Source organism: Megalobrama amblycephala, linkage group LG14, assembly GCF_018812025.1.
Source record: "Megalobrama amblycephala isolate DHTTF-2021 linkage group LG14, ASM1881202v1, whole genome shotgun sequence".
Taxonomy (NCBI): domain Eukaryota; kingdom Metazoa; phylum Chordata; class Actinopteri; order Cypriniformes; family Xenocyprididae; genus Megalobrama; species Megalobrama amblycephala.
This window is the reverse complement of record NC_063057.1, coordinates 40417790-40489878: the sequence shown is the minus strand read 5'-3', so window position 1 is coordinate 40489878 and position 72089 is coordinate 40417790. Positions and strand designations below refer to the sequence as shown.

Here is a 72089-nt window from a genome sequence, read left to right as displayed (position 1 = left end):
GCACAAAACGTTACAACAACGATAATCAGAAAGCGTGGACAAAACAGTCACTCTTTGTAAACTGTTAACTGCGAGTGCCGTCTGCTCTAATGTCCAGTCATTTACGCCGTCATCGCCGTTGATAGCGCGAGCGCAGGTGAGACCTGAACAGCACACGTTGCTATCTGTGTTTAAACTAACTCATTTAAGCCTTGCTGATTTAAACCTTCAAGAACAAGACGCGAAAGAGAACTCGCGCGCGCTGTGAGAAGATTTGTGTGCGCTCATCCGAAGCGCGCACACGCTTATTTGCGTCAGCGCGCAAATACTGAGTTCTCTTTCAAGTCTTGCGCTTCAGCGGACAAATTCATACAAAAATTATGTCAACATGCCCGTCTTAGCGAGTATCCTAGCAAATATAGTCGGTTATGTCTTAAGTGAACGTATATTAGTCGAGAAAGACAGCGCATGTGTAACAGTAGGCTATATGTACTGGATCGTCTTATAGGGAAAAAAAATATTCCTGCTGCATGTATTTAATGTTAAATCAAACAACAAATAACAAAGAAATCACTCACTGCTCTTGACTGAATAGTTTTTGTAACTTCAATAATGATTAATCTTTATTTATTTTATACAGTAAAGATAATATGCAGTGATATTTTATATTTGATTATCCATTTTCTGTACGTGAAAACTACTGTTAGATACCTGAAAAGCACTGTTCCTGGATCTGTTTTTTCGCTCTTCTTTATTCTTTTTTATGTATTATAGAAGTATCGGATCGGGACTCGGTATCGGCAGATACTCAAAATCAAATGACTCGGTCTCGAGGGCAAAAAAACGTGATCGGGACATCCCTAATTAATGTGTTTATGAACAACTGAAAAAAGCACAAATGTCAGGGCATGTCAAAACTCCTCCAGGCCCCAAATCAGCCTCAGACTCCAGGGGGTTAATTGACCCTTTATGAATATAAACATCTTTGCACGCAGGATGATGGGCAAACAGCATCTGTGCTGTCAGACGTTCTGCCTGTCTCAATTGTCATTTAAAAAAATCCTATTTCAAAGCATTTATTTAATGATACATATTATATTTAACATAATATTCATTTCATAAGACTGTAATACTGTTACAAGCATAAATGAATTAAAAAAGTCTGGGTACGTTTGCTCCATTTCAGTTATTCACCCAGCTGTTGCAGAGCTGAGCTCACACACGTCTCAAGGAATGAACACAACATGAGAATGAATGAGGAAATCTCCTGCGGCAAGTAGAAAGGTTTGCAGTTTATGAAGAGCGCCCTCAATTAGGAGAGCACATCTTCTTCAGCATTGTTACATCTGAACGCCAACATTCATTAATGTAGAAACACAATCCACCACCTCGTTTTCCCTTATAACTCCGCAATGCGGTCTGCTCTGAACAGCTGGAAGCCCGGCAGATGTAGCACGTTGTCTGGTATGGCTTCACTCAGCCAGGTTTCGGTGAAGCAGAGTTTGAAAATTTGTTTCAGAGTTTGATGTTAATGCAGGTGAGAAGTTCATCCATTGTTTTATTAAGGTATTGGACATTCGCAAGATGAATACTTGGGAGCGCAGTGCAAAAGTCGCATTTGTGGTGCTTAACCAGCACGCCTGTGCGTTTCCACCATCTGCATCTGACCACGCGTTTGAACAATATCTTTGCCCCTCCAACAAAACGTCTGCATAATCAAAAAACGGAAAAATATCGTCCAGTATGTGTTGCTAAATGTTAAGGAGTTTGTCTCTGGTAAAAGTTATAGAAGAAGAATGACTAACACAGAACAAACAAAAACAACAGAAGCAGCTCAACACTGAGGCCGCCATGTAACCATCTTGACTTATTAGTAGGAGAGAAGTTAAGATTTTAAGCAGGTGTATTATCATAGAACAGACTTAGAGGTTTAAACAGTGCTTCACATTCATTAGCAAAGCATCCAATAGGTTTATGTGAGGAAACGTCATCTGAAAGTGCAGTAAACATAAAAATGAAAGGAATACACTAATTGAAGAAATGAGGAGGAAAGGGGATCAATTTTTTTCTTATCCTGTGAACATTAGTATTAGTATCTATCATTCCCATTGATCTAAATGGCTGTTCTTTTAAAAACTGTAGTTACCCATCTGAGCATCAGAAAGATTTGTGAAGTTTGTGCATATAATATATTGGCATATTAATCATAATAGGACATTCATAACAAATATAATGAATCAACGCATCAAAATTTTGTGATAAATTTGCCAGCATGATCTAGAGCTGATGTGTGCAAAGTTTGGTAAAGATCTCATGAATGGCCTAGGAGGAGTTCATGATTTATTTATTTATTTATTTTAAATAGAATGACTTGTAGCAAAGAAATGAAAAATACATACACATTTTGCAAACTTAATGTTGCTTATTATAGCACTACCATGTGGCTGAATCTCACAAGATATCATACACAGCCTCATTTTAACTATATGAATGTTAATTTTCATAACAGTCAAACATTATAAAATTTACCTTATTAGCTGCTGAAATTTCATTGGCTGCCAATGGTCATGTTTGTTGAATTGTCTGAGTCAATATGTTAGCAGTTGACACAAATATAATTTCATTTGACAGTTGTAGCCCCCGATGGCTGGATTTGAGCATCTCTGTGTGTCCTCAGAACATCTGTGTGTGTCAGGTTTCGTTAAGTTTGGACCTGCTGTTCAGCAGATACAGATCAACACAAAAATGAATGCAAATTAAGATATTTTGGTTGAAATCCGATGGCTCAGTGAGACCTCCATAGCCAGCAATAATATTTCCTCTCTCAAGATCCATAAAGGTACTAAAAACACATTTAAATCAGTTCATGTGAGTACAGTGGTTAAATATTAATATTATAAAGCGACGAGAATATTTTTGGAGCGCCAAAAAAAACAAAATAACGACTTATTTAGTGATGGCCGATTTCAAAACACTGCTTCAGGAAGCTTCGGAGCGTTATGAATCTTTTGTGTTGAATCATGATTTGGATTGCGAAATCACGTGACCTTGGCGATCCGAACAGCTGATTCGACACGCTGATTCATAACGCTCCGATGCTTCCTGAAGCAGTGTTTTGAAATCGGCCATCATTATATAAGTCGGGTTTTTTTTGTTTTTTTTTTGGGCTCATTGCTTTATAATACATGAGGGTGAGTAATTAATGACATTATTTTCATTTTTGGGTGAACTAACCCTTTAAGTGCTTGGACCCCTAAAATACAATTTGATTAAAATATGTTTAACAAATCCCAATTCTACATATATAACTATAAACAATTTATTTGACACTACAATGGAACTAAATAAATGGGATCTCCATCAACACAAACAGAACTTGAGAAAAGCACAGATACACATGGTCATCATGACTGACACACACACCTACACACACACACACACACACACACACACACTGATCTCACTGTCTATATGAGAATTTATTACACACATTTATTCTGACATGTTATTTCACTGACAGAAGAGAGAAAATAAGAAACTAATAACTTCAGAAAAAAAATCCTACTGTTACTGATTCATCATCAGCTCAAATCATTATGGGTAGAATCTCTCTACAGTCTATTCTGATTCATCAACACAGTTTCACTGATGATCTAGAACAATAAACACTAAACCCAGGATAGAGCGGTTGAGTGAATGTGGTCTGGACTGTGTGGATGAGGCTCATTGTGTCTCCAGAGACGCTGTAGAAGGACAGAGTTCCTGCACTGTGATCCACATACACTCCTATTCTCCTGATGATGATCGGCTCTAAATCATCATCCTCATCCTCATCATACACTCCTGTTCTCTTGCTGATGGGCTCTACTTGGAGTTCAGTCCGTATGTTATTGTGTCTGAATGAGTATCTGTTAGAAGAGCAGAACAAACTCCAGGACTGATCATTACGTCCAAACACACACTCATAACCCCCTCCCTTCCTGCTGATGCTCTTATATGACACTGATATATACACATCACACTTCCACTCAATCTCCCAGTAACAGCGTCCACACACACTCTCTCTACACAACACCTGAGGATACACATCAAATCTGTCTGGATGATCAGGATACGGCTGCTTGGTTTCAGTGACAGTAATCACTCTGTTCTCCTCAGACAGACGGAGGTGTTTATGTGCTGTGTTTGGATCCAGATTGAGCTGATGGGAATCTGATGGAGATAAAACACATCAGGATCAGGAATTATGGATCTGTCTGATCTTTTAATGTAGCTGACATCTTCATGTTCAATATATCAGAAGTCTCTTCAATGTAGTTTACCTGATATCCTGTGCAAATCATCATTTACATGATCAACTATAAAACTCTGCTGTCATGTTTTATTCTCCTTCTACATGAAGAACATGAACACACTCAGTGAGTTTCTCTGCTTGTTTTCTTAGTGACTTACATTGTAGGAAGTTCATCCTGGTCTTGAGAGCATTGATTTTGTCAGGGTCTGTGGAAATCAACAGACATGAAAATTATCTCTTCAATGTAGTTTATCAGATATCCTGTACAAATCATCATTTACATGATCAACTATAAAACTTTTCTGTCATGTTTTCTTTCACCTTTTTCAGGAAGAATGTATGGAGAATGTATGAAGTCGTTTCTGATCATGGGAAACATGTTGGTGAAAGTGACTGGAAATCAGACATGAAAATTATCGTTACATCCATTTTTAAGACACTTCTAATATAATTTTTTTCATAATATGAGATAATGGAGGATCATTTCTGAGAGCAGATGAATCTCTGAGCTCTTTTTGAGCTCTTCTTTGCAGAAATCGAACAATACAGAAGAAGATATTTTGATAAATGTTTCTGCTGTTTTCATTACTTTCACCCCTGGTATTTTGTTTGTGAAATTAAGTTAAATGAAATCATAACTGTTACAATTAGATTCTGTCATGTCTCATCTTTGACTTAACCATCCGTGACACAGCCCAAATCTTTCAATAGTGAGAAATTATCGTAAGGGGGAATTGCAATTTTATTGCAATTCTTGTGTGTATTATGAAAATTTCAATGAATACATGGATGCCATATTTTAGTTATAATTATTAAACTCATTAAAATAAAAATGCATCATTGATGTTTTAAATACTGATATCACAAAATGATTCTATTGTTACCCAGAGTCAAAGGATTGAATGAATATGTGATAAGATCACATATGGGCCTGGTTTCACAGACAGGACTCAGGCTAAGTTATTAGGCCTTAGGGTACCCTTCAATTAGGGTATTTAAGTAGCTTTTATAAACATACCCAAGATGGTATGTCCCCAAGATCTGTCAATACAAGTTACTTTCAGTTAAAACAGCTCAAACATGCATTTTAGTCTAGGACTAGCTTAAGCCTTGTCTGTGAAACCGGGGAAATATGTTTGTGACATTTTAAGGAATAAAAGTATTTGGGGGATTTTAATATTAAATAAGGGCAACACTAGGCCTATGTTTGTGGTGTTAAAAGTGGCCTAGATTTTGTACACATTCGATGAGTCGATCTCTTCTAACCTTCAGTTCACGAGGTGTGAGGCTGAACCAGTTTTACCTGGTTTACCTGCTCACATTGTGCAGTTTGGCGTTTGACCATAGCTGTCAACATTGAACACTGAAAATAAGGGAGATTTCCCGGAATCCATCCCCAAAATAAGGGATTTTTATACGATTATTACCCACAAACTTTTTAAAAAAAGCACTAATCATTAACAGTCTAAAGAGTTTAACTACACAATATATATTAAAGAATGGCAGACCAATGGATGTTTAAAGTGCTTTATTTATGAACAAAATAAACATTATTTACACATTTTCATTTGCTACAACGTGTTTTAGCTTAATGTTGGGGGTAGGAGTGAGAAAGAAACAGCCACTTCACAGACACAGATAGTTGCGTGTTCTGAGTTAACACAATCAGAGCGTAAAAATACGGGATATTTTACGGGAAAATACTAAAACGGGAAGACAGCGGGAAAAGAGCTAAAATATGTGAGAAACCCGGAAAAAACGGGAGGGTTGACAGCTATGCGTTTGACATTTCAACTTTCTTGTTACAAATCAAACAGAATCGCTTCGTGTTGGATTGGGGCAAAATGAATGCATACCTCTCTGTCCAATCATCTTTGAAAACTGTTTTCTTAGTCAACTTTTCATTTCCTGGAAACTGACATCCGTACCCATCCAAACGCTCCAGTGAAGTGTCGCCTGATTACAAGACCAAAGAGCTGTCCAAGGATGTCAGGGACAAGATTGTAGGACCTACACAAGGCTGGAATGGGCTACAAGACCATCGCCAAGCAGCTTGCTGAGAAGGTGACAACAGTTAGTGCGATTATTCACAAATGGAAGAAACAAAATAACTGTCTCCCTCGGTCTGGGGCTCCATGCAAGATCTCACCTCGTGGAGTTTCACTGATCATGAGAACGCTGAGGAATCAGCCCAGAACTACACAGATCTTGTCAATGATCTCAAGGCAGCTAAATGTGTGTAGTTACCAAGAAAACGATTGGTAACACACTGCGTCGTAAAGGACCGAAATCCTGCAGCGCCCGCAAGGTCCCCCTTGCCTAAGAAAGCGCATGTACAAGCCCGTCTGAAGTTTGCCAATGAACATCTGAATGATTCAAAGGAGAACTGGGTGAAAGCGTTGTGGTCAGATGAGACAAAAATCGATCTTTAAATAATCCCACAAGCAGCTCACCGGCACCATCTTGTGCACCTAGTCCATAGAAGTGTGACATCTAATAATAGTACTATTAAACTATTAACAATTAATAGTTAACATAATAGAAACTAATAGTATTAGATGTCTATGCACCTGTGCATCCTCACTCATAGCTCCTCAGGAAGCTTTCTCACTCCTCATTCCTCACCTCCTCGCAGTGCATTTATAGAGTTAAAATGGCCTTAGAGACTTTCTTTGATCGGTTTCCAGGTCACAGGCTGGAGGATGGAGGAGTGAAGAAATGAGGAAGCATCCATTGGAGTATTGAAAAGCATGCAGGGAAGCATATATGAGGAAGAAGGACAAATGTTACGCTCCAAATAAAGCTCTCAGAAAGAAGTATCTTTTAGAAAATGACTTATCACGAGAGTTTTAGTCGCATAACACGGATGCGACTAAATTGGAAATGGCGTCATTTTCCAATAGTTTATTAATCGACATTTCGAAAATATCACAAAAGTTTTGCACAAATCTGTAATGGAAACACAGCTACTGTTAGAATGTAGGCCTAATGTGATTTGACATTTTGGTTACATTCACTATGTTTGTTTTCACAGCCTTCATAATAAACATTGTTTGTAGGACAATTTTGAAAAGTTTGAACTAATTTTTTATATGCAATATGCTAGTTCAATAGTATATAACAATTAGTTTAAACTTTAACCTGTGGAGGGCAGTAATACACTTAGCAGTGTCTACACTGCCAGAATTCTAATAGAGAAGAAGAAAATGAAGAAGAGAGCTAGATCAAGATGAGCATTTATGGTTAAAACTTATATAGTTTTCTTTTTTTTTTCAGAAAATGAGCGATGGTTTCACTAGATAAGACCCTTATTTCTCATCTGGGATCGTGTTGAACAATTTGAAGCTGCAGTGAAACTAATTTTTGCCTTCAACTGTTTGGTGCCCATTGAAGTCCACTATATGGAAAAAAAGAAGAAAGACATGGACATCTTGGATGACATGGGGGTGCGTAAATTATCAGGAAAAGTTTATTTAAAAGTGGACTAATCCTTTAAGCTTGTCTTGTCCTGTGTATAATTAGCCCTCTGTTTCACTTGTTGAATGCAGATTCTCTGGTTTATCATGTTTCCGCCTGTTCCGTGTCTATGTCTATGACTTTGTGGATTACTTTAATACATCTCTAACTGCACGTGGATCCGCTTCTCAGCCTACTCCTTTGCTTGCCTGAATGCCTATTCATTACAGGTTTATAGCAAGTCCTGATATTGTTTTAATTTTAAGATCATTTAGTTCTATTTATTTCAGTGTTAATGTTACAGTTAGTAAATCTACTAATTAAAAGAACACAAAGTATAAGAAGAGACAATTTATTGACATGCATAGCCTATTTAATTATATGCTACATAAATTAAGGGCTCAGTGTTAACATTTATTTTGCTTAAATTCGATGCAAATAATAAACATCTATATTTATTTTCTGTAATTCAGTACTGTGATTATGAATACGTTTAACTACAATGTTTCACTTGAATTTATCTGCTACCACATTTGCAAATAATACTTGAGAGAATTAACTGATATGTTCACTTTCTAACTTGGTTCATGTTCACTTAGTGCCACTTTGCGGTAAAAGGCAGCGAATACACATCCCTAATGTTGAGGAAAGGTGGCGGTAAAAGTATTATTCTGGTTGTCTATCAACTGTATGAATTTCACAGTGCTGGAGAGAGTCTCTCTGTAATCATTAAAATTTGTGTTTCAAAATCAGCGTGTCTCTGCCCAGATTTAACATGCAGATACTAATGAAGTTTCCCAGCCCCAGGGGAGCAAAGCTTTTCCACCCTAGACTGAGGACAGGGCTACTGAAGTATAACAACCACTTAACAGGAGAAAAATATTTATAATTTGAAAAAAAGAAAAAAAAAAACTCACTGTTGCCAACTGTTTCAAATGAACAAACAGAAAGCAGTAAATGAAAAACAACGTTAGCTGCAGCTCAGCACTGCTAAAATCCTGATTAATAGCCACAGCAGACAATACAGTACTTTAAAGACAATCGGCTGTATTTATGTCAAATGATCACTCAGAGAGAAAGTTTGAAGCAACAGAAAATCTTCCTAATTTTTTCTCACAACGCTCCTCTCTGACACTCACTGATGCTGAAGTTCTGGAATCAGTTGGAACTTTAAATCTCGACAGCTCAGTATTTTATGAAGTAGTACTTACTAACTTACCAGTAAAAATGAAGACAACTGTAGGCTTCTTGTTTCACCTCTGAACTGGCTTCTCGAGAAAAAACTCTGAAGCTTATTTCTGGGAAAAAAAGGGAAACCAGTTTTTCAGGAGACGTTTGTTAGCTGCTGCAACTGAAGACATGTTTACTCTCTTATGATGGCTGTCACAAGTATGACAAACCCATTCCTGTCTTCCGGAACTACACCAAAACCTGAGCAGGAACTATCACAAGCATGAACATATTTCCCAGTTAAGCAAGATGCTGTAACATGAATGTTTTTGACTGTTACAGACCCTGACTTGATTAGGAAACAGGGCTCTGTGACTGACTGTAACACAGTTCGTATATACGGGAAGAAGGAGGCAGGAACCGGCGAACGTTCAACAAAACTTTAATATATAAATAAACAAATACAAAACGAAAGTAATGCCGGCAGACCCTCGCGGATGTCTTCCAGCCACACAAACATAATAAAACATAAAATAATATCCAGGCCTGGTCCTCTCTCGTCCTTCACTGTCGTCGCTCCTCCTTTTATGCTCCCGGAGCTCCTTCGTGAGAGACTCAAGGCCGGTGCACCTCCCAGGTGATGCTCGTTATCACTTGCGTCAACGGCCTCGCGCCGTTCTCTCATGGCTCTCGCCCGCCCTGCTCGCCACATACCCCCATCGCCCCTCGCAGGCCGGCGGGTGCTCCCGAGACTGCGCTCTACTCCCCCCCGGGGCCTGTCTCGGCGGTCGCAGCACCTGGGGGTAAGGACAGACGAGACGAGACGAGAGAAAGGAGACGGAAGCAAGTGGAGCGACAGGACGAGAGAGGGGAGAGAGGAAAAAGAAGAGAAAAAAAAATCTGGGTCCGGTTCCCAGACACACTGCCGCTCGGTCCTCAGCCTGCCAAGAGGCTCTTCCTCGCGGTGCCATGCGGTGGCACTGGACGCTCGGTGGGCGGCCCGATCCTCGACCGCCTCCTGGCGGCCGGCGATGGCTCCTCCGGCTGAGGGTAGCCGGCAGCGAGTCCCCCGTCCCCTGCTCCTCCCCTTCATGGCGGATGGCAGCAGGCTCCGGCCCACGGCGGACTCCTCCGCTCCCTCCTGGACGGCAGCCACCCCACCTCGTCCCAGGAGCACGGCATCCGGGTCTCCTTCCCACCTTTCACTAGGCTCCAGCACCACCGCCTCGGGCAGCCTCTTGCGGTCTTCCCACTCCCGCGCTGCCCGAACTTCGCAGCACCGCGATCCCCCTCAGCAGCGAGGGCTCTCCGACAGCATGTCCCTCCTTCCTCCCGGGTTTCGGCACCAATGTAACACAGTTCGTATATACGGGAAGAAGGAGGCAGGAACCAGCGAGCGTTCAACAAAACTTTAATATATAAATAAACAAATACAAAACGAAAGTAATGCCGGCAGACCCTCGCGGACGTCTGCTGGCCACACAAACATAATAAAACATAAAATAATATCCAGGCCTGCTCCCGGAGCTCCTTCATGAGAGGCTCAAGGCCGGTGCGCCTCCCAGGTGATGCACGTTATCGCTTGCGTCACCGGCCATGCCCGCCCTGGTCGCCACACTGACGTATGTAGGGCCTTGCTCAATCTTACACTAGAATGCATGCATGATGCTTTCCATCGCTGGGGTGTTTCCTGGCTGGAATAGATGTATGGTTTATATTTCTTTTTGATCCTGACTGCACATTGCAAATGATGAAGGATATGAATGTGTCTTGCACAGGCTACATCGTAGTAATGTGATGTGCTCTGAACTCTGGGTCACCTGCATCTCTCTTGACCATGTCCTCTTTTTTTTATTTTCTTCTGGAATACAGTATTCGAGCTGTTACCTCCATGTCCTCTTTCTTCTTTGTCTGAACAAACTTATCTAGCCATGTAGTCTTTCTTTTTGTTTCTGGTGTGAGGGTCCTGATTGTACTTTTCCTTTAATGGCTTTTCTTTTTTTGTTCAGAATTGTGAACAGAAATTCTCTCTCATATTTCCTTTTTAATGACGAGATTCAGTTGTGTCCTTAGATTCTCCACATTGTTTTTAAAATGTCAGCTGTTTTATTAATTTCTTTCCTTCTCTTGTGGTTATTTTTTTAGCTATCATATGCTGGTTTTTAGAAGATTTTTAGCTCCATCATTTTTCCTAGTTCTGGCAGAATTGAAATCACCTGTGACAGTGGTTCACTAACTGATGGTGAAGGCAGTTTTCCAGATTGTTGGTCCATTTCAAATGAGACACAGGCATGAATTCATAGCTGGCCTCATCAGCAGAATCCTGGAAGATCTTGGGAATTCTGTCAATCATGTCACTTAGGTGGGTGAAAGTTAACATGCCAGCAGTTCCACCAGTAGGATGGGGCAAACCTTTAGCAGTTCTTGAGTGTGAATCAAAGAAACTGTATCTTCTGGATCTGTCTCTGAACACAGCAAACCACTCTGAAAAACGATGAGCAGTGCAAAACTGACATCTGTTGAAGACACTGCAGTCTTTCAGTGAGAGGAATCCACCACCCTTCCATGGAGCATGTCATTCAGGAGCCACACCAAAGCAAACAGGAGAGCATAAGAGCAACTAGAATTAAGTTCAAAATTAAAATATATAGTTTACGTTTTCCTATTCCATCTGTGGGAAATTATTACTGTTCATTTACTGTCATTCAGGAGATTGTGAAAAAAAAATGCACAGCATCATCAGGCACCGACTGGCCAGCTGTAAAGAGTTGCCGGGGTCCTAGAGTTGACTAGGGAGCAAATGAAAATGATGCACAATGATTTGTGCTCCGTTTATCTTCGTTTCATCATGCTTGTCTATGGTCTCGTATTTCAAGTGTGCAACACGTCCCAATCACATGATTATTATTGATTTTGTTTCCCATCCCGCTTAAGCCTTGTCTGTGAAACCGGGGGTTGTAATTTATGATTAGTCACATTTCCATACAGTATATTTTCTCATTTCCTGTTTGTTTGTTTTTTTATTGTTTAGATGCCTAAAAGGAGGCCTTAGAGTTTATCTTTGCTGTGACTGTGCAAAAATGGCTCCGTTACGCCCCTGAACAGCTTGAGGGCATCGATCATGGTGGAAACCCCTCAGTTCATTAGAGTTCATCAGAGTAATGTTTCATTCTTCTTCTTCGTTCTTTCTGTAGTATTGTTTGTCTTTGTTGGCAAGGTGTAAAAACATCAGACTTTTATAATCTATAAAGAGGAATGTTTACACAAACAACAAATCAGAGTGAAGTTTTTATGTGTGTTTGTGTTCAACAGTACAATGGCTAGCCCAAAGCAAGCCTGTATTGAGGTGGAGGGGTACATACATGAAGTGTCGTCTGTGCTACAGTCCAGGTCGGGAAGCGTGCGATATTTTACCGCTCTACTGCAAGAAGCCGACAAAAATAGTCGGATTGTTGTGTTTGATGTTCAAAAACACAACCTTTTCCGGTGTGTGGAGAGAGATCAGTGAGTAAGAAAGATTTGTGTGAATGTGGTAAGAAGAAGTGGAAGGTGTGTAAAAGGTTATTTGACCCAAAACGAAAATATATCATTAAGTACTTAGTGGCATGTCATCGTACAGTAGTAAGACTTTTGTTCATCTTTAGAGCATTTTGATAAAAGCCTATGAGAAAATTTGTAATGTCCAGAAAGTGACTAAAAACATGTAAAGCCGTTCATGTGATAATCTTGGCTAAACCTGAATACTGAAAAGCGACTAGAATACTTGTGAAAAAAGTGATTTTATTGGTGTTTTGATGGTCAATTTTGAAAACACTGCTGTGTGAAGCTGCAAAGTTGAACTGATTTTTCTGTTTCCTATTAGAAGGTCAGATCGCCAAAAACGTTTGATTACAGGAAATGAGGTCTAGGTACGGTCAAGTTTTTAGAAATGGCCGTAGATCACGTGACGGTGGCAGTCTGATGGTTTGAAGCGTGATTGAAGAGTGATGACGCGTTTAAACGGACATTGTTATTGTACATCCAACAAAGCTGTGTTTCAAAATTGTAGGTATATTTATAAGTCTATACATAGTAATGTATAATCCTGATTGTGGAAAAGCGGCTTTTGCCTGCCACTTGTTGCGTTTTATTCATAAATGCTAATTACAAATTAATTGTTTTGAATGCAAAAGGCACTTTAAAAATAAAATATAACTTGTATCTTCTCTTTACGCAGCCTGCCGACACATCAGGATAGTTGGTTAATTGAGTATGGAACAACGACTCCTGGCGGGCTGAAATACTATGAAGAGTGTGAATTCAGAATTGTTTCAGCTTGTTTCCTGCAATTGCAAAATCCTTGGTCTGTAGTGAAAAAAGGACCTCCTATCTTGTGAATCATGGCCTTGCACCCTATATTGAGAACAGTCTGTTGGACAAAGTGAAAAACTGGTTTTGTTTTAGTGTTTGACGAGTCACTAACCATACTAACTTTCAACTGCTTTAGAAAAGATTTAAAAGAAAAGAAAGTGGAATTGCTGTATTGTCAACAATCTCAGGGTTGCAAGTGCATTCAGGACTCTGTTTCCTATTTATTTATTACCAAATGTGTTCCTATTCATATTACTGATTTTGTAGCACCAAATCATTTACACTGTTGAATATCACATGTTAAATATCCAAAGCTTGTTGGAGTGGTAGAAACATGGTGGTGTGAAACGCGATGTGAATAGGATTCCAAACCACATATGAATGTTGCTCAAAACGGATTTGTAAGAATCAGATTTCATGTGAATTTTTGGCCGTTCGGACTTGCTAAATCTGATCAGATTTCAATCAGATATGCACAGAAGTTAGATTTGAATAGACAGTCTGAACGAGGCTTTACAGACAGGTGTGTTGGAGCAGGGTTGGAATTGAACTCTGCAGGTAGGTAGATCTCCAGGAACATGATTGAGCACCCCTGTTGTAGACAATTGTACTTTTTTTGCACACATGCCAAAAAGCAGTTTGCTTAAATGAATAAGACACTCAAATCTGGTGTAAAAATAATCATAAATAGCTGCAAGCAGCAAATCAGGGCCAAGCCCTGAAGGCACCGCAAGCAGAACAGCACAGCGAACAGAGCAGCATTGCAAGCAGAGCAACACAGCAAGCAGTACAGCACAGTCCGCAGAAACATAACTTTGAAACAAGGATAAATAAAGAATCCGTTTAATCATTTATGTGTGGCTCAGTCCAAAGATCACCTGAGCTGATTTTGGACAAAATTTGAAGGAAGAATAGCGAAAAAATGGAATACTGTACTTTTCAAAATGGCTACTACTGTACTGGAGTCTAAATGTAAGATGTTGTATATGATCAGTATGAAAAGAGAAATCGGTTGTACTAAGATTCATTTTTCTGGAACAAAGGGTTCAAAAGTTATAACCTTTACAAACGTGAATTGTTGAACTGGTGGTGGCGCTATAGAGTTGGTCCTAGATACTCCAAAGTTGGTCAAGTTACTTTTAATTACCATCACTACAAGTGTGCCAAATTTGATACTTTTCCTACTTATTGACTACCATTCGGGGGGAAGAAGAAGAACTATGAATTTGGACATAAATGAATTGCATGTGATGCTTCAGATTAGACCAGTTTAAGGCACAATGCCTAGAACAGACACAAGTTCTGCATCTTTTCCTGCCACAGTACCTCAAAGTTGAGACCAAACAAAGTGCTGTGGTGAAGTGTGTGCTTACATACTGCAGTGATGATGGGGAGATGACGAACAGGTGTGGGTGATTAGTACGCTGGTGACTGTGATCTCTGTGATTGGGTGGTGATGGAGCCTAACTGATCTCAGACAGGTTGATTTTTCAGTAACATGCAGAAAATGAACACCACAGTAAGTGTAGCTGGAGCTTTCCTTTATGCTGTGCTCTCCAGAGGTCGCATTTGTCTGCCAATACGGCTTTGATTTTTCCTCAGTGTAGAAAAGTAACCATTTATTGTCTCTTCTGAAAACTTTGAAATAAACTGCTCAATTCATAACATTTACAATGTTTTTATGTATTGAATCAAAGTTTTGGTTTCATGGACTTTCAGTGGAGTGACAGAAATCTCACAGGCGTCTAACAAATATCCTAATTTGTGTTTGAAGTTTACTGTTAATTTAGTAAAAACAAGTTCATTTAACTTATTACTTAATTCACTGAATTCAATTATTTGTGTTCAGCGAAAAGGTTGAAAATGTGGTTCATTTTGCCAGTACTCTAAAAAAGTTGCAGAAAAGATTGTTTCTGAACAGCTGATATCTTAATACAGTCAAGTCTGGTTTACATTTAATGTAGATTGGTTTCAGAGTAAATTAATCTACTGAAACAGCAGAAAAATAAACTAAATGTTCTCATAACAGTTCTCCACCAGAGACGCAAGTTCCCGCTGACTCGAAAATGTGCGTACACGAGCTGAGACCTGACGTGAGATTTGATCGTAGCCACCGCTCACGCTCATATTGATAAATGCCAAATTTTGCATGGAAATGAGCATACGCACAGTTTTCTTTTCAGTTATGGGAAGACCAGCGATGGTGGGGCTCTGGTTAATAGTCCATTTGGTAACGCTCTTCGCGGTGGAAAATTAGCCTACCAGAGGACACGCTGCTGTCAGGAGCAGAGCACCTGGAGCCCCAGCCTCACGTCTTCACGGCAGATGAAGCCTTCCCTCTCCGCAGAAACCTGATGAGACCCTTTCCAAGAACAACCTTCACAGCAGACACAGGGTGTTCAACTATAGGCTTTCACGAGCAAGACTGACTGTTGAGAATGTGTATGGTATATTTGAAGCACAGTGGTGAATGTACTAGTGTGTAATTGGTAGTCCTTCCAAGGTAGAATCCTATGCGAAGGCCACTACTTTCTACAGAGAACAACGAGAACTGTGCGGATAAATAGTTCATCTGGGTCCTCAGATGGTAGACAATCCCTCGTAGATGATGCCTCTGCCCAGTTTCATGCAGTCAATTGTGCATGAGAGTGCTTGTCCAACACTGTGTAGAACTCAGATTTTTCCAGATATGCGATTGAATTCTGTCAAGACCTAGCCAAAAATATACTAACATTCAAATACTCAATTCATAGAAAAAAAGTAACTGTTTTGAAGAAGGTGAGGGGAAAAACCTGTCTTTCTGTGAAAAGTGCTGGCCACTTCTTCAAGTTCTCACAAACAGGAGGTTCAGAGTGGATGTTTTTCTGTCTATCTTCTAGCCAAATCAGGCTCATGTTCGGGGGCCTTTTTTTCATTTTTTCGACAAGTTGTATTATGGAAAGTTTGGCTAGAAATTAATTCAAATTGCCTGGGTTTTCCCTCTTTTCCTCAACAGCAACATCACTACAGCCACATTTACACAGTTTTGATCTATAGTTGGCCATTTTACATTTCATGTTGTTTTTTTGCAGTTATTTCTGATGTTGTTATAAATGTATCCAGTGGATTTTGGTAATTGTTTAAAAAAAAAATGGTTTCCTTCAAATCTTCTAGTTTTCCCTTTATTTTTGTTTTGGGCTGGTTGAGGTCTGGTTTAATTTTTTTTTAAGAGTATTTCGAGGGCTTGGAACCAGAGGGGCGTAAGTGGCATTTGACAAACTTTACAGGAGAGCCAAAACAAAATTTTGACCACACTTCAATCAACTGTATTTATTAACCTTCAACCACAACATTGCAACCACATACATACTTATACGAGTAAGTTCTTAAGTGAACATATTATGGCATATTAACACAATGAACATATTATAAAACCTTGCAAAATCTTGAAAATATGGCAAGAACATCAAATACGCCTTTTTGGCACCAAACATTTCCAATTCTTCTAAAGAAAAATAGGGCGTATCTGCTGATCAATGCAGAAATGATTGGTAAAAACATTGGTTAAAAACACTCTAACTTCATAACTTTTCATTTTATTTAAAATACTGTATACATAGTCATTTAATTTCATCATTTCAAACTGTTTAACATTTCATTTCTAACCGTTTAATTTCAGTTCTCATTTATGAGTTCACATTCATGTCAAACAGTTTAACATTTAATTTCAAACAGTTTAATTTCTCTTGTTTATTACACATTTCACTTTTTAGTTCACTTTAGTTGAACTAAAAAGTTCACTCACTGCCCACTGTCAGAGTGTTATAGAACGTCTAGGTTACTAGTGTAACCCCCGTTCCCAGAAGGAGGGAACGGAGACGTTACGTCGATACTGACGTAATGGGGTCCCGCTAGGGAGCCCAATCACCTCCAAGGATACAAAACAAGCCAATGGGAATTGGCCTGTGAGATTTACATGCCGGGCCCCTCCCCCGGCATCCGGGTATAAATAGGGCCGGCATACTCACCTTCATTCATATTTTTGCTGAGGAGCCGAGATAGATATCTGGCCGCTCAGCGGTGACTCAAAGCTATGGCAGGGGAACGTAACGTCTCCGTTCCCTCCTTCTGGAACGGGGGTTACACTAGTAACCTAGACGTTCCCATTCAGTCAGTCACGTTCGACGTTACGTCGATACTGACGTAATGGGGTCCCGTGGAAAGCACCATAGCAACTGAACCACGTTACGAGTGTTAGGGAGGCAGATGCTGGCAGGCTGAGGCGTGCCAATGCAAGTGCGGCCCATACTCGCAACCCTCCAGCGCCCAGAGTAAGCCCAGGAATGTCTTCCATACCAGTGGGATGGAGAGGACAGGACATTACAGTGGAAAGGTCGAAGCTGCTGTTCCTTACCCACGGGGAAGAGTGCTTCGGAACTCAGTCTCACGTTTTTCAGCAACGACAAAAACGCCAGGAAAGCATTCCCCAAGGAGGGGAAAGCTACGGAGACCACATCCTGCCCAAAGGGAGGTAATGTGTGGAAGACACATATGGACTGGTCTGAGAACAGTAATGCATATGGAAGATCTCTGATGTAGGTCCTACCTTCCGGGAGGAACGACTAGCAATCAGAGACAGGGCAAAACGAAGCCGCCCAGGGAAAGACACGGGTTTACCGTCAGGGAAACCTTACCGTGGACGAACACATATGGGATTACCCGAGGGGAATCACAGCATATGGGTATCTAGCCCAGTACAAGGGCAGACCAAGTGGGCATACACACGAGTACTGGACCTAGCGCCGGACGCCTCCGCCGCGTCTGGCTGCCGCAGGATGCAGGAGGAACTCCACAGGGTTCGCCGGTACGGGGAACTGAACTGAGGAGCGGAAAAAGTGCTCGCATTCCCTCTCCCGAGGGAAATGGCACAGAAAGCGAACACCCATGGCTATCTACGAGTAGAAAGCACACGGGTGGACACCGGTTCCACTCGGAGATTATAGAACCTCGCGAATGTGTTCGGTGTCGCCCAGCCTGCAGCTCTGCAAATGTCTGCAACAGAGGCGCCGTGCGCCAACGCCCAGGAAGAAGCAACACCCCGAGTGGAGTGAGCTCGCAACCCGAGGGGGCACGGCTCGCCTTGGGACTGGTACGCCAAGGCGATGGCATCCACTATCCAGTGGGCCAACCTCTGTTTGGAGACAGCCTTTCCCTTCTGCTGACCTCCAAAACAGACAAAGAGCTGCTCAGAGCTTCTGAAGCTCTGCGTGCGGTCCACGTAAACGCGCAGAGCACGAACGGGACACAGCAACGCAGGGGCTGGGGCTGCCTCCTCCGGGGGCAGTGCTTGCAGGTTCACCACCTGGTCCCGGAAGGGAGTGGTGGGAACCTTGGGCACGTATCCAGGCCGGGGTCTCAAGATCACGTGAGAGTAGTCCGGCCCGAATTCCAGGCACGAATCGTTGACCGAAAATGCTTGCAGGTCCCCAACCCTCTTGAAGGAGGCGAGCGCGGTCAGGAGCACTGTCTTGAGAGACAGATGTTTCAGCTCAGCTGACTCAAGGGGCTCGAAGGGAGCTCTCCGGAGGCCCGAGAGGGCAACAGAGAGGTCCCAGGAGGGGATGAGGCGGGGCCTAGGGGGATTTAACCTCCTGGCGCCTCTGAGGAACCTGATGACCAGGTCGTGCTTTCCTAGAGACTTGCCATCAAGCACATCGTGATGCGCTGCGATGGCGGCCACATAGACCTTCAGGGTGGAAGGGGACAGCCTCCGTTCCAAACCCTCTTGAAGGAAGGAAAGCACAACACTGACCGGGCATTTCCGGGGGTCCTCCCGGCGGGAGGAACACCACTCAACGAACAGACTCCACTTCATGGCATAGGCGCGCCTCGTAGAGGGGGCTCTAGCCGAAGTGATGGTGTCAACTACCGCGGACGGTAGGCCACTCAAGTCTGCCACGTCCCGTCCAGGAACCACACGTGGAGGTTCCACAGATCGGGACGCGGGTGCCATATGGTGCCCTGCCCCTGAGAAAGGAGGTCCTTCCTCAGGGGGATGCGCCAGGGATGGGCTGTCGCGAGGAGCATGAGTTCCGGGAACCAGGTCCGGTTGGGCCAGTATGGCGCAACTAGCAAGACCTGCTCCTCGTCCTCCCTGACCTTGCACAGTGTCTGTGCAAGGAGGCTCACTGGGGGAAACGCATATTTGCGTAGGCCCCGGGGCCAGCTGTGTGCCAGTGCATCCGTGCCGAGGGTCCCCTCGGTCAGCAAATAAAACAACTGGCAATGGGCGGATTCCCGAGAAGCGAACAGGTCCACCTGTGCTTCCCCGAACGTGAGCGGCGCGATGCAAGGTGTCAAAAGACAATAGAACCCATTATAATCAGCACTCGTTATTGCAGTGCATTATGGGATTGAATAACATCCACTATGGTTTCAGACACCACTACAAATGACTGTCCCCTCAAATAGTGCTGTCCTTATTTGGGGGGCGATTTCGGACACCGCCAACGTGTTTTTGCAGCGTTGGGCAATGTAGCCAATCACAGACATGTTAGTTGATCTTTTGAACGCAATGGCCAATTGGGTATTTTTTAGTCGGAATCCATTCACCGGTCAAAACGCCGGAGTTTTTGTTCAAGCTTCAAAGAGTTCTGCACACTCGCGAATCTGCTCATTATTCACAAAGTATAGACACGATGTAAATAAGAGATTCATTGTGCAGTCTGTCTCTGTGTGTCCCTCATCAATTGCATGATCTCTCGCCCTGTCTGTCTCTCTCCCTCCATCTTGTGCTGTTTCCATGTGCGTGTCTCTCTCTCCAATCTCCTCATCTCTCTCCCTCATCTCATGTGGTTGTGTCCCTAAACGATTAATCATTAATATTTACCATTATCCTATATTGGTACTACTGTTTATAAAATATGATATATATATATATATATATATATATATATATATATAGGCCTACTGAGCCTGGGTCTGCAACAGATTCTTGGGCCTGCAACAGATTCTTGATAACAGATAACATACCATTATCCTACATGAACTGAATGATTAAGGGTTAAATTAGGTTATGTTTAATGTTCAAAAAGTGCAAGTCAGAACTCACTTTCTCCATCATGTGCTGTCTCCATGTTTCCCTTAAGCCGATCTCTCTCCCTCACCTCATTCGGCTCTGTCCCTTTATGATTTACATACAGTATGTATTAATACCACCCACTTACGCCCTTCTGGCTCTGAAAAATACTGTAGGCTCTTGTATTGTTCAGAGCTAGAAGGACGTAAGTGGACTTGCGCCCTTCTGGCTCCAAACAATGTGTAGGCCATACATGTATTTTTTAGAGCCAGAAGGACGTAAGTGGACATACGCCCCTCTGGCTCCAAACAATGCTCAAACTTTTGTGTTAGGTCTTTGTTGTTTTGTTGCTTTATTCAATACAGGTTGATTTCTGATGCGTCTTTTTGGCACAACTAGATAGAACTCATTTTCGCCCAAAATGCCACTTACGCCCCTCTGGTTCCAAGCCCTCGATTTAGAAATTACAGTAATTGTTTTGGTTTATTTCATCATCATCAATTAGCTTCATAATATTTATCTAGATAAAAAAAAAAAAAAATCCTTGATTAGCATTAAACTTTGCTTAATTTAATCCTTATTGGTGCAGCCCTCCCTAAGTGTTTTTCAGGTTAAGCATTTTATAATGTCCCACTGTTTTAGTGATTGAAATACTGCAGCAGATGCTGTACATGGATCACAAGTGCCCAAAACTTGCATCTTGTTGTCATAGTTTTGTTTTAAAGATGAAAAAAATTGACAGGCTTGTGCTGCAGTTCTGTCTGTTTTCCCCTCCCACGTGACTGAAAACTATTAATTGTAGCCAAAGTTTGATATACATAATTAGGATTGTATGTGACCAAGTTTATTCCATTAGTGTCTGGTGTGAAATTTACAGAACTGCTCATGTTTTCTTTTAATTTTTCAACATTTAGATTGAAAGGTTCAAAGATTCCAATTGTCTTTGGGTTTTAAAGGGAGCAGTTCCCTATCAAAAGCTACTCTCAATGCTGCGTTTCATTTAACTCTAATCGGAACGTGAATACTAACAACACCACACTTGACGCCACAAGGTTGTGTAGTCTGTGCCCACAAATGTTGGAGATATTGACTGAAAGACATGTGAACCTGGACGTCCAAATTATAAAACCTGATAAATGTGTGCAGGAAGGACCAGCCTGCCAAATCAAATTTTTGATTGATCCAGATCAATCGATATTGAATCAAATTGAAACAGGAATTAAGGGTGCGTTGACACTTGTCATGTTTGGTTCAATTAAACCGAACCCTGGTGCGCACCAAACAAGCGGACCGAGACCGCTGAAAAGATGGGTCTCGGTCCGCTTTCAAACGAACTCTGGTGCGGTTCGAATGATATATGAACGCAACACGGACCAAAGACATGTAAACGAACCAAAAACAGGAAGACGAGACCCTGAAAAGGACAGAATCTTCACGCATGTCGGTTTTTCTTGTCATAGTCGTGAGTTTACCCATCACAGGCATCAGACGCGTGCAGCAGATCGTTTGTGTGTGACGGATGGATTCCCGCCGCTGTTTTGACATTTTATGAGCTCTTCACGAGTTCCCAGCTGGCCAAAATACCATCATATGCAGGCTACGCACATACAATGAACGCATTTACCTCAGCACACAGCATTGTTTGGATGTTTGGTAAGTTCCGTCTCAAAATAGGCAATACGTCATAAAATCCGACCAATCACGTTGTGAATGTATCCCTCAGCCTTAAGGTTCGGTATCTGAACGCTAATCGGACCAAGACTAAATGTTTTTTTTTCTTTGGTCCGGACCAAATGAACCAAACGAACCAAGCTACAAGTGTGAACGCACCCTAAATCAAATCGCAAGCTTGTGAATGAATGTAAAGATGTATTTCATTTTTGGTTAATATCAGAATGCTTTTGGATTAATTTATGATGTTCAAACCTCTGAATGAACTCCAGTGTACTGTCATCCTCTTCCTGGTACTGCACATTGAAAAAACAGTAGCAACCAAACAAGACAGCTAATGCCGATTGAAAATCTGTGGCTCTATTATGACTCTGCCCTCCATAGTCAGCATCCTGTTACATGGAGAACAGAATCTACTGTAACAGATTCCATCATAGCAGCTTTTTAGTAAGGGTAGGTTACAATGCTTTTCTCAAGGGTAGTGATTGTCCTTACTACCTTCAAAGGATATTTTTCATTCCACTGCCCTTCTTTTACATTGTTTTTATGAGAAAACATGAGCTAGAAAGACATCTTTGACAGATGACAGATGTTTTGCCTCATCTCACATGTATTGTATGTCAAATTAAGAAAAAAATTTCATTCTGCAAGAAAGCAAAAAAAAAAAAAGATCAAAGGTGCGTGTGATGCTGACGCAGGAGCAAACTGACATCTATGACTTGTGGTCCAAATGTTGCAGGTCAGCAGAATAAAAGGTGATTCCTCTCCCATTTTTCCCTCAGCAAGCACTGGAGAGTGCATAGTGTTTTCCTCTAAATATGAATGGACAGACTTTTAAGCAAGAAGCAAGTTTAAATAATCCATATGTGGAAAGCAACTTACTTTGCAATGTCTGCCTCAGCACTGGGAACACTTGCAATCAATCATGCCCAGGTTTACATGCCGCCCTAGCAAGGTCATGCATTGTCTTTCTCGATTGTAAAAGTTCACTTAAGATATAACAGACTATGTCTGTTAGGATATGCTACTCATCAAGACAGGCATGTTGACATAATTTTTGTGTGAATTTGTCCGTTGAAGCACAAGACTCAAAAGAGAGCTCAATATTTGTGCGCTGTCTGAGACGCAAGGTTATTATAGTTTTGCTTTTTTAAATTAGTTTTTATTTTAATATCATTTTCAATTTTGCTTTAAATTTAAGTTTAGTTTTAGTTAGTTTCATGAATGGTTATGTTAGTTTTAGTTTAGTTTTTATTTTGCAAACACATTTCTATTTAGATTTTATTTTATTTAGTTTCAGTTATAGTTTTAGTAATTATAGTTTAGCAGCTAACAGAACACTTCCAGTGTCGACCAAAGAAAGCAAAGCAAGACATTTATTTTCTGCAAAATGTAATTTTTGCAGTTTACAGTTAACTCTTGATAAAAATAATAAGGGTTTGAGATGCAAAAAAGAACCAAACAAATGCACCTTAAATTTACATAATACATGATGAACATGGATATGAACAAACATACATATTAAAGATTAAATCTTTTTGAGTTTGTGTGTACAGTACGTGTTAAATATTAATTTAGCAAAAACAGACCAATACAATCTTAAAGGTTTCAAATGTGCATGTGTGTAGTGCAAATATTACTTGCACTAACAAACTAGAACACAATCTTTAATTCTCGTTGACTTTATCATTACCGATGGTAGTCGTCCTTTCCGAATCTTTCGCCATGAAGGATTTGTATTCTCCACGATGGTTGGTTTGCAAATGTACTTTAAGGTTTGTGGGATTTTTCCCCTTAATTTCAACACCACAAAGTGTATTATTCAGCGTGACAATGCATTTGCTTTTTCCTGTTTTGGAATTAAATTCGAAATAGTCCCAAACAGGGCTCTGTCGTTTCCTACCCCCTGCCATCATACATGTCTGTTGTATTTATCAGTTAACTGATGTTGCTATCAGCCTCAGCTAACCTCACATGCATAAAGCGCCATCTACAGGTAAATGTATTATACAGCTTGTATGGTTTTAAACTAAACCACGTCAGATTTTCCGCCACGGGATGAGAGCTTATTAATTACGAAAACGAATACTTATTTTTGATAATTATTATTTTATTTCAGTTAGTTTTTCAATAGCTGTTGCTAGTTTCGTTTAGTTTTAGTTTTTCATTTATTATGAATTTACATTTTATTTCAGTAAACGAAAATGTTTTTTAACTGATAGTTTTAGTTTCAGTTTTCGTTTACGAAAACAACCTTGCTGAGACGGGGGTTTCCGAATGTGCGCTTCAGATGAGCGCACACACAAATCTTTTCACTCGCGTCTTCCGGCTCTCAAATGTTTAAATTGGTGAGGGTTAAATGAGTTTAGTTTAAACACAGATAGCAACATTGTGTGCTGTTCAGGTTTTACCTCCGCTCAAGCACTATCAACACTCGGTGCATATGGCACTCGCATTGAACAAATTTTACAAAGAGTGACTGTTTACTGTCCACTTTTCTTTTCTTTTTTTTTGGTCATCGCTGTTGTAATGTATTGGTAAGCCAGAATGCGTATCCACAGACAGACACATTAGCCGAACTCGGTCTGTCTGTTGTAACCCCTCAAGCACTCGATTCTCCTGACTCCCTTCCGTGAGAAGTCCCCATATAAGGAATTACAACCTTGTTGACATCACTCAGGCCGATATGAGTCCTGTGAGGATTTGGAAGAAAATTTTTGGAATAGAAATAATCTTTGGCCATGTTTAGCATGACAATCCAACTCTTTAACAGAGTAAGTCTGAATACATGAAATAGCATTATACCTCTAGAAATGTATTGACTGATGAAACATGGAAAAAATGAACACACCATTGCGACAAGATATGGTTTGTGTGTTTTACAAGCCATCTCAAGGTATTTAGTGACAAAGTATATGAATAATACAGTGCTACTTGACAACCTGTTTAATGTCTTAGCATAAGTCCTAAATCTCTTGCTCGTAAAGCCTGGATTTAACAATTAAAAAATACATTAAAACAGCAATATTGTGAAATATTATTACAATTTAAAATAGCTTTTCTAATATGCTGATTTGATGACCAAGAAACATTTCTGATTATTATGTGTTGAAAATGGTTGTTTAAAATTGTTGTGGAAACCACAATACTTTAAATTTCCTGGATTTTTTTAATAGAAAGTTAAATGAACAGAATTTATTTGCATTTATTGTCACTGTCACTTTTAAAAAATCTAATGCATCCTTGATGAATGAAAGTATTACTCTCTTTTTCTCTTCCTGTTTTAATCTTACCAAAAAAATATAAAGCAGAACAACTGTTTTTAACACTTTTAATATAATCATGTTTCTTGAGAAGCAAATCAGCATATTAGAATGATTTCTGAAGTGTCGTGACACTGAAGACTGAAAATTCAGCTTTGATCACATATATTCACATAGAATATATCAATTTTAAATTGTAATACTCTTTCACAATATTACTGCATTTTTGATTAAATAAATCCAGCCTTGGTGAGTAGAAGAGACATATTTCAATTGTACAATTACAATTGTAATTTTTCCAAACTTTTGGTAGGTACTGTATTTTCTGCCTTATTCTATGATCTTTTTTTACATTGTATAAAATCCATGAGGACTTAATGCTTTTAATGCTTAGTGTTTGTAGTACATAAACCAATCATAAAATTTAAAAAAATATATTATATTGGTTATTGTTCAACGGTGTATTTGATTTCTTATTAAAAGCAAATTGATTTCAAGTTAAAAGCAAGAGATGAGGGGGAAAAATATCCATCAATTCTGTTCCCCTCTCTTCTGAAATGATAGCTATGCCCCTGAAATGCAGAAACCATTTTTTTTTTTTTTAATCGGCGTAAGGTCGTAAACGGCTTAAGCATGAACTGGCCGGAACAGGCAGTTTTTTGGCTCTTAAACCGATTTCGCATTGCATGTAAATGCATTAGCCTGCTTATTGAAGTGCACATGTGTGATATGTGACTGAAACGCATCCTTAATGCAGATTTAAATGCATCCAGACAGGGAGAGCATTTTGCAGGAAAGGAAGAAGGAAATATATCGAAAACGCAGATACTTTTAAAATAGTAAAAATGTGTTCTCATCTTTCGTGCAGCAGAAGTAGAAGTGGTTCAGACACAATGCTGCATCTGTAACTGCATGAGAGAATAACATGAGCCGTAAGTTTCTTGCTTACATTTAACATTACAACTGACATAATACATGGAATATTCTGAGTCAGACACACAAATGATAATTTTTTAATGTCACTACAGGGAAATAACCCAATTTATTATTAAAGTCATGTAAACACAGTTTACTTGCATTGTCATTTTACTGGTCTGCATGTAAATGAAAGTCGTGCTCTTCCTCTGAGGTAAATACTTCCAGAATTATTCCTCACTGCGTCTCAAAACGATGTACATGAATTTGACTAAGTTTGAATAGTTTTTCCGAGCTGATGTGGGCATACACTCTACATTGCACTGATCGCCTCTGAATTTACCTTTGAATAGTGTGCGTGGTCCGTGGGTGTGGCCGCATTAATGGATAATGAGGTGACTCGTGAACGAATGACATCTCTCTCTTTTCAAACTGATTACATAAACAGAATATATATTTTCGATTTGACTTGTATTATTTAAAACCTGATCTTTCAGCGTTTCTTTGGACATATGTCTCATGTTTGTGTGATTAGGATTCTCTAAGTTACAGTTCATTTTCTGAGGACTATCAGAATGAACTTCATTCAGATAGCAGATTGCAGGTCGCGCATCATGTTAGTTTTCTTTTGCACTGATAAGAAAAAAGCAAGTAAAGTCGCAGACGACTTTACTGACTCCAGAGTGACAAGTTGGAATTGGGACAGTCCTGGATGACTTGGTGCAGAGAACACAAAAAGACAACAGGAACACTTCAAATATTTATTAGAACAATGAATGGAACAACAATGAATTGAACATGATTTATTATAAGAAAAATAAACAAAATGGAATGGGGAGGTGGTGGGGGCTGTTAGGGTGTTGGGGCATCAACTATTTACAATGCTTTTCTCAACCCTTTTTTGACCTGGCCCAACAATTTTTGGTCCAACTTGTGTGGTGACTTTAATGGAGTGATTCATCAACACAGTTTCACTGAGGATTTATAACCAACACCAAACCCAGGATAGAGCGGTTTAGTGAATGTGGTCTGGACTGTGTGGATGAGGCTCATTATGTTTCTGTAGATGTTGTAGAAAGACAGAGCTCCTGCACTGTGATCCACACACACTCCTATTCTACTGCTGATGGGCTTTACTGGGAGTTCGGTCTCTATGTTATTGTCCCAGAATGAGTATCTGGAGGGAGAGCAGATCAAACTCCAGGACTGATTATTACGTCCAAACAAACACTCAACACCTGATCCCTTCCTGCTGATGCTCTTATATGACACTGATATAGACACATCACCACTCCACTCAATCTCCCAGTAACAACATCCACACACACTCTCTCTACACAACACCTGAGACCAATAATTAAATCTGTCTGGATGATCAGGATACCGCTGGACTGTGTTAGTGAATGTAATCACTCTGTTCCACTCAGACAGACAAAGGTCTTCATTCACTGTGTTTAGATCCAGAGTGAGCTGATGGGAATCTGATGGAGAAAAACACATCAGAATCAGGAATTACAAATCTTTTTTTTTTTTTTTTAATGTAGCTGAACTCTTCAAGTTCAATATATTATCAGTGTCTCAGTACAGTTTACCTGATATCCTGTGCAAATCATCATTTACATGATGAACTATAAAGCTCTTCTGTCATGTTTTCTTTCACATTCTACAAGAAGAAAACAATCACACTATGATTTTTCTGCTTGTTTTCTTAGTGACTTACATTGTAGGAAGTTGCTCCTGGTCCAGGGAACAATGTTGACAAAAGTGACTGTGGAAATCAACAGACATTAAGAGTGTGATTATCATGTCAAGAGAAAATGATCCCTGCATCCGTTCCTAAGACATTTCTAATATGATCTTCTACATGATATGAGATGATGGAGGATCATTTCTGAGAGCAGATGAATCTCCAGGACTTTACCTCTGCCAGAGATCTTCTTCGGCTCCTTGAGTTTGTCATTCACATCTGTAGATTCAGGAGGAGCTGAGAGAGACTGGAAACTCTACAGAAAACAGAAATCAAAGCTCATCACCTCCACACTTCAGACAATAACCTGCACTACTGTCAGATTTGAGCAGCTCTTGTTGATCTTTAGTAACTCTCCTCAATCCAGCACTTTCACAGCATCAGCTTCATTCTTCTCATGTTCATTATATCATGTTAGAGCTATAAGTTATCATTTGTCACTTGCATGAACTTTGTAGAAAAACACTTGATCAAACATCTAGCAATAAAATTAAGGTAACAGATCAAATGTATCAATGGAGTCGCATGACAGGGTTGAGTAGATTTGATCAGGACAAGGCAACAAATAAATTGAACATCATTTAAAACTTTAAGTCAAAGACTGTAAAACAATAAGTAAAGAGATGATGGGAAATCATGCTGGGTGAAACTGGTACTAACAAGTTCATGGATTTCATATTGTTATTAAAAAGTTTAAATATTAGTTAAGTTTTGAGCTTGCCAAATGTTTTGGGACGCCTGCCTTTATGTGTACATGAACTTTAATGACTACCCATTCTTACTCCATAGGGATTAATATGGAGTTGGCCCACCCTTTGCAGCTATAACAGCCTCAACTCTTCTGGGAAGGCTTTCCACAAGATTTAGAAGTGTGTTTATGGGAACTTTTGGCCATTCTTCTAGAAATGCATTTCTGAGATCAGGCAGAGATGTTGGATGAGAAGGCCTGGCTCACAGTCTCCGCTCTAATTCATCCCAAAAGTGTTTTATCGGGTTGACGTCAGGACTCTGTGCAGGCCAGTCAAGTTCCTCCACACCAAACTCGCTCATCCATGTCTTTATGGACCTTGCTTTGTGCACTGGTGCGCAGTCATGTTGGAACAGGAAGGGGCCATCCCCAAACTGTTCCCCCAAAGTTGGGAGCATGAAATTGTCCAAAATGTCTTGGTATGCTGAAGCATTAAGAGTTCCTTTAACTGTAACTAAGAGGCCATGTCCAACCCCTGAAAAACAACCCCACACCATAATCCCCCCTTCACCAAACTTTACACTTGGCACAATGCAGTCAGGCAAGTACCGTTCCCCTGGAAACCACTAAACCCAGACAGAGAAGCGTGATTCGTCACTCCAAAGAACACGGCTCCACTGCTCTAGAGTCAGTGGCTCGTGCTTTACACCACTGCATCTGACGCTTTGCATTACACTTTGTGATGTAAGGCTTGGATGCAGCTGCTCGGCCATGGAAACCCATTTCATGAAGCTTTCTATGCACTGTTCTTGAGCTAATCTGAAGGAAGTTTGCAGGTCTGTAGCTATTGATTCTGCAGAAAGTTGGCGACTTCTCCGCGCTGTGAGCCTCAGCATGCTCTGTTCCCGCTGTGATTTTACATGGCCTACCACTTCATGGCTGAGTTGCTGTTGTTCCCACTTGCTTCTACTTCATGATACTACTAACAGTTGACTGTGGAATATTTAGTAGTGAGGAAATTTCACAAATGGACTTACTGCACAGGTGGCAACCTATCACGGTACCACGCTTGAATTCACTGAGCTCCTGAGAGAGACCTGTTCTTTCACAATTGTTTGTAGAAGCAGTCTGCATGCCTAGGTGCTTGATTTTATACCCCTGTGGCCATGGAAGTGATTGGAACACCTAAATTCAGTGATTTGGAGGGGTGTCCCAATACTTTTGGCAATAATAGTGTATCTTTCAGCAGAGATGGAAACTCGAGTCTGCAACTTGGACTCGAGTCGCAAAAATAAACAACTTGACTTGGACTTGTGAGCGACTAACCCGAGACTTGTCTTGGACTCGTTAACTATTAACTCGAGACTTGACTTGGACTCGTAAGCTACTGACCCAAAACTTGACTCAGACTCCTGAGCTACTAACCCAAGACTTGACTCGGACTCGTGAGCTACTAACCCGAGACTTGACTCGGACCCGTGAGCTACTAACCCGAGACTTGACTCGGACTTGACTTAACCCGAGACTTGACTCGGACTTGTGAGCTACTAACCCGAGACTTGACTCGGACTCGTGAGCTACTAACCCGAGACTTGACTCGGACTTGTGAGCTACTAACCCGAGACACTTGACGGCACGAAACACCACATTTTACTATCCATTCATTCCCAAATATGTGCTGCTGCAGTGAATATCACAAATAATCTCTAAACATACCGAGCACTTGATGCATCTAAAGGCACGAAAACTAGAAGACTTGTTAAATTAGCAACAAATAATAACAATATAGCCAAGCCTTACCTTGTGATAAACTTTGTCATTTCATTTCAAAAAGCAATCATTTAATCCGAAGGGATATCCAGATTTACCATGTTAAATTGTATTTGGATTGAACGAGCACTTCCATGTGCATTTTACGACCCTGTCTGTCCGACTCATTTCCACAGATCAGTTTAAGTGGCAGTGTTTTTATACATTATATATATATATATATATATATATATATATATATATATATATATATATTATACTTAATATATATGTTATATATTAGACAACATTTTCCAGCATTGCTTGATCTACAGCAAATTACGGCAACTCGTATAGCTCAAAATACACAGCACTTTTTTCCTTGCGGTGGTTCTAAGGGGTATATGTGATGAGCAGGGCGGGCGAGAACCGTGAGGGAATGGCGCGAGGCCGGTGACGCAAGTGATAATGAGCCTCGAATCTCTCACGGAGGAGCTCCGGAAGCATAAAAGGAGGAGCGAAGACAGTGAAGGATGAGAGAGGACCAGGCCTGGACTTTATTTTATGTTTTGTTATGTTTGTGTGGCTGGCAGTTGTCCATGAGGAACTGCCAGCATTTTACTTTCATTTTTTTCTTTGTTTGTTTTATATTAAAGCTATGTTTAACGTTTGCCGGTTCCCGCCTCCTCCTTCCCGTTTCAACAAACTACGTTACATTGGTGTTGAAACCCGGGAGAAAGGAGGGACATGCTGTCAGAGAGTCCTCGCTGCTGAGGGGGATTGCGGTGCTGTGGAGGTTGGGCAGCACTGGAGTGTGAAGACTGCGAGTGGCTGCCCGAGACGGTGGTGCTGGAGCGATTTATCAACAGGTAGGACGGAGAGCTCTCTGCTGTGCTCTTGGGATGAAGTGGGGTATTACAGATGCCTTCTGTACGAGAGGGAGCAAAGGAGTCGCCGCCGTTCGCCGCAGCCTGCTGCGGTCCGCCATGAAGGGGAGGAGCAGGGAACAGGGGACTCGCTGCCAGCTGCCCTCAGTCGGAGGGGCTGGAGGAGGATCGCGGCGTCCAGTACCATCGCATGGCACCGCCAGGAAGAGCCTCTCGGCTGGCTGAGGACCGAGCAGCAGTGTGTCCAAGAACCGGGACCAAGAATTTTTTTTTCCCTCTCTCGTTCTGTCGCTCCCTGTGCTTCTGTCTCCTTTTCGCTTGTCTTGTCTGTCCTTACCCCCCAGGTGCTGCCACCGAGACAGGCCCCGGGGGGAGTAGAGCACAGTCTCGGGAGTACCCCCTGGCCTGCAATGGGGGTATGTGAAGAGAAGGGCGGGCGAGAGCCGTGAGGGAACGGCGCGAGGTTGGTGACGCGAGTGATAATGAGCATCAGCTGTGAGTCGCACTGGTCTCGAATCTCTCATGGAGGAGGTCTGGAAGCATAAAAGGAGGAGCAACGAGAGAGGACCAGGCCTGGACTTTATTTTATGTTTGTTATGTTTGTGCGGCCGGCAGTTGTCCGTGAGGAACTGGCGGCATTTTACTTTCTGTTCTTTGTTTGTTTTATATTAAAGCTATGTTGAACGTTCACCGGTTCCCGCCTCCTCCTTCCCGTATCAACAAACTACGTTACAGTATAATTTTGTATAAAGTTATAGTAGTATTTTGTGTGCTTTCTGTTTTGATATTTAAGTACACTGTTAATTACAATAACAACTAGCTGGAAAAAAAAATTGGCCTATTAATAAAAATAGAACAAAGACTTGACTTAAGACTTGGACCTCAAAGATTTGAGACTTGACGTAGCCTTGACTTGACTTGGACCTCAGAGACTTGAGACTTGACTTGGACCTCAAAGACTTGTGACTTGAAATGGACCTCAAAGACTTGAGACTTGACTTGGACTTGACCGCAGGGACTTGTGAACATGTCTGTTTCTCAGTGAAGATCCTCTCACTGTCCTCCACTGCTGCAGAGCTCTGTTAGGACACACATCACAATCACACAGTGTATTCAGTGAGTCTGACTGAGACTTCTCAAACTTCTCTTCTTCTCCAGACTCACCTTATGAAACTCCACAGCCTCTCTCAGCTGTAGTTAATGAATTTACATGACACAAAAGACCTATTTCAGTATCATAAAAGCAAAACTGATACAGATTTAAAGTTTCACACTGAGTGTTTCTGTTATGTAACCTGTTTTATCTGTAAAAACAACAACAACAACTAATTACTGGATGATTACATTGAGTATTTCTCTGAATAATTGCCTTCAATTATAAAATGTTGATCAGGAGTCAGTCATTGAGAAATATTACAAACTTATGACGAAGATAGGCATCACTGGTACATAAAAAATGATTAGTTATTATTAGTAATAATAAATTATTATTATTATTAGAGGGGTATCCCTGTCAGTCCATTCACCACGGGGCCCAGTGCAATCATATCGGTTGTATCTCCCTATTGGATGACCCTGACTGCTTCTATACTCCTTGATCTTTATCTTCTTCCTTTCTTATTTACTGATGCACTGCCACCAAACTTGCTAACATAAACCAAAAACACAGGCAAAAAAGCAACAATAATTCAGCTTTACAGAAAAATCTATCCCCTAAAGGGGCTTTGTCATTTATGTATAACACATTTTCAAAATGTGCATTAAAAATGCCAAAAACTTTACAATGATACATATAAATTCAATTTTATTGGCCGAAGGGGGTGTCATATGATAATACTAAAATGTTTTTTTTTTTTTTTTAAATGCAATTTTCATTGCATTATTTTTAAATGATGAAACACCATAGAGGGATATGTTGCTTCATCAAAGCCAGTTTCACAGTAGATAAATATGTTTACAGTGCATTTTCACCATATTTTCTGTTAAGTTCGGCATGGAGCATAAACAAGCTCAGCAGTTAAAGTCCACTTGCAGCTACTGTTCACTTCTGTGAGGTCTGCAGTGTGAATGATTTTACCTGATCATGTGGGTGCCAATATAAACATTATTTCAGTGTCCAGTTTAATGTTCATACCTGTTTCTCTGTCCTCTGTGCTGCAGCTAATACAGTGTCGTGGTTTTTATGTTCATCCATCATACAAAACACACATAAATACTTCTGATCGGTGCGGCAGAAAATCTCAAGGAGTTTATCATGTTGGTGGCAGATCATCTCCTGCAGTCGTCCAGTGGCTTCAGTCACTTTATGTGGCTTACGTGAGTGAAATTCCTCATGACGGTCAAAATGAGTTTGACAGTAAGACTCCAGACACACCAGACAGGACTTGACGGCTTTGTGTTTTCTTCCAGTACAGACGTCACACTGCACATCTCCAGCTCCAGCGTAACAGTCAGCAGTAAGTGTAGTCTTCTTCAGTTTCTCCACCATTTCAGCCAGAATGGTGTTTTTAGCTAAAGCAGGTCTTGGACTGAAGGTCTGTCTGCACTGAGGGCAGCTGTAGACTCTCGTCTGATCCTCCTGATCCCAGCGGCCTGTAATACAGATCTTACAGTAACTGTGTCCACAGGGAATGGTCACTGGATCCTTCAGGAGATCCAGACACACTGGACACATGAACTCATCCTGAGAAATTCTGGCTTCTGCCATTTTACAGCATGAACACAGAGACTCAAACACACAACAGCTCAACTACACTTCAGTTTCAGTTTCCCTGAACTCATGTGAGTCTTGCTTCCCACTTCTGTTTTTGAGTGATGTGTGCAAAAGTCATAGACCATAAATCCCTTAGGGGTTAATTTTTAGTTGGTGCATTTCCAAAACAGCCAAAGTAAAAAAGGCCCATAGACATCTAAAAACAAACAAACAAACAAACAAACATGTAATAAAGAAATAAGTTGCAATATGGAATTAATTGTGCAGGGCTTTCACTGTCAGTTACCAACTGAAGAGCATAAATCCTTCTGTGTTTGTGTGCGAGTGTGCTGCTGTTCACTGCTAAAAATAGTTTTTGCCATTACCAAGAACAAGCTATGCAGCTGCTTGAATCCAGGTGCAGAAGCTGTGGGTTTACCACAATCACACAAGTGGTTTGCGGTTGATTGCTGTTGTGAGACTTACAAACAGCATTGAACACGCATAAGCCAGTACAACTTGAAATATATTATTATTATTATCATAAACTTTGGTAAGTGTACACTACGAATGATTTCATTGTAACTAACAGTGCAAACGTGATGTAACTAAGAGATTTGTTGCATAAAACGGGAGATTTGGCACTAGTCCAGAACTCAGTCAATGATAAACTTTTGCTGTTTGATTGACAGCTTCAGCAAGTGTAAAGGAAGCGTTCTTTCATCACTTTATATAATTTAATCACCATTTAAATAACAGATTATTTTCATCCTACTAAAAGAAACAGTTGACGTATTTTTTTTATCAATCTTTTTTTGTTAAAGGGTGAGAGACCTTTGTATAACTGAAAAACTATTTTTTACTATGACTTTTTTTAAACTGTTAAAGCAAATAGCCTCATAATGCGGTTGTGTTTCGGACAACCTCAGTTTAAGTCACAACTCAGGGACTTTTTGCTATATATATTTACATTTTTCAGAGGAACTGAGAAATGTCAGGGGAACCACAACCTCAAATAAGAGTCATGTAGTGTGTTTCCATGACTGATTAGAGAACATGAAAGAAAAACTTTTAGTAAATAAATCTAAACAAATTATAAAGAATATGCCTGCATAAATGTAGTCTCCAAGAGTAAGTGATACAGAGTAATATGTAGCCTATCATATCATACACAGTTTAAAACATTTAAATAAACATATACAAAAAGTATTCTCCACGCTTCATAATATTAAGGTTGAAACACTGTAGTCTCATGAACTGTTTTTAATACATCTTTAGTAGCTTTTGGGGCTTTTAAAGTGTTAATTGAAAGTGTTAAAACAAAGTGAAAATAAAGTGCCAGTTTGGGGTTAAAGGAATAGTTCACCCATAATTGAAAATTTGATGTTACCCCCAGGGCATCCAAGATGTAGGTGACTTTGTTGCGCTCTGACAACTACAGTGATGTATATACTTCAATGAGTGCGAGACATCACTGTCGTTGTCAGAGCGCGATCAGACCTCACTAAACGATTGCTGAACCCATTTGGACATTAGAGGTGTAATAGAGGTAAAAAAATGATATAAATACTGTTCGGTTTCTCGCACAAACCGATCGTTTCGTGTCTTAGGACATAAATGTGTTATCACGAGCCGCAGGGTTTAATGTGTATTCGTCTGTGCATGTTTATTGACTCTTATAAATTGTGTTACCATTCACTCCCATTATTTGACTGACAGACGGCAACGGTTGGAGTTAAAAATCATCATTTGTGTTCTACTGAAGAAACAAAGTCACCTACATCTTGGATGCCCTGGGGGTAAGCAGATAAACATAACATTTTCATTTTTGGGTGAACAATCCTTTTAAGGAAGCAAAATTTTACCATGGTAAGTATACAAAACTAGCATGAACTGTTAATCAAACATATGGAAACTGTACCTGATGAATAGAATTAGCATTACCTGTATGCAAATCCTTCCCAGCAAACACACAGTACAAGTTACATAATGTATTTGTACTTTTTTGGTAATGTAATGACTTACTACTTGACAATAGTTATGTTGCATGCCCGTAATTTTTTTTGCACTTTATACTGAAGTGATCTACAGCGTGCATCACCGCATTTGGCTGCAATTGAAGAGTGTCCATTATGACCAAAGTGTAACGGCTGACAGGAAAGGGAAGTGAACTTTTTCTTGTGCATATTTCAAAATAAAAGTCATTGCATCAGAAAAACAGAGAATTAGGTTTGTTTCTTTAGGCAGGAACACACCAAGCCAACGGTCGGCCGACTAAGTTTTCTCAGTGTGTTTCGCACCGTTGGTTGAAGTTGGTCCTTGTCGTCGGTCCATTGATCATTCTGATTGGCTGTTCAGCTACTGCCACCTGCTGGTTTGGAAAGGCATTTCATCTCACGCAGGCGCAGAACGGACGTGCTACTTGGCTGTCCAGCATCGGTTTGGTGTGTCAGGGCAACTTTGGACAGAGATGCTACCGACGTGAGCCAACACCGCAGTCTGCTTTCATCACCACTAGATCGTTGGCATCAGTTTGGTGTGTACCTGCCTTTTAACTGCACACTCTGCAACCCAATCAAAACCACCAGTTAAAAACACTGATCTAAGAATAACATTATAATCTCACCTACATCATCATCAATCTCTATATCCTAATTTATTGTTAATGTAATTCATTTTCCAGGAGCTCTTTGCTTCTACCTTCAGTTAAACTGCTAACAGTGATTGTAATTAATTACCTAAAGTATATTATTTGCTAACTACATTCTTTAAATTGTAATGTTGACATCCATTTTCTGTAAAGCTGCTTTGAAATGATATGTATCGTGAAAAGCGCTATACAAATAAATTTGAATTGAATTGAATTGAATTATAATAAACAGAGGTAAGGCTCAACCCATTTAGGTTGGTCAATCAACATTCAGTTGTCCTAAATGGAAGTTCCCTTTTTAGCCTTTCAAGTCTAAGTACACTTGAACTGTTGACAAGCTTTAGCCAGAGCTCTAAAATCTCAGTTGGGGTGCCCCAATGCTCCAATTAAAACTGGACTTTAGCACATTACTAACCTGAATGCAGATATGTGGCAACAATTAATCTATTAGAGTTAATAATTTCAGAGAGTCAGGATAAATTCAGATATAATTAAAAGCTGCAGGAAAACAGTGAACATTGGGCGACATGCATGGAAGCGAGTAACTACAGGAGAATTATGGTAAAGACATTTCAAAGTGTTACACTTCCTGCTGCCAACAGGTGGCGCTTTGACTGTAACTGAATATTGCCATGTAGATGTCTTCAGGCCAGGGCTGCGTTCCACTCCAGTTTTAGACACGCACACTCTAACTTCCCTAAACACTTCCCCTCGGGAGAATCCTTGCCGCCATTCTGAAGTGTGTTCCACTTCGTGAAGTGGACGAGGGAAGTTTATATGGACAGACCCTCGCTCCCTCATATGTCTACTTCATATGTACACTTCAGGCAGCTCCATAACCCACAATGCAACACGATTGTGACGCCACCGCATATTACATTTAATTTACCCCACCACAAACAACTCTATGATATAATAATTATTTTTTAAATATTTAAAATACACATATATACATATAGAATGCTGCATTAAACAGTTTTGTAAGGGGAAAAAATTTAAATAATAAATCAACTCCATAGCAGATTCCAAGTGATCAAGGACTTAGGATGTTCCAATTCAGCCCATTGCAAAGGTTCCGCCAGTAGTGGGCACTCAATGATGTACGTCCGAGTCACGAGACTGAGGGAAGTTAGTGAGGGAAGGTCATAAAAAAACGAACTGGAACGCAGCCCAGGACTATTATCAAACATGAAGTTTGGAGCAGATCGGACATTGTATGCCTGAGTAACAACAACTTCTTGTTTGGTGGCGTTAATCGCAAACATTAGCACCTAGCCAAGTGTTGCATGATTTAACGTGTTTCTAGCATATTTGGTACTTCGTGGCATATTTAAATGTGTTTCTGGGAGTGAATTACATGCCATTTCCTGTTGGCATCAGGTGGCGCTATGACTAACTGAATATTGTCATGTAGATGTCTTCAGGCCAGGACACACGTGGCGTTTGGGGCAGATCGGACACTGCATACCTGACTCGTAGCTTCCTCTTTCATGGCGAAACATCAGATTGTCAATCTGCCATGAACACACCCTTCAGTGAAAACTTAAAGGTGCCCTAGAATAAAAAATTGAATTTATCTTGGCATAGTTGAATAACAAGAGTTCAGTACATGGAAATGACATACAGTGAGTCTCAAACTCCATTGTTTCCTCCTTCTTATATAAATCTCATTTGTTTAAAAGACCTCCGAAGAACAGTCGGGATCATTAATATGTATGACCTCAATATTTGCATATGCCAGCCCATGTTCAATGCATTAGACAAGGGCAGGCAGTATTAATGTCTGGATGTGCACAGCTGAATCATCAGACTAGGTAAGCAAGCAAGAACAATAGCGAAAAATGGCAGATGGAGCAATAATAACTGACATGATCCATGATATCATGATATTTTTAGTGATATTTGTAAACTGTCTTTCTAAGTGTTTCGTTAGCATGTTGCTAATGTACTGTTAAATGTGGTTAAAGTTACCATCGTTTATTACTGTATTCACGGAGACAAGAGCCGTTGCTATTTTTATTATTAAACACTTCCAGTCTGTATAATTCATAAAAACAACTTCATTCTTTATAAATCTCTCCAGCAGTGTAGCATTAGCCGTTAGCCATGGAGCACAGCCTCAAACTCATTCAGAATCAAATGTAAACATCCAAATAAATACTGTACTTACACGATTAGACATGCTGCATGACGAACACTTTGTAAAGATCCATTTTTATATTAACTGTGTGAACTTTGTTTATGCATAGTTTAAGGCAAGCGCGAGCTCTTGGGGCGTGGAGCACAAGTACATGCTGCCCTTAGGAGAGATAATTAGGAAGCATGGTGTTAGTTTTCACTGCTACGCTGACGATACTCAGCTCTATATTTCCTCGCGCCCTGACGAAACCTACAAATTCACAAAACTAACAGAATGCATAGCTGACATTAAAAACTGGATGACAAGAAATTTCTTATTATTAAATTCAGAAAAAACTGATATCCTAATCTTTGGACCAAAAACTTCCTCACGAAAAAACCTTGAATACTCTCTAACACTTGACGGGTGCTCCATTAAATCTTCGTCCTCAGTTAGGAACTTGGGTGTGCTCTTCGATACCAATCTTTCATTTGAAAGTCATGTTTCTAGTATCTGTAAAACCGCCTTCTTCCATCTAAAAAATATATCTAAATTATGACATATGCTCTCAATGACAAATGCGGATGAGTTGGTTCATGCATTCATGACCTCAAGACTATATTATTGTAACGCTCTACTGGGTGGTTGTTCTGCTCGGCTTTTAAACAGACTACAGTTGGTCCAAAATGCGGCAGCTAGAGTTCTTACTAGAACCAGAAAGTATGACCATATTAGCCCAGTTCTGTCAACATTACATTGGCTCCCTATTAAACATTGTATAGATTTTAAAATCTTGCTACTTACTTATAAAGCTCTAAATGGTTTAGCTCCCCAGTACCTAAGTGAGCTCTTAATGCATTATAGTCCTTCACGTTTATTGCGATCTCAGAATTCAGGCCAGTTGATAATACCCAGAATATCAAAATCAACTGAAGGCGGCAGATCCTTTTCCTATTTAGCACCTAAACTCTGGAACAATCTTCCTAGCATTGTTCGGGAAGCAGACACACTCTGTCAGTTTAAATCTAGACTAAAAACACATCTCTTTGCTCTTGCATACACATAACACATTATCAATACATTAACATTTTTCAAATCCGTTAAAGGATTGTTACGCTGCAATAATTAGGTCGGCCGGAACCGAGAACATTTCCTATAACACTAGATATACCTGTACATCAGAATAAGAATGGCATCTACGCTAATATCTGTCTCTCTGCTTATCCTGAGGTTTGCCGGGTGCTGGATCCAGGCCGTATCCAGATAAGATGGAGAACCTGTGTCTGGACCTGACTACAACGTAGCCCAGGAGACAATGGGCCTACAGATCCAGTTCTGGCTGCATCTATAATTCAGATTTTTAATCCCCGTATCCGCTTACATATATTTATATATAATCTATTTTTAATCTCTATAATAAAAATGTATAATTCAGATTTTGATCTCCATATCCATTTACATATATTATATATATCTTCCAAGGGGTTTTTTCCCTCCTAGGACTTTTTTCCCCAGTGTTAGCACGCTGGGTTTTTCTCCTAGGGGTTTTTTTCCACCCCTGGGAGTCAGCCGACATTGGCTTAATGTAGCACCATCTTGTATATGTTACATATTACCACGCTTGTTTGTACAGCTTATTTTTAACCACTTCCCTTTTTTCTGTGCTTCTAATATGTAAAGCTGCTTTGAAACAATTACCAATTGTAAAAGCGCTATATAAATAAATTTGACTTGACTTGACTTGACAAGATTTAAAGGGGCAGCAGCATGAATCGGCTCATTTATAATGATGCCCCAAAATAGGCAGTTAAAAAAATTTATAAAAAAAATCTATGGAGTATTTTGAGCTGAAACTTCACAGACACATTCAGGAGACACCTTAGACTTATATTACATCTTGTGAAAAAACGTTCTAGGGCACCTTTAAGATCTTCACAATTTAAAATCGCTAAGGCCTTAAGATAAGAATGACCAAATATGATGTTGATCTGATGTTGAAGCTTTAGAAGGAGTCTTAAAATACAACGTCTGGAAATGGCAAAAACTGCAAATATTTTGCAAAGAAAAGTTACATGTGTCTACCGAATTTCATAACTGTACGTGAAACATAGAGCGAAGGGCGCTTAACTGAAATATTGCAGGTGGTGCTATGGAGCCATTTTGCCGCATTTAATTCTGAAACCCACATCAGATGTAAATTTTCTAGCCTGACTACGTCAGACTTCCTACTTCCGCTCAATTTCATTTCGCTTCTGTACTCAGTCTGATACAGCGTCATAGCTTTGTGTTTGCCACCGGTCTGGAAACAGCCGGGCCAATCAACGAACAGAGGGCGGGCTGAGAGCCGTGACGTAGATGCTAAGCGCCGAGTTTTACATTGTAGGTTAGAGAAATCGAAAACCGAAACGACCGCGGAAATGGGAAACGAGACACGGGATGCAAACTTCGGGATGCATTAACTTCGCATAATCTGCAAAAGTCGTTTACAGCCATGTTCACTCCGGTATTTCGCTCACATCATCATGTGTTTACAACAGGTTTACAGTGGAAGTTCAATCATAGATTTGAGTTAGATGCATGATGTCTGTGCTTCGATGCGGCTGTACAGGCGGATAACATACGTCATAACTAAACGTATCTGATTGGCTTACGGGTAACCAATGATTTTAAACTTCAGACAAGCGTCCCCTAGCGAGAGAGAAAACACTTCTCTATTATGCCATTCCAGACTCTGTCTACGAAGCAAAGTGAAGTAGCAGAGTCTGGTATTACCAGGCTATAAATTTTCACCATTTCTAACGAATGTGCAAAGTTTCATGAGTTTGAGCATGTTTAGGCCCTCAAAAATGCGATTCATTTCATAGAAGAAGAATTGACTGAGCAATTACAATAGGGTCCTCAAACCATTGGTCCTCAGGCCCTAACTATTTATAATTAGTCATGTAAATATGTCATGCCAATTACAAAGAAATTCAATACAAAACATCAAAAGCTCAGAAATACAAAGTAAAAGACTTATTTTTCAGATCTATTTGATATGTGAAAGTCTCCTCACACTACAGGTAAGGCCTCTCTCCAGTGAGTTCTCATGTGGGTATAACGGGTTCCTTTATGTGTGAAACTCTTTCCACACTGAGGGCAGGAGTAAGGCTTCTCTCCAGTGTGAAGTCTCATGTGACCCTTAAGACTTTCTTTTCGTGGGAAGCTCTTTCCACACTGTTGGCAGGAGTAAGGCTTCTCTCCAGTGTGAATTATCATGTGAGACTTGAGGTTTGCTGTGTTCGAGCAAGTCTTTCCACAGTGATGGCACATAAAAGGCTTCTGTCCGATGTGAGTTATTACGTGGCTCTTGAGGTGTTTCTTGTCTGTGAAACTCAGTCCACACTGTTGACAAATAAAGTTCTGCCTTAAGTGAATTATCGTGTGCTGAGTAAGGGTTTCTTTACGTGCGAAACATCTTCCACACTCCCCACACGAGAAAGGCTTCTCTCCAGTGTGAACTCTCATGTGAGCCATTAGATTTTCTTTGCGAACCAAAGTCTTTCCGCACACTTCGCAGGTGTAAGGGCTCTCTCCAGTATGAAGACTCATGTGAGCATGAAGGGTTCCTTTATGTGTGAAACTCTTTCCACACTGATTACATGCGAACGGCTTCTCTCCAGTGTGAATTCTCATGTGGACTTTGAGGTTTCCATGTTGATCGAAACTCTTTCCACACTGTTGGCAGGTGTAAGGCTTCTCTCCGGTGTGAATTCTCATATGGATTTTAAGATTTCCAGTTTTTTTGAAACTCTTTCCACACTGTTCGCAGATGATTAGTCTTCTAGTTCCGGGCTTTTGAGCTCTTTTTTGTGTGGAAGTCTTTTCAGTCTCTGAGCAACTGAAAGATTTTTCTCCAGTTATGAAATCAGGATGTTTCTTTTCTTCCATTTCATTGATTTCTTGACTCTCCTCTTTCAGTGCCAGCAGGTCTAAGGCAAATAAAGAAAAAATTAAGTTTAATGGCACAAAGCAACAGACATCAAAACCGATTAGAGGCCGATAACATTACCACTGTCACAGTGGGCAAATGCATTTAAGTGGATAAATATAGGACATTAAAGTTGTATAACTTCAGAGCGTTATGAATCAACATGTCGAATCATGATTCAAACCACGTGTCAAACTGCCGAACGGCTGAAATCACATGACTTTGGCGCTCCGAACAGCTGCTGATTCGATACACAGATTCACTGTGCTCCGATGCTTCCTGAAGCATTGTTTTGAAATCGGCCATCACTAAATAAGTCGTTATTTAGTTTTTTTTGGCGCACCAAAAATATTCTCGTCGCTTTATAATATTAATATTGAACCACTGTACTCACATGAACCGATTTAAATATGTTTTTAGTACATTAATGGATCTTGAGAGAGGAAATGTCATTGCTCCCTACACTCTAAAAACTCCTGGGTTATTTCTTTAACCCATTTTCTGGGTTATTTGTGTTGGGTTAAAATTATGGGGTTTTTTTCAGCGAGTAACCATTTTCTGGGTTATAGGGCTAATATTTTGACCCAATTCCTGGGTTGTTTAGGTTTCTGGGTTATTTTTCAAAGAGTAACCCATGTTCTGGGTTAACGCCCCTTCCCCCCGCCCCCTGCTGTTGTTCTGGAATTTTCTCACAACAGTCGTTTGAAACAACCGTCACTTGAACTTGAACGCACTTGATCCGTTTTGGTCTGGGCTTCTTCGGTGCCACATTTGAATGATTAAAAATAACGATAAGTTCATGAAATTAGGTGTCAAAATGGTTGAAATGCTTTTTACACATCGTTGAGAAACGTATGACCTATTTAATATGTTTAGAAGAAAATGACTGAATTTACTTTACACGGTCTTTAAATTCTATTTTCCATAAACTGTGCTGTACTTATCTCATTGTTATAATACTGGTAATAATACGACAGGTACAGTGCAGCTAGTGGCGACTTCATGCCGCGTTAAGGGGTCGAACACCGGACGAGAAGCGCCGCGCCGCGTCTAGGACAACTCGAGGTATCGCATACTTTCTCAGTTTATGGCCAGCAATATTGTTATGTTTAAAGACATTATGAAATTAAGATAATGTCAGTACTATGTTATGATTGTACTGTATAATTAAATACAACCGTTGCTGAGTCTGCAGTCTGAACACTTTACCGTTAACTGAATGAATTGAGAATATCACCTGAAAATACAATAACATCAGCAATTTTCATTCAAGCAGCTGATTTCTGTAAATTAATGTAAAACTAACTTTATATTGCAGCACATGGTGAAGTCAGTATATACATTAATGACGATTTGAGACAAATAAGTGTAAATTTAATATAAATCTATGTACATGGCGCTCTGTGGCGCTGCAGGATTTTGAACAAGGTCCTGAACCGTTGCTGGGCGCTGCGGACAGACGCCGAATGGTGTGTACACTCATAGAGAATTTAGTGTTTGAATTTTAAATAAGCTTCTCGTCCGGTGTGCGACCCCCTTTAGCCGTGGCTAGAGCGACGAGGCTACACAATAGTTATGTTAACCAGCTACGCTGTGCTTATCATATTATACAGTGCTCTACGGGCTTAAGTAGTCAGAGTTAAAGAAGTGTGTCAAGTCTTCAAATTGTTGCTAACCTCTGTTGTTTTCTCCAGGTCTTTTTAATTGGACAGCTTTGTCGCTGATAAGCTAACTGAGTGGCGGATGTCTGAGCTGATTTTAGAGGTGAGCGTTTTACTCTTTTAAGGGATAGTTCACCCAAAAATGAAAATTTGATGTTTATCTGCTTACCCCCAGGGCATCCAAGATGTAGGTGACTTTGTTTCTTCAGTCGAACACAAATGATGATTTTTAACTCCAACCGTTGCCGTCTGTCAGTCTTATGCTGTGTTCACACCAAACGCGAATAGAGCGTCTGGCGCGAATGATTTCAATGTTAAGTCAATGTAAAGACGCGTTTACGCGCGTCTGGAGGTCTCGCGGCGCGAATGAGGCGTTTAGCGCGGCGCGGAAGACGCGAATTCGCCTCATTCGCACGAATGGTGCTTTTTGTGCATTTACGCGTCTGACGCGAATTCGCGTCTGACGCCCGAGTTGAAAAATTTGAACTTTGGCGTAAATTCGCGCCGCGTTAACCAATCAGGAGCCTGCTTGCTGCTGTGGCGGCAGGCCCGCCCGGAGTCACTCATTCAAAATGGAGGAACGACTGATATTATCAGTCACCCAGAGATTTATGACACAAGTTCATACTTCAGACAGGAATAAAAAGGACCTCGCTTGGAAGAGTGTCGGTGAGGAGATTGGGCTACCTGGTAAGTTGTAAATACACATTTCACTTTTGAGTCACGTACACGTTTATCGACCCGCGGCCTTCCCGCGACGCTGACCTCTACGCCGCTGTTCTGCTCTCCAGAGCAAATACAAAGCGGTAGCTCTCTCGATGAACGCACGATCAACATCAGCCATCTTGCAAACAGACAACCGCCTAGCACTTGCCCCTCCCACAAGAAGCGGATTTCGCCTCGGACGCGCGTCTATTTCACTCTAGACGCGCAAATGCATTCAAAATGTTCAAGCGGCAAACTAGACGCGGTAGACGCAAATTTGACGCTCTATTCGCGTTTGGTGTGAACGCAGCATTATAATGCGAGTGAATGGTAACACAATTTATAAGAGTCAAAAAATATGCTTAGACAAATCCAAACTGAACCCTGCAGCGCGTGACGACACATTAATGTCCTAAGACACGAAACAATCGGTTTGTGCGAGAAACCTAAGCGATTGCTGAACGCAGTTGGACATAGTGGTGTTTTAGAGGTAAAAAATTATATAAATAATTTTCGGTTTCTCGCACAAACCGATCGTTTCGTGTCTTAGGACATCAATGTGTCGTCACGAGTCGCAGGGTTTAATTTGGATTTGTCTAAGCATATTTTTTGACTCTTATAAATTGTGTTACCATTCATTTGCATTATAAGACTGACAGACGGCAACGGTTGGAGTTAAAAATCATCATTTGTGTTCTACTGAAGAAACAAAGTCACCTACATCTTGGATGCCCTGGGGGTAAGCAGATAAACATCAAAGTTTCATTTTTGGGTGAACTATCCCTTTAACTGCCCTCATATCATCTCTCTATACCTAAATATTTTTCTTTAATATGACTTAAATGTGTCAGTGCAAGATTTTGTGACAGTCACAACATCTTTGACAGTGGGGAATGCATCTCTATAATAACCCTTATAGTTAAAAGATACTTGTGCCTTGTCTTTAAGCTGTTATGCATAATAATGGGCCAGATATTCACCTTTGCATTAATGTCATTATTACACTTGTTAATGAAAGAAAAGATGGACAGGATAGACTGTCATTCACACAAAATGGGTAATGCTGCAAAAGAACCACATTAGTTAACTAGCAAATTGGGCCACTTTTTTTTTTTTTTTTGTTGCTTTTTTTTAAACAAAAAAAAACAAAAAAGCATTCCCTTAAAAGTGATTATTTGTTAGCTTGATAATCAAAGAGTGTCTGGTGAGTGGTTCACAATTGTCTCGACTTATTAACAATACTCATGTTGTCTTGTTTTCTGTCTTTCAGGTGAAGATGAGGAGGCATTTCTTCTCTTAGATGAGGACACTATCAAAACTCTTGTCCCTCAAGTTCAATCCAGTTATTGAATGTTGTCAAATGTTTGAGAGAGAATGAGTTGTTTTTCTATTTTTTCTAATGTCTAATGTTATTACAGTGTGACCTAAGATAAATAGGTCTAAGTGTGTAGAGTTTATGTAAAGTTTAATTTAATTTAATGCAATAAAAAATGTAAAAGTGCTTGAAGTGTGTAAGTGCCTGAAGTTTTATTTTCTGAAATAAGGCATACTTGCATAGTAACCCAAGTTAGGTTATTTTTGACCTTTGGTTAAAAAGGGACCTACTAATTTCTGGGTTATTTCAACCCAGATATTGGGGTTGCTCTTTTGACCCAGAAGTTGGGTTATATTAACTACAATTTTGGGTTATTTTAACCCAAAATTTGGGTCAGGTATTTAACCCAGAACTTGGGTCAAAAAGAATAACCCATTTTTCTGGGTTGAAATAACCCAGAAATTAGTTGGTCCCTTTTTAACCCAGGATTTGGGTCAAAAATAACCCATTATGGGTTATTTTTGACCCAGGAGTTTTTAGTGTGTATGGAGGCCTCACGGAGCCATCGGATTTCAACAAAAATATCTTAATTTGTGTTCTGAAGATTAATGAAGGTCTTACAGGTGTGGAACGGCATGAGGGTGAGTAATAAATGACAGAATTTTCATTTTTGGGTGAACTAACCCTTTAATATTATAGTAATGTGCAAGTAATATCAGTCCCTATATATGTGAAGTTTGGGGTAGTTCGGACACTGCATGCCTGACTTACAAGCTTCCTCTTTTATAGCGAAACAAGAGAATTTGTCAATCCGCCACAAACACACCCTTCAGTGAAAACTCAAGATCTTTGCAATTTACCATCGCTAAGGCCTTAAGATTGGACTGACCCAATATGATGTTGATCTGATTAAAGCTCTAGGAGGAGCACGTTGAAGTACAATGTCTGGAAATGGCAAAAAATGCAAATATTTAAGTGAAACGTAGTGCAAAGGGCGCTTAATTGAAATTTTGTAGGTGGCGCTCTCGAGCCATTTTGCCACACTTAATTCTGAAACCCATATCAGATGTAAATTTTCACCACTTCTGACGCGTGTGCAAAGTTTCATGAGTTTGAGCATGTTTAGGCCCTCAAAAATGCAATTAATTTCAGAGAAGAATAATTGACCGAGCAATTACAATAGGGTCCTCACACCATCGGTCCTCAGGTCCTAACTATTTATTATTAGTCATGTAAATGTGTCATGCCAATTACAAAGAAAACCAATACAAAACATAAAAAGCTCAGAAATACAAAGTAAAAGACGAATAACACTGCAATTTATTTTCAGAATGAGTTAGCAAATTTCTTTTCAGATCCATTTGATATGTGAACTGATTTAAATATGTTTTTAGTACCTTTCTGGATCTTGAGAGAGGAAATGTCATTGCTCCCTATGAAGGCCTCACTGAGCCAACTAAAATATCTTAATTTGTGTTCTGAAGATTAACGAAGGTCTTTCGGGTGTGGAACGACATGAGGGTGAGTAATAAATGACAGAATTTTCATTTTTGGGTGAACTAACCTTTTAATATTATAGTAATGTGCAAGTAATATCAGTCCCTATATAGTTTATAACATTAGCTGAGATAGAGCTTCATCCTTCAAGGATAGTTCATCCAAAAATGAAAATTTTGTCATCACTTCCCCTCAATAGTAGTTTTTTTTTTTCATACTGGGTATAATGTTATACAAAAATCTTGTTTTGTTGGGGCTACTTCTGTATTATTTTTCCTAAACGAATATATGTTGTCTAATGTGTAAGTAAAATTTTTTCAGGTTGAAGGCAGCATTAGTATTTGTCTGGTCATGTGATCTCAACATGTCAGCTCTGTGTCAAATAAAACCACTTTAATTAGGACACTCATTAGATATTGTTCAAAAATATCATTAATTTCTGTAGAGCTGGATATTTTAATAAGAATCAAATTACCAATTTCAGCTTTGAGAATGAAACTGACCTGTTTGTTCTTCATCTTCTTGTTTCACACTGATTGTTTCTTCAATCTTCATTTCTTCACTCTCCTCTTTAATAAACTCCATCTTTATAATAATGTGTCACGTGGATCTCAGTCGCTTCACCAGGAATTTTTCTTTGCGTTTGTCCTGTTTAAGATGAGAATAATTAACAGAAAGAAAAACAAATCCACACTAAATATCTGGGTGTCTCGATCTGATCTAGTTCAGTAGTTCAGTGCACTGGTGAGAGAGTCAGAGTTAATGGACTTTAATGACCTGATTAAGACTAAAAAATATAAATACACTTATATTATGATTTATAGATTATATTTAATAGACTGCACTTTCATGAAAACATCAGCAGTTGGTTTGTAAAGTTCTCATCACGTGTGTTTGTTGTTGTATGTACACTGTTTTGACCAGCAGGTGACTTCAGCGCGCGGTCATTGGAGATTTGAAAAGCTCAGTTTCTCCCATCATTATTTACAACGGACTGAATTTGTGTTTATGATAAACTGATTCACAGAAATGGAGCAAAACGAGACGCACCTTTTGTGTTACTCGTGTGTGCATGAGCTTTACTCAAATAATTAACGTGCATAAACATTAGATAAAGCATTACAATGTTGCATTAAGTAATAATTACCTTTAGTTCGCTTGCAAAAACTGTAGAATAGACTGAACGGTTTGCATCCATTCATAACGCTTTAAATGGTTTAAAACACTAACCTTCCCTCAGTCGAACCACAACAGATGCAGGCGAGCATCGCAGCCTTATTGCGTCACACCACCAGACCAAAATAAAAGTCATGTACACATGCTGTAATGTGCATGGAAATGAACACAAAAAAGACAAATAATAAAACATACAGAGGTATTCAGAGTACAGAAAACATTTAAATACATGTCTAATTGTGTGCTGAAAGTAACTACTAATGAAAGTGTTTGTAGCAAATCTAATATGAGATTCTTTCTGCTTAACAGGCAAACAGTAATGTTTAAGTGCAGAAACAATCTTCCAGATGTCATGAATTTATTATAATTATTCATATTTTAAAAAAAAACTTTTGTCAGATGCAATGGATTTAAAAAAATTAATTAATTAATTGACCATTTTTCTTTAATTAATCACACCTAATGTTAACGTTTTTAATATATATTTTATTAGTGCTGTCAATAAAATCACAAATTTTTCTGTAATTAATCACAATTGCAACATTAAAGTTTTAATATATTGTTGTTTTGTAATAATTTCACATGCAACCTCCAAATTATTGTTTTGTCATTGTTTAATGGCATCTTTTTAGAAGGCCAGTATCACTGATACAAATATTGCTATTGAATTGATCTTTTTTATCAAGAAAGTTTAATTTGAAAGTGAACTAATCCTTTAAAAATCATCTTTGATCACCAAAATAAAATATTTAAAAAAAAAAATTCTTCATGTCCTAAAATAGCTTGAATGTAACTCCACACCATTGCTTCATTTACTATATGCAGTTCTAATGAATATGCAAATTAGCACTGCCTCCACTCACCAGTTCAGAGATTCACTCGTTGATTTTGTAAGGGAATCGCCACGGGGCTTTTATTTTGGTCTCGTGTTCTGACGTCATACGGCGGCGCCGCGCTTCTGCATCTGTTGTGTTTCGGCTGAAAAAAGGTTCGTGTTTTTGAGCATTTGAAGTGTTTAAATTAAAGCAAACATTAAGGTAATTTAATAGTTTTAACAAGAACTGTAAAAGGAATACGTTATTATTGAATTTAAATATTGTAATGCATTATCTAGCATCAACGCACGTTATTTTGTGTGAGTAAATCGCATCCACACCTGAGTCAGAAACGGTGCGTCTGATTTCGCTCCTGTAACATGAATCAGTTTGTCATAACCACGATTTCGGTCACTGGCGAGGAGTGATGAGAAAAACAGCTTTTCGAAACTGCGAGTCAATTGAATCAAATGCTTTGCGAAATGATTCAGTGATTCGAAGGTCAAAATAGTGTAAATACAACAAGAACAACAAACATTATCAACTTTTACATTTTTATATGTAATCTACAAATAATGAAATATCTAATTTAAATACAAAATATGAAATGTTTTATAGTTTGCGTTTATTAATTTATAGTGCTAGTTTTGAGTGTTTTTATGACTTTTAGGCTAATCATGTAACAGGTTAACTCTGACTGACTCTCTTACACTTGGGTAAAGTTGGTTTTATATTCGCACATTCGGACTTCTGATAAATTCAGACTTTCCAATAAATGTGCAATAAATTAATGTTTGCGAATTTTAAGCAGCGACATGATATTGACAACCAACGATTGTCAACTTACAACATTTTTCACAGTCGATCAAAATAGGCAAGTATTGTTTTAATGGCATATTTACTTGTGAATGTCCACTGAATGTCCAATGTAGTGTGATTAACAAGGCTATTGAATACGGATGTCCGGATGTGCGAATATAAAACTTTACCCAAGTCTCTCTTACTAGTGCGCTGAACTACTGAAATAAGGAGCTGATTGAGACGCAACCAGAGATTTCATTTGGATTTATTTTTCTTTCTGTTAATTATTCCCACCCTCAACGTACTGTTATAAAGATGGCGTTTATTAAAGAGGAGAGTGAAGACTTTAGGATTGAAGAAACATTCACAGTGAAACAAGAAGAAACTGAGGAACAAACAAAGAAGGAGTTTATTAAAGAAGAGAGTGAAGAAATGAAGATTGAAGAAACAGTCAGTGTGAAACAAGAAGAGACTGAGGAACAAAGAAAGATGGCATTTATTAAAGAGGAGAGTGAAGACGTGAAGATTGAAGAAACTTTCAGTGTGAAACATGAAGAAACTGAGGAACAAACAGGTTGGTTTCATTCTCAAAACTGAACTCAGTCATTTAATCTTTAATAAAATAAATGATATTGTTGAAGAATGGGTGTCCTAACAGGGTCTTTTCTGGGTCAGAAAGGGTCTTTGGTTGTGGCGGACAAACACAGTCATCCACAATCTACCTATGTGAACGGCAAGCCAGTACTGACAATGAATCCAAAATAAATGGATAAAAACAGTCTAATATAAACATATTTATTCAGGAATTATTAGATCATAAAACAATGTGCTTAGAACTATTTTTTATTTAAAAATCTTTAAATTTATATTTGAGAAGTACATGTAAAGTAACATTACATGTAAAATAGGGCTGCCCCTGACTAGTCGATTAGTAGTCGTTCATTTAAGTCAACTAATCACGTGTATATTAATTTAATTAATTAGTTAGACACTTAAAACTTTCTTTTATATATATATATATATATATATATATATATATAATATAATATAATGAATGAAGAATTTGGTTCCAAAACGCTATAACTCCATTTTGATTAATTTGAGTAAAAGTGTTTTATGCAAAAGTGGCAAAATGAAAACCACTATTTTCTGCTTCAAACTTTCACACAGCAACTTTTGGCTATAAAAACATTAAAAATTCAAATCTACATTATGATTTTAAAAGGTTTATTATAATAATGGATTATTTCCCCCCCCAAATGCAATAAATCCATGACACTTTTTTTCTTTTCAAAATGCAATTAATCCAATATAAAAGTTATTTTTCATATTGAAAATACACAACGAAGTAAGTTGATCCACATATATGACAGCCTCTGAACTTTGTCAATACTAATTTTATATACAGACATTTGACTAAAAATACATTGTGTCACCATGTGATTGATTCTGCCCCCCCCCCCCTGTCTTTTGTATATGCTTTTTATTTTATTTTATTTACTTTTTTTATTTTATTTTTTTAACTGTTTTATTGTGTTTTAAAATAACCAAAATTTAAGGAGAATACCTGTAAACTGTTTGTACATGACTGTTTGTGATACTTCCTCAATAAAAAGATAAAAAACAAACAAACAAAAAAAATACATTGGGTCGTCGCTCCCAAAATAAATTCAACGAGTTAGTTTATCTACTTACCCCCAGGGCATCCAAGATGTAGGTGACTTTGTTTCTTCAGTAGAACACAAATGATGATTTTTAACTCCAACCGCTGCCGTCTGTCAGTCTTATAATGCATGTCAATGGGAACTTAATTTATAAGAGCCAAAAATTATGCATAGACAAGTCCAAATTAAACCCTGCGGCTCGTGACGACACATTGATGTCCTAAGACATGAAACGATCGGTTTGTGTGAGAAACTGAACAGTATTTATATCATTTTTTACCTCTAAAACACCACTATGTCCAACTGCATTAAGCATTCGCTTAGTGAGGTCTGATCACGCTCTGACAACGGCAGTGATGTTACGCGTTTATACTTCAATGAGTGCTAGACATCACTGCCGTTGAGTATCTTAAAGAGTATCTGGCGATTAAAGAGTATCTGGTGCCACCGCACAGTTAAAATAAAGTACATTGGTATTAAAAATGGCTTTTAAAAACGGTTCATGATTCAGTTTTGGGGACCGTGACAGAAGTTTGATGCTGTCGTGGAACAAGCAACAGCTTTACCGAATGGCTCATCTTCTTAATCTCCTCACGTAAATGATTACATTTCAATGACTTGCATTTCATCCCCATCGCAGAAACCACCACAGGTTCATCAATGCCGTCAAAATGATTCATTTTTCTGTTTTTGTTGATCACAAAGTACAAAGCAGATAAGGAAAACTAGGATGCCGGATGTATTCAGAGAGCCGCCATTACTGTTTACAGTGGGTGAAATGGTGCGCTGTGATTGGTTGAGTGGATATATCGCATTCTGCAGAGATCAAAGAATGGCGTTTGTCGCGTTTTGGAAAGAAAGGGAGAAAACATGACAGAATAACACAACAGATTTTGCATTTTGCGCAAAATTAATAAATGACTTTTCAATACGGACCAGATACAATACTGATTTTGGTGGAAACTTTTTTTTTTTTTTTTTTTTTTTTTTTTTAAAGGCGTTTATTGCGTCTTGGAACCAAACTCTTCATATACATATATATATGAATTTCTCATGTCTGTGAGGCAAGTAGTCTATATACTGAGGTGAGATGCCAATGTTTTTCTGTTATTTTAGACATAAATTGCAGTTTAAAGTCTGTCTATAATTAATCAGTTCTTATTGAGTAATCTTTGTTTGGTGTCTGTTGTTTGGTCCCATTGTTAACTTCATTTATTGTTAATCTCTTTTCACCTTAGACCTGACTGCGCTGAAAGAGGAAAGTGCAGTACCGAATGAAAAGGATCAGTATGAGGAACATATTGATTTCACAACTGAAGACAAATCTTTTAGCTGCTCACAGACTGAAAAGACTTCCTCACGGAAAAGAGCTAAAAAAACACAAACTGACTTAACCTGCCAGCAGTGTGGAAGGAGTTTCAAGAAAAAAGGAAGCCTAAAAAACCACATGATCGTTCATAACCGAGAGAAGCCTTACACCTGCCCTAAGTGCGGAAAAGGTTTCACGCAAACGGGAAGCTTTAACAGGCACATGAGACTTCACAGTGGAGAGAAGCCTTACTCCTGCAAAATGTGTGGGAAGAGCTTCACAACAGAGCTAAACTTAAGGTATCACCGGAACATTCACACTGGAGAGAAGCCGTTTAAATGTGATCAGTGTGGAAAGAGTTTGAGTCACAAAGTAAGCCTTAAACAGCACATGAGGCTTCACTCGAGAGAGAACTGTTTTACATGCCATCAGTGTGGAACGACTTTCACAGACAGGAAACACCTTGAGAATCACGTGATAAGTCACACGGGAGAGAAGCCGTTCATGTGCTATCAGTGTGGAAAGGGTTTTACACTGAAGGGAAACCTTCAGACTCACTTGAGGGTTCACACTGGAGAGAAGCCGTTCACCTGCCCTCAGTGTGGAAAGAGCTTCACGCTCAATGGAAACCTTCAGACTCACATGAGAGTTCACACCGGAGAGAGGCCTTTCACCTGTCTTCAGTGTGAAGAGACCTTCACGTATAAAAGAGACCTGAAGCGTCATTGTGCGTCAAGGCGTTGTGGAAATACATCGCAGTGTTCCTCGCCTTTGCAAGATGCTTATAAAAAGAAGCAATTTTGAAGCCATTTGTGCATCCATTCTGGAAGAAGGCAATTTAATTTGGATCAGTGTAATAAAAAATGCTTTTGTGATCATACTTAAGTCTGAGACACACCAAACCAACGTCAAAGAACTAGCGCAACAAAAGCTTCTCGTTGGCTTCATCTTGACCAAAAAGCTGCGTTTGAACACACCAAAAGGACTAAAGGCGAGTGTCAACTAGAGCTGCAAGAGTCTGGATAAAATGAGAATCACAATTTCTTCAAATAGAGATTGTGATTCTCCCACGATTCTGAATATAAAACTAAAGAAAATAACATGTAATTTACTAGAGATTCTGACAAAATTAATTGCTGGGAAAAAAAATATATATATAAAAATTGAATGGGTTTGAAATAATTCAATGACTCATTAATAAATACTTGTTTCATTACTGGATGAATCAGTATTTTTGAACATCTTTTGAATGAATGATTCAATGACAAATACATTTTTAACAGTCACTTGTTGCCACCTAGTGGCATAAGATATAATTGATTCAACCATCATTTGAAGCGCCAAGTTCCTTTCAAAAGGTAGTTTGCACTGTTTTGCTATTGTAGATAAGAGTTTACATCGTAACTTTAAAGGGATGGTTCACCCAAAAATAAAAGTTTGATGTTTATCTGCTTATCTCATCCAAGATGTAGGTGACTTTGTTTCTTCAGTAGAACACAAATGATGATTTTTAACTCCAACCGCTGCCGTCTGTCAGTCGTATAATGAATGTCAATGGGAACTTCGTCTATAAGAGTCAAAAAAACACGACAGACAAATCCAAATTAAACCCTGCGGCTCGTGACGACACATTGATGTCCTAAGACACGAAACGTTTGGTTTGTGTGAGAAACCGAACAGTATTTATATCATTTTTTACCTCTAAAACACCACTATGTCCAACTGCCCTCCACATCCTGTTAGTGAGGTCTGAAAACTCACTCTGATGCTGGAAGTGATGTCTTACGTGTATATGTCAATGAGTGCGTCCGGTGTCAGAGTGCATTCAGACCTCACACACCGGATGCTCAAGGCAGTCATTATGATATACAGGTCCTTCTCAAAAAATTAGCATATTGTGATAAAGTTCATTATTTTCCATAATGTAATGATAAAAATTAAACTTTCATATATTTTAGATTCATTGCACACCAACTGAAATATTTCAGGTCTTTTATTGTTTTAATACTGATGATTTTGGCATACAGCTCATGAAAACCCAAAATTCCTATCTCAAAAAATTAGCATATTTCATCCGACCAATAAAAGAAAAGTGTTTTTAATACAAAAAAAGTCAACCTTCAAATAATTATGTTCAGTTATGCACTCAATACTTGGTCGGGAATCCTTTTGCAGAAATGACTGCTTCAATGCGGCGTGGCATGGAGGCAATCAGCCTGTGGCACTGCTGAGGTGTAATGGAGGCCCAGGATGCTTCGATAGCGGCCTTAAGCTCATCCAGAGTGTTGGGTCTTGCGTCTCTCAACTTTCTCTTCACAATATCCCACAGATTCTCTATGGGGTTCAGGTCAGGAGAGTTGGCAGGCCAATTGAGCACAGTAATACCATGGTCAGTAAACCATTTACCAGTGGTTTTGGCACTGTGAGCAGGTGCCAGGTCGTGCTGAAAAACGAAATCTTCATCTCCATAAAGCTTTTCAGCAGATGGAAGCATGAAGTGCTCCAAAATCTCCTGATAGCTAGCTGCATTGACCCTGCCCTTGATAAAACACAGTGGACCAACACCAGCAGCTGACATGGCACCCCAGACCATCACTGACTGTGGGTACTTGACACTGGACTTCAGGCATTTTGGCATTTCCTTCTCCCCAGTCTTCCTCCAGACTCTGGCACCTTGATTTCCGAATGACATGCAAAATTTGCTTTCATCCGAAAAAAGTACTTTGGACCACTGAGCAACAGTCCAGTGCTGCTTCTCTGTAGCCCAGGTCAGGCACTTCTGCCGCTGTTTCTGGTTCAAAAGTGGCTTGACCTGGGGAATGCGGCACCTGTCCACCTGTCTGACTCAGTCCACTGCTTCCGCAGGTCCCCCAAGGTCTGGAATCGGTCCTTCTCCACAATCTTCCTCAGGGTCCGGTCACCTCTTCTCGTTGTGCAGCGTTTTTTGCCACACTTTTTCCTTCCCACAGACTTCCCACTGAGGTGCCTTGATACAGCACTCTGGGAACAGCCTATTCGTTCAGAAATTTCTTTCTGTGTCTTACCCTCTCGCTTGAGGGTGTCAATGATGGCCTTCTGGTCGGCAGTCTTACCCATGATTGCGGTTTTGAGTAATGAACCAGGCTGGGAGTTTTTAAAAGCCTCAGGAATCTTTTGCAGGTGTTTAGAGTTAATTAGTTGATTCAGATGATTAGGTTAATAGCTCGTTTAGAGAACCTTTTCATGATATGCTAATTTTTTGAGATAGGAATTTTGGGTTTTCATGAGCTGTATGCCAAAATCATCAGTATTAAAACAATAAAAGACCTGAAATATTTCAGTTGGTGTGCAATGAATCTAAAATATATGAAAGTTTAATTTTTATCATTACATTATGGAAAATAATGAACTTTATCACAATATGCTAATTTTTTGAGAAGGACCTGTATATTGGAGTTAAAAATCATAATTTGTGTTCTACTGAAGAAACAAAGTCACCTACATCTTGGATGCCCTGGGGGTAAGCAGATAAACATCAAATTTTCATTTTTGGGTGAACCATCCCTTTAATATTTTATCTCAGTACTTCTGTGATAATTTGAATATTTGTAACACAGAAAAAAACTACTGTGTGGTTCAAAACCTTTCTCTGGCTCTGCGCAGCAGCAAAAACAGAGATTTGAATGTTCCAATATGATTTTATCAATGGTTTAAAAGACGTTGTCATTAATAAAATAAGATCATGTGGGTGTTTGAATCAAGATCGTGATCTTTTTTCAATTAATCGCTCAGCTCTACTGTCAACTAGCATGTGCGTTGTGCGCCATACATGCAAGTAAATGTCTGTTTTTATCAGCAGATATCAATAGTCTATTTTCGTCATTCAAAATAGGAACCGAAACTTAGACTGCTGATACACAATCTGTAAACAAAGCAGCGCTTGCTTACATTTACACAGTGGTCATTCCAAATTATTATGCAATTGACATATCAGTAAGATTTCAGTACAATAAACATTCAGATTTTAGTTTTTCTAAGAAAATGTTTGTTTGTTTATTTATCCATGTCTTTTTAGATAACTGGTTTCAATCTCAGACAAAATAATTCTCATGCAATATGGGGAGGAAGAAAGATCTTTCTGAAGATGAAAAGCATGAAATGGTGCAATGTTGTGCAAAAGGCACGAAAACAACTAATATTGATGTGAAACTGAATGGAGATTATCAAATTATCATAAGACTTGTGAGTGATTTAGAGCACAGCAGAACTCGATTCAGATAAAGGCTTATTGCAGGAAAGTTCCTGTCAAAAAAATGTATTGTAATTAAAAGGGCAGCTATAAATACAAAGCCAGTGTTGAGCAGCAAACAGGTATTTGAAGCTGCTGGTGTCTCTGGAGTCTTGAGAACCTCACCATGCAGGCTGGCAGTTGTGCGTAAAGATGCATTTTAGACACCACTAACCAAACCTAACAAAGAGAAACATTTACAGTGGGTTTAGAAATACATTTTCAAACAGTTTTATTGCTGTGGTGTTTTTTTTTTTGCAAGCATGGGATAGTGCAAATAGTGCATTGTACGGTATGCACTATCCTCCTTTTTATACCATTAGCTGAAAATGGCCAGTTATGAACTCCACATATCTTGCAAAAGTCATTTTAATACCCTCCATCTCACTTCCCAGTATTCCAGGCCCAAATCATCACCCACCAGCTCACTCTGCTGACGTCGCAGTCTTGTTGGAACGCTTGGTGGCCATTCACCAACCATCCAGAAATCCAGTCCGTTTAGACCATGCATTGTAGTACCGGCATTAGTCAGTGAATAAAACTATTTAAAAATTAGTCTTCATGTATTTCTAATACCCACTGTAAATGTTTCTCTTTGTGAGGTTTGGTTTGGAGTGGCTGAAATGCATCTTTACACACAACTTCGAGCCATTGCCATCGAAGAGCTTCTTGAGACTCCAGAGACACCAGTAGCTTCAAATACCTGTTTGCTGCTCAACACTGGCATTTTTATAGCTGCCTTTTTAATACAATTCAAATTTTATTTAACAGGAACTTTCCTCATATAAGCCTTTATCGTGAACCGAGTTCTGCTGTGCTCTAAATCACTCACAGAATCTTATGATAATCTTGATAATCTCCATTCAGCGTTTCTGGCACAATATTAGTTGTTTTCATGCCTTTTGCACAGACATTGCACCATTATCATGGGCTATTTCATCCTCAATAAGATCTTTCTTCCTCCCCAGTATTGCATCCCGAGAACTGTGACTTGCTTAATAATGTGGAATAACCTCTAAGTAGGGTTTCCATAGATCTGGCAAATTATTTTGTCTGAGATTGATTCCAGTTATCTAAAAAGACATGGATAAATAAACGAACAAACATTTTCTTAGAAAAACTAAAATCTGAATGTTTATTGCACAGAAATCTTACTGATTTGTCTCTTGCATAATAATTTGGAACGCAGTGTAGAATATCAATCACGCTGATCACTTTTATTCAATCCAGTTGGGTCACGTTATTATTATCTTGACTTCTTTGCACGCTTTCATCACTTTCGCTTTTATTCTCGTGCATGGACTCGTTTGCTAATCTGAACAGCCAATCAGAGTTCTCTCTCACTGACAGCCCAACGTGGATTCAAAATGCTGAATTGGCCCCAAAAAAGACGGCGTCTGGTATGGAACACACTGGGAAAATCTAAGCCGGCCGACACTCAAAAGAGGCCCTGACATTGCCTAATGGCTGACCGACAGCTTGGTGTGTCCTGATGCAGACCCCATTTTGTTTGTTTGGAGTTTTAAATGGCTTGGTATTTTGGGATGGCACAAAACAATATCTATGTTACTAAAATACACATTTAAATTTATCTATAACTTTTATGTTTTAGTTGTTTGGCTGATAATTTTTTACTGACCTTTAATAATAAATGAATGAAATGATATATAAATGAAATAACAAATAAACTTAATAATAAATGAGAGTGAGAGAGACAAGACTTGGTGTTACTCAAGTGGTCCTTTGTGTTGTTTGAGGATACGCCACAGTCGCGTCATGTCAATATGGACCACAATATCAGAAGAATATTTCCATCACCTTGTTAAATATATGCCATCAAATATTAAGTTCTGAAGGCAAAAAAGGGAGTCCAACCCCATACTAGCAAGGTGTACCAAATAAAGAGGCCAGTGATTTTATATTTCATCTAAACAAGATGAAAAATTTCTATATTATCCAATTTGACAGATTTAAAAATATTGGATGACCAGTAATCTTCTATTACATTCAGATAAGACTGAGATATTACTTACTGAACCGAAAACCCCTATACAGAATCTCTTAGACTACACCTTGCAAATGCATTTAGAAGGATGTACTGTTACTTCATCCATTATACATCTCATTATACACAAGACCTGGGTGTTATATTAGACTGCAACTCATCATATTTCATATGTTACAAAAACAGCCGCCTCAGAAACATTGCTAAGCTACTTAACATTATCCGTTTCTGATGCAGAAAGCTTAGTTCATGCATTCATGACCTCTAGACTAGATTACTGTAATGCATTACTAGCTGGTTGTCCTGCTTCCCCCATAAACAAGATACAATTAGTACAAAATGCAGCTGCTAGAGTTCTTACTAGGTCAAGAAAATATGATCATATAACACCAATTTTATCATCTCTACAATCCATACACAACTTAATAGGTAACCAGTGTAAAGTATTGCTTCTTAAAGCCTCAAATGATTTAGCTCCTGTGTATTTAACCAGCCTTTTATTACACTACAATCTATCATACTCTTCAAGGTCGCAGAACTCTGGTATATGTTGGTATACTAATTTTATTTTTTAACAAATTATAATATCATTATGCCATTTTTTTGTATCTCCTAGGGGTAGGCTTTTTTTAAATCATGAATCTGCATTCTCATTTCTCTCATTTTAAAATTAAAAAAATAAAATTTGTACATATATAAAAATTACTCTAGTCTCTCACAAAGAACTCATTTTACATCCTTCCATCCACATCTTTTTTTTTAACTTTTAACTAACTTTTTAACTTTTTTTTAAACATCCAGCACGTGTATAGCTTATATAAGCATTTTCTCCGATAGTATATTTCCCCCAGAACATTTGGTAACACTTTCTATGAAAACCATGCTTATAATGAATCATAGCACCCTTTTAATATTTATATTATATTTATAGCATGACCATAAGAGTACCTTAACTGATATGTAATACAATGACTGGAATTTTTCCTTTCCAGTGGGAGGCACAGTGGCACGAAGGTGGCTAAGAATGATGATGTCTCCTTCGTGGAGCTCATCCAGTGCTTGGTCTCTCCATAGGGAAACCTCAAGGAGGCTTTCCCCACACCTCCTCTTCCCCAGTGGAAGAGTGTGATGGCGAACTGAGCACATCCACTTCAGCTTTCTGCCACTTCCGACATGGTTAGTGGAGCTGTTCTAGATTTCATTGTGGTTTTCCCAACGAGCACAAAAAGCTGCCCATTTCTGTTGGACAAAGTGCAGTTCTTTAATATATATGAAACCTTTTCTCAAATTTGGAATAAGAGTTATTCTTCTTGTGAAAAATGGCCCTACTCCCATCTGTGAGGGCACAGACTGATGCAGTGTTAAAATGTGTATTTTTGTTTGAAAGCAAAAATATTTATATTGTATCTGAAAAAATAAAAAAATTGCAAATAAAAAGTCTGCTTAAAACAGACAGCACAGATGTGCTGGAGTACGAGCCAACAGACGGCACAGATGTGCTGGAGTACAAGCCAACAGACAGCACAGATGTGCTGGAGTACAAGCCAACAGACGGCACAGATGTGCTGGAGTACAAGCCAACAGATGGCACAGATGTGCTGGAGTACAAGCCAACAGACGGCACAGATGTGCTGGAGTACAAGCCAACTGACGGCACAGATGTGCTGGAGTACAAGCCAACTGACGGCACAACTGGAGTACAAGCCAACAGCACGTGTACAAGCCAACTGACGGCACAGATGTGCTGGAGTACAAGCCAACAGACGGCACAGATGTGCTGGAGTAGCTTCTGACTGGACAGCTTCTGGACTGGCAGGACGAGGCTGACCACTACAATATGGTGCTAGAGTGTCCCTGTCAGTCCTTGCAGGACTTTTTACAGAGCTGCCCAGGCATCACTGGTGAGAATTTGGCACGGGTTATAATGCGACAGGCAACATTCACAGCTCAAATATGCTGCCAGCGTGGAGCGTTCCACCAAGACATAAAGCTGAAAAACCTGCTAATTAACCCAGAAACCCTGGAAGTCAAATTGATTGACTTCGACGTGCTCGAGAACAAGACGACAGACGGAACAGACGTGTTCGAGTACAAGACGACAACAACAGTGTGGTCACTCAAGGTACTCTTTTAATGCTGTGCGGTGATTTTCCAAGGAGCTCAGACCTGGACAAGATTTCAAAGAGTCCAAGCTGACAGACGGCACAGGTGTGCTGGAGACCAAGCTGACTGGACAGCTTCTGGACTGGCAGGACGAGGCTGACCACTACAATATGGTGCTAGAGCGTCCCTGTCAGTCTTTGCAGGACTTTTTACAGAACTGCCCGGGCATCACTTGTGAGATTTTGGCACGGGTTATAATGCGACATTCGCAGCTGAAATATGCTGCCAGCTTCGAGTGTTCCACCGAGACATAAAGCTGGAAAACCTGCTAATTATCCCAGAAACCCTGGAAGTCAAATTGATTGACTTTGGATGCAGTGAAACCATTACCTACACGGGTTACACATTCTGTGCTGGTATGAATGATTCCTCAAAGTCAAAAATGGGATCCACCATTGTGACTCAATAATTATCAAATTATTTCTCGAATGGTTAATGAATATTCTAGTCAAAATTCTGTGTCAACGGAAGCTTATCAGACGTCTTTCTCCTCCAGGCACAGAAAAGTACTGCCTCCAGAGTACTGGATAGATGGCAGGTATCACGGGGAACCAGCAACTTATTCAAAGAAAACATTGTGACCAAAGATGGCATGTCACAAGGTGAGGTCTTCTTAAAACAGACAGCACGGATGTGCTCGAGAACAAGACGACAGATGGCACAGACACACTGGAGTACAAGCCAACAGACGGCACAGACGCGCTCGAGAACAAGACAACAGATGGCACAGACACACCGGAGTACAAGCCAACAGACGGCACAGACGCGCTCGAGAACAAGACGACAGACGGCACAGATGTGCTTGAGTCCAAGCTGACAGCAACAGTGTGGTCACTCGAGGTACTCTTGTTTGAAATGCTGTGCGGGGATTTTCCAAGTAGCTCAGACCTGGACAAGATCTTCAAAGAAAACATTGTGACCAAAGATAGCATGTCACAAGCTGAGATCTTAAAACAGACTCACTCAAGTACAAGACGACAGACAGCACAGACTTTCTTGGCCATGTCCCTTTCTCATCTAAACATCCTTTATTCTTATAATATATAGCCCAAATCACATGAAAAACACATTGTTATATATTGTTGTAATGGTCTGTTTATTCGCGTAATGTGGCATCATCAACATATGCTGTAAGTTTTACAGGGGTTACATTTACATTTAGTCATTTAGCAGACGCTTTTATCCAAAGCGACTTACAAATGAGAATAGTAGAATCAATCAAATCAACATGAGAACAACAGTATGTAAGTGCTGTGTGAAGTCATAGTTATGTCAATAAAGTGCTCGTAGCAAGGATTTTTTTTTTTAATAAAAACACAAATAGATGGAAGAAGAATAGAAATCAAGGTAAGTGCTACTATTACTTGGTCAAGTGCTGACGAAAGAGATACATCTTTAGCATTTTTTTGAAAATGGCTAGAGACTCAGCTGCTCGGATAAGAGCGTGGCAGGTCATTCCACCAGCCAGGAACAGACCCGGAGAAGGTCCGCGAGAGTGATTTTGTGCCCCTTTGTGATGGCACCACAAGGCGCCGTTCACTTGCAGAACGCAAGTTTCTGGAGGGCGCATAAGTCTGAAGTAGTGAGTTTAGGTATAGCGGTGCAGAGCCAGCGGTCGTTCTGAAGGCAAACATCAGAGCCTTGAATTGGATGCGAGCAGCTACTGGCAGCCAGTGCAGACTGATGAAGAGAGGAGTGATGTGCGCTCTCTTCGGTTCGTTGAAGACCAGTCTTGCTGGTTAAATCTTGATAACCAGAAATGCTCACACCATGTAGCCTATTCCTTAATGAAACCAACAAAGGTTCAAATGAAATGGCATACAGTAATCCAGAAAGTAGACACCCAACTTACACTTCGAGTTACAGGAAAAGGTCTGGTCAAGGACCCATTAATTCGAATGGTTCGAATCCTATTGGTGACCCTCAAGTAACGTCTACCAGAGGACACTGTGGAACCTCAGTTCAACAGGCAACAGCAGGATATTAAGAGAACAATTATGGGTCAGTTTGTAAAAAAAACACTTGCATAACCCAACTCACACATTCCCTTTAATCAGCTGATCAGTGGTTTATACTTTAAATTGACCTTAAGACATACTTTAAGGGTAGTTGACAAATAACACAGAAAGAACTTTTTTTAACCTTCAACGAGATTTCGTTTAAATTTGTGTATATGTATGGGTGATGTAAGCAGCCAAGTCTAATACTTAAAGTCGGCATGAAACGGAAGTTGCGATTGTCTTTTCTTCTCTACTGTGACGTCTATCCGAGTGGTAAGAGCAAGTGATTTCAGTTCATTCCTCTCAACTTCCATAGGAATGAATCTAAAAATGCTCCAGTCGCTTGCTCTGCTCCAGTGGACACGCAGCCTGACTGACTGAGCGTGTCCTCAGGTTCCTTTCCATGTTTAAGGGTACTGTACACCCCAATGAGTGGCATCAGCGTTGGTTAATGCATTAATCTCTATAAAATGAAGCTTACCCCAGCAACAGCATTTACCCCATACGTCACTGGATCTGCTGGAAATTCCAGATAGCTCCACCCTCGTGCCATAGCATGTGACCGGAAGAGACGAGTCGTTTTAAAGGGGATGGGGAGGTTATGTTTTTGATTGAAGATTATGAGGGCACTTGAATTTAAAAAAAATAATAATGAAGTGCACGGATAAATGATTGATAATAAATACTACAATATTCCATTTCATGCTGACTTTAAAGCACCTGAGGGATGCTGGACGGTGCTTGTTAATGTACGCGCCCTTGTTGTTATTCACTCCAGTGTCCACACACAAGTTAATATGCTCACAGTCATAGATTTATTTTACTGTGACTGGTCTTAATTTCATGTCAGTAAGAATCCAAAAAAAGTCAATATATCCACAATTCCAGCCCTTCACCAGTAAAGATTTCCTATTCGCATTGCATAACTTAGCAGTAAAAAATGGTGTGCACCTTCCCTCCAGAAACACCTGTTACCTGAAGGAAGATTCCCACCTATATTCTGTAACCAATTACCCAAGAGTGACTCTTACTGGACACACATATGACAAAGTGTCTCTTACAGGTGGAGTTGTATATTTTACACTGAATTTTTAATGACTACTACAGTTACCTTAAATAGTCCTGTAGTGTGAAAAATGAATTTAAATGCACAAATTTTCAACTCAATTAATATATGAATCAGACAAATCTTGTTGAAATAGATTTAGATAAAGCAGGTGCCTTCACTGCTAGACATTTTATGTCAACAAAATTTAATTACACTTTAATTCATGAAACTGTACACATCTGTTCAGGTTTAATGATTGAAATATGTGAACTTTGAACAAATGAATTAATTCTTTTCATCAGGTGGCGGTGAAGTTTGCCTCCAAAGAGCATGCAAAATATGTCAGCGTTGTAAAGCTCCGTTATTCCTCGCAGTCACAGTTTCCAATCTCATATTAACATTAATCATAGACTATAAATTTGTTTTTCAATAGACAAATTACCAGTTAACAGTTTGTCCAGGACTGTTCTAAAACCTGTTACCATCTACTACTAATAATATTTCCAAAGATCATCCAGCTTCTGGACTGGCAGGACGAGGCTGACCACTACAATATGGTGCTAGAGCGTCCCTGTCAGTCCTTGCAGGACTTTTTACAGAGCTGTCCGGGCATCACTGGTGAGAATTTGGCACGGGTTATAATGCGACAGGCAACATTCGCGGCTCAAATATGCTGCCAGCGTGGAGTATTCCACTGAGACATAAAGCTGGAAAACCTGCTAATTAACCCAGAAACCCTGGAAGTCAAACTGATTGACTTCGATGTGCTCGAGAACAAGACGACAGATGGAACAGACACACCGGAGTACAAACCAACAGACGGCACAGACGTGCTCGAGAACAAGATGACAAACGGTACAGACAGTTAAAACCCTGGAAGTCAAATTGATTGACTTCGGATGCAGTGAAACTATTACCTACACGGGTTACACATCCTGTGCTGGTATAAATGATTTCTCAAAGTCAAAAATGGGATCCACTATTGTGACTCAATTAACATCAAATTATTTTTTTGAATGGTTAATGAATATTCTGATCAAAATTCTGAGTTAACGGAAACTTACGAATTAGACGTCTTTTTCCTCCAGGCACAGAAAAGTACTGCCTCCAGAGTACTGGATAGATGGCAGGTATCACAGGGAACCAGCAACAGTGTGGTCACTTGAGGTACTCTTGTTTGTAATGCTGTGCTGGGATTTTCCAAAGAGTTCAGACCTGGACAAGATCTTCAAAGAAAACATTGTGACCAAAGATGCTTGTCACAAACTGAGATCTTCATTTCAGCAAAGGACCATTTTAATTCTGAATCTCACTAGATAGAACAAAGAAACTATGCAGGAAAAGGAATATCTGAGACTAGCGGCTTGATAAATGATGGTCTTGTTGATATTGTGAAGTTTAAGCTAATAATCAGACGTCTCCCTCTTTCTCAACAGAATACTGCGATTTTATTGGCTGTTGTCTGCGGCTCAACCCAAAGGAGCAGATTGAACTGGACAGTGTCATTCTCCACAACTGGTTTAAGGAATCAATTACATTTTGAAGCTTTTTGATTTGGTTTAATTATCAGACTGTAGATATTTGATTCTTATGCTACATTTCAATGCGTGCTGCAACTGTCGATCCTCATACATGTCAATACATATGTGTAGACCATTTAAAATATTTTTACTTGTGTTCTTAAATATCTTTTTAGTGGATGTACTATAAGAGAGATTTTGTTGTTATATCTGAATTTTGTATTTTAAACCTTAAAAGTTAAGAAGTTTATATTTTATTTGTAATGTTTTGATTCCAATACCCTTAGGTCTTTTAACACATTTAAAATGTTAAACACATTCCACATAATGTCCAAAAATTCAGCGCAGAAATCAGATTTTGTGTGGTCATGGGTACTGCTGGGCCAATCAGCAGTAACATTTGCTATTTTGCCGTTTGGGACACATATCAGCTTATGAAACATGATACAATGACATTACATTTCTCTTTTTTTCCTATATATTTTTATTTTATATTTCACATTGTGAAGAGAAAGTTGAGAGACGCAAGACCCAACACTCTGGATGAGCTTAAGGCCGCTATCGAAGCATCCTGGGCCTCCATAACACCTCAGCAGTGCCACAGGCTGATTGCCTCCATGCCACGCCGCATTGAAGCAGTCATTTCTGCAAAAGGATTCCCGACCAAGTATTGAGTGCATAACTGAACATAATTATTTGAAGGTTGACTTTTTTTGTATTAAAAACACTTTTCTTTTATTGGTCGGATGAAATATGCTAATTTTTTGAAATTTTGGGTTTTCATGAGCTGTATGCCAAAATCATCAGTATTAAAAAAATAAAAGACCTGAAATATTTCAGTTGGTGTGCAATGAATCTAAAATATATGAAAGTTTAATTTTTATCATTACATTATGGAAAATAATGAACTTTTATCACAATATGCTAATTTTTTGAGAAGGACCTGTAAGGCTCAAATGATGTCACTTAGGCTTTGTGATGACATTTAAAGGAACAGAGCATTATTATAGATAAAACAAGTTAGTGTGACGGGGTGGTAAGTCAAACTGAGGGACGTGCACAAATCATAAAATATTTACAAAAAAAATAAGGTTTATTGTGAATAAATATATTTTGTGTAAACAGGGACACACATATAATCCTGAAAATAGTATATGTTTGAAAAAAATATATTATTTATTTGGTGATATTTTAGATGCAAATGTCATGTTGGTTAACACGGACATGTGAAATTGGCTATGTAACAATGAAAAATTATTAAAAATAGTATGCTAATCTTCAAAAAACCCATTTGATCATATATCATGTTAAAAAGAACACTTGAATTAATAATTTTAAGCTTTGGAAACAGACTTTGGGACATTTTTTGTGCCTTATGCATCTGACCAAATGTTGCGGACCCAAATGGCACCCGTTTCGTAGAATGACTCGTAAACTTTTCTATGACAAAAGTGTCTTAAAATTATTAATAAAATAAATAATCAACTGAAACAAATTATTTGGACATTAAAACATGTAAATTACAGTTTGGTATGAAATGTAATGAATTTAACTATCGTTAACAGTAAATGAGAGAGAGAGAGACCAGAGTTAGTTGTTGCTTTAACGGTCCTCTTTGTTGTCTGAGGGTGTGCTGCAGTCGTCATGGTAACTCAACTGCCACCCAAAATTCAAAAAATGCAGCTGAACTATTCAGCGCAAACTCATTATCGTATATTTAAGTAATTTAAATAAAACTTACATATACATATAAATACAACTAAATATTTTAATTTGTGACCCAAACAATATCTAGGGTGGACTTTACTCCACGACCTCGACACGCTGTAAAAATGTCCCAGTTGTTAATGAAACTGCGCTTAAAAAGCAACAAATCCTGTGAAGCTGCAGTTTACAGTAATTTTAGATTAGTCGGAGGCAGTGTAAAGCAATGTCTAAAATCACTTTACATAGCCTGTAACCCTGAATATATATACCTGTACATACGTGCCAAGGTTTCATTAAATAGACACACAGAAACACAGAAGTGTATTACTGTTGTTTTAATTATGAATTTCAATGCAAAATCCTTACGATAAATCCAGTGCTTGTGGAAAATTAGGGGTACATTAGATTCTGACAGTTTCCATCTTCCATCTAATTTTTTCCATTTTGTCAAAAACACTCACTTAGCTTAAAATGTCCATTATTGTGACAGAAAAGCAGGAAAAAACGGAAGGAGTGCAGAGGAATGGAGGTGTAATGTAAGGAAAGCAAGACCTCACACTCGCAGGGCAGGGCAGAGCAGGCAGGTTACGTTTTTAATGTTACTGAGGTTTGTCCAGCGTTGGGACAATGGGTGGGGCTTGTGATCAGTAGGTTTATGATGTGTTCTGCCGCTGTGGGAACTCAATAGAGAGAAAAAAATCTAATTTATTTAAAATCTAATAGGTTACATCACTGATTTTATTCAGGCTGCCACTGTTGTGTAAAAATTATTTATAAATTGATTTGATTACCATCATTTTATAAAGTAAATTTCTGTTTGTCTACTAAAATAAGCCACAATAAAGGTTCAGTGGGGAAAACCGTGATATACCGTGAAAAACAGAATCTTAAAACAATACTGTGATACAGATTTGTGGTCATACCAAAAATCTAAACTGAAAGATCTACACTCTTGTTGTTAATGTGAGTAATTTGATGATGATCAGCATCAGTGTGGTCTCGTGAGACTTTTTGAGCCATGGAAGTACATTACAACATGGTTGAGAAGCCATCGCTCTGCCACACAAGCCTGGAGGCAATGCACACCTCAGATGCCTGAGTACAAACATTTGGAAAGCTTTGTACACTACCAGGATACCCACCTTCCTAGTGGCAGTGAAGTTTGCCTCCACAGAGCATGCAGAATATGTCAGCGTTGTGAAGCTGTTATTCCTCACAGTCACTGTTTCCAATCTCATACACCTCATATTAACATTAATCACAGACTATAAATGGTTTTTCAGAAGACAAATTATCACTGTCAACAGCTTGTCCAGGACTGGTCTAAATCCTAAAACCATCTACTCCTCATAACATTTCCAAAGATGGTTATTCCAGACCCATCCCTCTGGAGATCGCTCTGTAAATTTTTTGCAAATCAAGAGTCCAGGGTTCCTCAGATCATCCAGCTTCTGGACTGGCAGGACGAGGCTGACTATATTATGGTGTTAGAGCGGTCCTGTCAGTCCTTGCAGGGCTTTTTACAGAGCTGCCCGGGCATCACTGGTGAGAATTTGGCACGGGTTATAATGCGACAGTCAACATTCGCGGCTCAAATATGCTGCCAGCGTGGAGTGTTCCACTGAGACATAAAGCTGGAAAACCTGCTAATTAACCCAGAAACCCTGGAAGTCAAACTGATTGACATCGATGTGCTCGAGAACAAGACGACAGATGGAACAGACACACTGGAGTCCAAGCTGACAGCAACAGTGTGGTCACTTGAGGTACTCTTGTTTGAAATGCTGTGCTGGGATTTTCCAAGGAGGCTCAGACCTGGACAAGATCTTCAAAGAAAACATTGTGACCAAAGATGCTTGTCACAAGCTGAGATCTTCATTTCAGCAAAGGACCGTTTTAATTCTGAATCTCACTACATAGAACAAAGAAACTATGTAGGAAAAGGAATATCTGAGACTAGTGGCTTGATAAATGATGGTCTTGTTGATATTTGTGGTAATATTAAAGGTAATAATCAGATATCTCTCCCATCTTTCTCCACAGAATGCTGCGATTTTATTGGCCGTTGTCTGCGGCTCGACCCAAAGGAGCAGATTGAACTGGACAATGTCATTCTCCACAACTGGTTTAAGGAATCAATTACATTTTGAAGCTTTTTGATTGGTTTAATTATCAGACTGTAGACATTAGATTTCTTATGCTACCTTTCAATGCGTGCTGCAACTGTCGATCCTCATACATGTCAATACATATGTGTAGACCATTTAAAGTATTTTTACTCGTGTTCTTAAATATCTTTTTAGTGGATGTACTATAAGAGAGATTTTGTTGTTATATTTGAATTTGTATTTTAAACCTTAAAAGTTAAGTTTATATTTTATTTGTAATGTCTTGAGTCCAATACTTTTAGATCTTTTAACACATTTAAACACATTCCACATAATTTCCAAAAATTCAGCGCAGAAATCAGATTTTGTGTGGTCATGGGTACTGCTGGGCCAATCAGCAGTAATATTTGCCATTTTGCTGTCTGGGACACATATCAGCTTATGAGACATTATTCAATGACATTACAGTCCCCCTTTTTTCCTATATATTTTTTATTTTATATATATTTCCCCCTTTATATATATATATATATATATATATATATAAATATATTTCCTTATTCCTCAAACCAGAAAACATGTTTCTGTATTGTATACATGCATTATTACTGTGCAGTTTTAATAAAACCTAAATAAACAAAATGGCAATGTAAACATACATGTTCCTTCAACTTGTACATTACAATCCATTTATACATCCACATATATATAATTCATTGTATAAAATTGTACCTCTGCTAGTCAAATCACTAAATCTCTCATACCCAATTTTACAGATCCAGTGTGGTATCCCATCCACAAACACACTTAGGTATTTATTTGTGGCACTTTTTCAGCCACAGACATTAAACTATGAGTCATTAAAACCATGTTTTCTCTTTTTAGTTAATTTCTTTACAATAGTCCTCAGACAACAATGATCGCTCTCTAATTTTTAACAGTCTTATAATGACTTTTTTAATTAAGCTTGCTTGAAAAAGCCAAATCACTGATCTACAACTTAAGCTTATTAGTATAATTCTTAGAGTAAAATTTCTAAATCCTCCTCAACTTTTCAAGCTCGGACTAGACCTTCAGACTTTTCTGACTCCGATTCTGTATCTTTACAGACTGATCTGACCTATAGTTTTCCTAAAAATGTTGATCAAAACTTGGGAAAATCCCATAGACTTTTACTGAAGGATTGTTCAAATGAGCCAAAACTGTTTAAACTCCAACTGACAAAATTCAAATTTTAACAGTTGGAGAGGCTCATCAGACTCCATTAACTTCCCATTCTGTGTACTATTTCTAAATCTATCTATTTATCTATCTCAAATATACATTTTTTTTTTATTTTGTAATATGGTCTCTTCACTCTTTTCTGTTCTTTATTTTGTTTTGACTAAGTTTCAAACTCCTAGTGTCTAATGGGTTTATTGTGAATCTCAATGTCTCTGGTTTATCTCTGTTTTTCTGTGCTCCAAGACTCATCTTTTTCCCAGTCTTTTAGACTTGTTTGATTTTCTAACTTCTCTTATCCTTATTTTTCCATTATATTAAACTATTTTAAATCTCCTTTCAAACTCTTTGACGCTCTGCAACTATCTGACTAAATTTTTTTGTAAGTTAAACGTCTGTTTGGAACTTACTTGTCCCACTTTCATCAGCATTTTCCATTTTCCTTTCCAG

The 72089-nt window shown here is 39.2% G+C and overlaps 4 protein-coding genes and 1 long non-coding RNA gene across 8 annotated transcripts; 2 read left to right on the top strand and 3 right to left on the bottom strand.

Moving 5' to 3' along the window:
* Nucleotides 1-3610: 3610 nt before the first annotated feature.
* On the bottom strand, nucleotides 3611-7402 carry LOC125244478 (tripartite motif-containing protein 16-like). Its single transcript, XM_048154557.1, has 4 exons — nucleotides 6130-7402; nucleotides 4595-4666; nucleotides 4432-4479; nucleotides 3611-4191 (listed from the first exon to the last, which is right to left on the bottom strand). Exons 1-4 carry the CDS (start codon nucleotides 6143-6145, stop codon nucleotides 3611-3613), a joined length of 717 nt encoding a protein of 238 aa, XP_048010514.1. The 5' UTR covers nucleotides 6146-7402.
* Nucleotides 7403-26902: 19500 nt separating this feature from the next.
* On the bottom strand, nucleotides 26903-34132 carry LOC125245263 (E3 ubiquitin/ISG15 ligase TRIM25-like). Its single transcript, XM_048155800.1, has 5 exons — nucleotides 33361-34132; nucleotides 32108-32305; nucleotides 28077-28158; nucleotides 27876-27923; nucleotides 26903-27636 (listed from the first exon to the last, which is right to left on the bottom strand). The coding sequence occupies exons 1-5, from the start codon at nucleotides 33931-33933 to the stop codon at nucleotides 27116-27118; spliced, it is 1422 nt and encodes a 473-aa protein (XP_048011757.1). The 5' UTR covers nucleotides 33934-34132; the 3' UTR covers nucleotides 26903-27115.
* Nucleotides 34133-41477: 7345 nt separating this feature from the next.
* LOC125245273 (gastrula zinc finger protein XlCGF8.2DB-like) lies at nucleotides 41478-49993 on the bottom strand. 4 transcript variants are annotated; one of them, XM_048155809.1, is made up of 4 exons: nucleotides 49875-49993; nucleotides 48983-49156; nucleotides 48339-48483; nucleotides 41478-42658 (listed from the first exon to the last, which is right to left on the bottom strand). In XM_048155809.1, the coding sequence occupies exons 3-4, from the start codon at nucleotides 48418-48420 to the stop codon at nucleotides 41739-41741; spliced, it is 1002 nt and encodes a 333-aa protein (XP_048011766.1). In that variant the 5' UTR covers nucleotides 48421-48483; nucleotides 48983-49156; nucleotides 49875-49993; the 3' UTR covers nucleotides 41478-41738. The 4 variants fall into 4 exon arrangements, with proteins under 4 accessions (XP_048011766.1, XP_048011767.1, XP_048011768.1 ...); XM_048155810.1 differs by having other exon boundaries at nucleotides 49066-49156; XM_048155811.1 differs by lacking the exon at nucleotides 49875-49993 and having other exon boundaries at nucleotides 48983-49381.
* LOC125245308 lies at nucleotides 44284-46524 on the top strand. The gene is made up of 2 exons (XR_007179478.1): nucleotides 44284-44421; nucleotides 46294-46524. It is a non-coding gene; the product is annotated as an uncharacterized LOC125245308 (long non-coding RNA).
* LOC125245271 (gastrula zinc finger protein XlCGF8.2DB-like) lies at nucleotides 49960-55042 on the top strand. The gene is made up of 3 exons (XM_048155808.1): nucleotides 49960-49999; nucleotides 50834-51201; nucleotides 53530-55042. The coding sequence occupies exons 2-3, from the start codon at nucleotides 50943-50945 to the stop codon at nucleotides 54402-54404; spliced, it is 1134 nt and encodes a 377-aa protein (XP_048011765.1). The 5' UTR covers nucleotides 49960-49999; nucleotides 50834-50942; the 3' UTR covers nucleotides 54405-55042.
* Nucleotides 55043-72089: the final 17047 nt, after the last annotated feature.

What these genes read in the sequence shown, in the direction of transcription:
- LOC125244478 (XM_048154557.1), bottom strand. An exon ending in ATACATTCTTCCTGAAAAAG is followed by an intron (nt 4,480 to 4,594) that starts GTGAAAGAAAAC and finishes TGATTTCCACAG; the next exon opens with ACCCTGACAAAATCAATGCT. An exon ending in CAGGATGAACTTCCTACAAT is followed by an intron (nt 4,192 to 4,431) that starts GTAAGTCACTAA and finishes TATCTCCATCAG; the next exon opens with ATTCCCATCAGCTCAATCTG.
- LOC125245263 (XM_048155800.1), bottom strand. Translation starts at nt 33,933, where the DNA reads ATGGCAGAAGCCAGAATTTCTCAGGATGAGTTCATGTGTCCAGTGTGT. An exon ending in CACAGAGGACAGAGAAACAG is followed by an intron (nt 32,306 to 33,360) that starts GTATGAACATTA and finishes GTGTCCTAACAG; the next exon opens with AGCTCTGCAGCAGTGGAGGA. An exon ending in TCAAGTCTCAAATCTTTGAG is followed by an intron (nt 28,159 to 32,107) that starts GTCCAAGTCTTA and finishes TGTTTTCTGTAG; the next exon opens with AGTTTCCAGTCTCTCTCAGC.
- LOC125245273 (XM_048155809.1), bottom strand. Translation starts at nt 48,420, where the DNA reads ATGGAGTTTATTAAAGAGGAGAGTGAAGAAATGAAGATTGAAGAAACA. An exon ending in AGAAGATGAAGAACAAACAG is followed by an intron (nt 42,659 to 48,338) that starts GTCAGTTTCATT and finishes TATTTGCCTTAG; the next exon opens with ACCTGCTGGCACTGAAAGAG.
- LOC125245271 (XM_048155808.1), top strand. Translation starts at nt 50,943, where the DNA reads ATGGCGTTTATTAAAGAGGAGAGTGAAGACTTTAGGATTGAAGAAACA. An exon ending in AGAAACTGAGGAACAAACAG is followed by an intron (nt 51,202 to 53,529) that starts GTTGGTTTCATT and finishes TTTTCACCTTAG; the next exon opens with ACCTGACTGCGCTGAAAGAG.